Source organism: Garra rufa, chromosome 19 (assembly GCF_049309525.1).
Source record: "Garra rufa chromosome 19, GarRuf1.0, whole genome shotgun sequence".
In the NCBI taxonomy this organism is placed as follows: domain Eukaryota; kingdom Metazoa; phylum Chordata; class Actinopteri; order Cypriniformes; family Cyprinidae; genus Garra; species Garra rufa.
In genome coordinates this window covers 40,172,697-40,227,267 of record NC_133379.1, presented here as the reverse complement: position 1 = coordinate 40,227,267, position 54,571 = coordinate 40,172,697, and the positions used below count along the sequence as shown (strand labels likewise).

Below are 54,571 nucleotides of genomic sequence, written 5' to 3'. Positions count from 1 at the left end.
CAACATTTACCAAAGAGCTCCATGCGCAAAAGTCTGTCAGCGGACGTCTGAACGTCTCGTGCGGATCGTGATTTTGTGATGCAAGTTTTTCTTTTATTTGGTAAAATATTTTAGAAGTATGCAAAAAACATTTAAAACAGCGTTTTCCAGTTTTTCTTTTCTTTTTTTTTTACTGGGTCCAGGAGCATTTAAAAATATATAATATATAATAATTAATATTTATATTTAGGATGCATAAAATTGATCAAAAGTGACAGTAAAGACATATTGCTATGAAATAATAATGCAAAAGAGTATAAGATTATTGTTTTAAGTATGCAAAACACTAAAAAACTTAATTGTAATATTATTGCTCTAGATTTTAATGATCCAATGTTATGTTATGGGTTATATATATAAAGTTTGGGTTTTTACAGAAAGTGATTATTTTATTCATCAAGGATGCATTAAATGGATCAAAGGTGACTAAAGACATTTATAATGTTGCAAAAGATTATTATTTCAAATAAATGATGTTCTTTTGAACTTTATATTCATCTGTGAATCCTGAAAAATCAATTGCACCAAATATGAAGCAGCACAACTGTTTTCAATATTGATATCAGCGAATCAGCATATTAGAATGATTTCTGATGAATCATGTGACACTGACCACTGGAGTAAAGATGATAAAAATTCAGCTTTGATCACAGAAATAAATTATGTTTTAACATATATTCACTTAGAAAACAGCTCTTCTAAATTCTAATATTATTTCATAATTTTTACACTATTTCCAGTATTTTTTTATCAGATAGATGCAGCCCATGAGAAGTAAATATAGTAAAACAACCTGCTGTATGGACATTTTATTTGTTTATTTTTTCATTGGTGTTTTTATGTTGATGTATATTCCATTATAGTATTAGAAAGGCAGTTCTTGACAGACCGTACAGACATACAGATATCATCTGTATATCATTTCTCTATCTTCAGATTGAATCCAACACTCCCAGCGAATCATTCTGGGCTCTTCTTGAATGTTGAATGCGGTTATTTTGATAAAAACCGACTTCTTTTGATTGTATCTGTGTCTGTTTCCATGTTCTGAATGTGTTTTGATTGTAAGATGATGTGATGACTTTCAGAAATATAATTTAAGAGAATTATAAGCTAAACTAATTAGTGAACACTGAGTGAATGTTATTTTCTTATTCTTTAAATGTGTGATCTGTTCTATTATAAATGCAGAAGTTCCTGTTGATGTGTTCATGATGGCAGTGGTTTCAGAGCGGACAAACAAATAAACTTCCGTTTCAGACATCAAACGCATGTCACGTGTGCTAGTTATTATATTTTTACAAGTTCATAATTCGGAACATTGTGATTTATTTAGCCTTAAAACAGATTTATCGGCAGATGCTGCGACTGACAGTCTAATGGCAATCGGAAATGTTCCTTGAGCAGTCAGTTAAGCCATGTTTTGTTTACAGTTGTCATAAATCAGGGTTATATGGTGAAATCTGTGAGGATAGTTCAATACTTTACCATTAAAGACGGTCGCGGGATGATGTTTAAGGAGAAATGTCTTCCTGAACATCATTTAAAACACAAACGTCAATCATAAACAACAACACAAGCGATATGTTATTGATAATCCATGCGCGGAGGAAGAGAAAACATTGATCACCATTAGAGAAAAAACTCTTTTTTTTATATTCTGATGTCATAATGGCATATCCCATCATGCACTTCATGCTTGCATGAAATTGCTGTGCTGTTAAAATACATCAACACAAAGAACTAAAAACAAGCACTTTACACTACAATAAAAAAAAACATTCACCAGTTTTCTTAGTGCATATATACATATAGACATGTTTATGTTAAAGCTAGTTTGTTTTATGTGTTTAAACTGTTTCAGTGTCATGCTGTCAGAGCGTGCGCCTCTCGTGTCTTTTTTGACCTTTGACCTTTGTTCCTAAAAAGAGGGGTCAGAGTTTAAACAGAATGATGTAACAGCCCATCAGCTTTGTCTCTTTAGATCAGTGCTGTCTAAACTTTTTAGTACAAAGGGACAAAAATAAAACTTCACTGAGGGGGGTTGAGCCAAAATTGAATGTTGCATTATAGCCGACTATATTATATTAAAATGTAATAAATTATTTAAAAAAATAATTTAAAAAAAATGGTTTTTACTTTTCAAATATATTTTTTTACATTTTTGATATTTCAATGCAAAAATATATCACAACAGGCAGTGTTTTTAACAGACATGTTTAGTTTATTTACTGTTTCTGGTGTTTACAAGCAAACCCTTCAGTAAAAACCTTCAGAATATAGGGAGAAATACAACTGTAAGTTTTGGTGTTTGTAAGTGGTGTTGAAGTGGAGAAAAAACTCTTTAAAGAAATGCATTTCAATTGAAATCTACGAACGCAAATAGATAAAGTGCAATAAAATAAACATGTAAATGTGTATTCTTTGCACTACTTTGAACAAAACATGTTATGAAAAGTTAAACAGCCCAAAATTTCAATGATAAAAAATACAATTGTGCTTGTTATAAATAGCTTAAAATTTACTTTGTGGTCTTAAATTTTCAAATAAAAAAATGAATAAAAAGCTAAGAAGCCCCAAATCCAAAATTGGCATATAAATCAGTGTGAACGATATAAAAACAAACCCTTCAGTAAAAACCTTCAAAATATAGAGAGAAATAAAACACTAAGTTTTGGTGTTTGTAAGTCCTACTAAAGTAGAGAAAAAACTCTTTAAAGAAATGCATTAAAATTTAAATCTACAGGCACAAATTGATAAAGTGTAATAAAATAAACACCTAAATGTGTATTCTTTGCACTAGTCTGAACAAAACATGTTATGAAAAGCTAAACAGCCTAAAATCTCAGAAATGTTATTTGAAATGACTATATTTGGTTACTGATTATATTTGGTTGGTTTGAACAAGGTAAAAATCTTAACTAATAGAAATCGCCATACTTCACCATATGATTGATTGCATTAAGAATAAAGCATTGAATAAAGCCTGGTTCATTTAATTTTTTTTTTTTTTTTTTTTTTACATATTAGTGTTAAAGTTTTCTCTAGAGGGGATTTTGGATATCTCTTTTTATCACTCCACAAATCCAAAAATATTGTCTACAGGCAGAAAAAATACATTTTCGCCATGTTTTCAGGAATGAAATGTTATATAAATCAGCGTGAACAATATAAAAACAAACCCTTCAGTTAAAACCTTCAAAATATAGAGAGAAATAAAACTCTAAGTTTTGGTGTTTGTAAGTTCTGCCAAAGTGGAGAAAAAACAGTTTAAAGAAATGCATTGAAATTGAAATGTACAAACGCAAATGGATAAAGTGCAATAAAATAAACATGTAAATGTGTATTCTTTACACTAGTCTGAACAAAACATGTTATGAAAAGCTAAACAGCCCAAAATCTCAGAAATGTTATTTGAAATGACTATATTTGGTTACTGATTATATTTGGTTGGTTTGAACAAGGTAAAAATCTTAACTATAGAAATCGCCATACTTCACCATATGATTGATTGCATTAAGAATAAAGCATTGAATAAAGCCTGGTTCATTTAATTTTTTTTTTTTTTTTTTTTACATATTAGTGTTAAAGTTTTCTCTAGAGGGGATTTTGGATATCTTTTTTTATCACTCCACAAATCCAAAAATATTGTCTACAGGCAGAAAAAATAAATTTTCGCCATGTTTTCAGGAATGAAATGTTATATAAATCTGCGTGAACAATATAAAAACAAACCCTTCAGTTAAAACCTTCAAAATATAGAGAGAAATAAAACTTTAAGTTTTGGTGTTTGTAAGTTTTGCCAAAGTGGAGAAAAAACAGTTTAAAGAAATGCATTGAAATTGAAATGTACAAACGCAAATGGATAAAGTGCAATAAAATAAACATGTAAATGTGTATTCTTTACACTAGTCTGAACAAAACATGTTATGAAAAGCTAAACAGCCCAAAATCTCAAAAATGTTATTTGATATGACAATATTTGGTTACTGATTATATTTGGTTGGTTTGAACAGGGTATAAATCTTAATAGATATCGCCATACTTCCCCAGATGATTGATTGCATTAAGATTTTTTTTTTTTTCTGAACATTGAATAAAGCCAGGTTCATTTCATTTTATTAACATATTAGTGTTAAAGTTTTCACTAGAGGGGATTTTGGATATCTCTTTTTATCACTCCATAAATAAATAACAATGTCTACAGACAGAAAAAAGACATTTTCGCCATGTTTTTAGGAATGAAATGTTATATAAATCAGCGTGAACAATATAAAAACAAACCCTTCAGTTAAAACCTTCAAAATATAGAGAGAAATAAAACTCTAAGTTTTGGTGTTTGTAAGTTCTGCCAAAGTGGAGAAAAAACAATTTAAAGAAATGCATTGAAATTGAAATGTACAAACGCAAATGGATAAAGTGCAATAAAATAAACATGATAATGTGTATTCTTTACACTAGTCTGAACAAAACATGTTATGAAAAGCTAAACAGCCCAACATCTCAAAAATGTTATTTGATATGACAATATTTGGTTACTGATTATATTTGGTTGGTTTGAACAGGGTATAAATCTTAATAGATATCGCCATACTTCCCCAGATGATTGATTGCATTAAGATTTTTTTTTTTTCTGAACATTGAATAAAGCCAGGTTCATTTCATTTTATTAACATATTAGTGTTAAAGTTTTCACTAGAGGGGATTTTGGATATCTCTTTTTATCACTCCATAAATAAATAACAATGTCTACAGACAGAAAAAAGACATTTTCGCCATGTTTTTAGGAATGAAATGTTATATAAATCAGCGTGAACAATATAAAAACAAACCCTTCAGTTAAAACCTTCAAAATATAGAGAGAAATAAAACTCTAAGTTTTGGTGTTTGTAAGTTCTGCCAAAGTGGAGAAAAAACAGTTTAAAGAAATGCATTGAAATTGAAATGTACAAACGCAAATGGATAAAGTGCAATAAAATAAACATGATAATGTGTATTCTTTACACTAGTCTGAACAAAACATGTTATGAAAAGCTAAACAGCCCAAAATCTCAAAAATGTTTTTGTCTGTCTTAAACCTTAAGGTTTAGATCAGAAACGGTTCTTTTAGGTCAAAATGGAAATGTGATTTTTCCAAAGTGTTCAGTGTTGTCAGATGTTGTGTGGAAATCATTTTAAAGCCATTCATATCTATATTGAGCAGCACAGTCTTTTCTCTTCATTTCACCACAGCCCTGCAGACAGACAGACGAGCGTCATCCTCTTATACTTCAGTACAGGACAGTTTCTTTGTCTTGTGTTAAAGTGGAGGCTTTGTTTAGTATAATTTCATTTGTGTGCTGCACATTTCTGCCGTTTTGTGTTTCTTGTGTTGGTGATTCATAGAAAATCAATTTGGGGAGAAAAAAGCCAAAGCACCACAGTGAACAAACACCTTCCTTTCTGTGTTCCTGAAAATGTTGCACATTTTTTTCTGTTTTATGATTCATGATGTTTTGTTTTGTTTTTTTTTGTTTGTTTGAGATTTAAAGCCTGTAAATTAACAGTTTTGTAATAATATTTATTTTATGTCAAACTTAACTATATAGGCCTGTAGGCTTTTGCCATAAGATATGAGCAGTGTAAAGGATTTTGCATTTTATATAATACATCTATTATTATTCTAAGTTAACAAATCTAAATGAGAGTCGTCTGCTGGCTAAAATGAACAAAGACTTTTTTTTGTTTATTAGAAATGGCCTTCTTTAGTTTCTTGGATTGTTCAGTAAATTAATATATTTTGGTTTGTCATTTCAGACTATCCGATATTCATCAGCAGTGACATAAACATGACTGTACAGAACACTGTTTCTGTGGTTCTGAGCAAAAGATAGAAATGCAAACCAGCTTCAGATAATCAATACACACCCACTCACTCACACACACACAGTCACACAGGCCTGCTGAGAGACCAGGGAAAAGTGCTCATTTCTCCTGCAGAGTTTCAGAAAAGCACAAGAATAGGACAGACAGATGCGTGTGTGGTCATTACAATAGTAATTGTTTTATAATAGTGTTTATCCCAGAATGTTTTCATTTCAGTTTCAGTAAAACACAGCATGATTTATTCCAGATTTTTAAGCATTTAAATGATATAAAACTAAAAATTGTTTTCTTTGTCACACACACACCCATACACATACATATGGCAAAAATGCATACTAATTTAAGTTTAACTACAATTCATATTTGTGCATGTTTATCATATATATATATATATATATATATATATATATATATATATATATATATATATATATATATAAATAAATATAAAAAAAAATGATATACACACAAGCACACACACACACACACACACACACACACACACACACACACACACACACATTTTTTTCATTTTTCATTATTTTTCTTTAGTCCATCTTGGATTATTGGCTATATTTTAAATATTATATGCCTTATTAGTTAGTTTCATCATTATTTAAATCAGAAAATGTCAAAATAAATCAAATAGCTTTAAATGTAATTTTCAGATTTTTTTTATATGTGCATTGTTGTCATATATTTATTGAATTAAAAAAAAATATATATATATATATATATGTTTATTTAGTCCATTTTGGATTATTGGTTACATGTTTTATATGAGAGAGAGAGAGAGAGAGAGAGAGAGAGAGAGAGGGAGAGAGAGGGAGAGAGAGAGAAATTTAATTATGAAATCTAAAAGTATTTTTACAGAAATGCCTCAAATATTTTAAATCACTATATCATTTTTACATGCATTAGTTCAGTTAAACACATATTGCTATTAGATTACATTTATTATGTTTCATATGTGACTCTGGACCACAAAAACAGTCATAAGGGTGCATTTTTTGAAATTGAGAATTATCAATTATTGAGAACTATCATCTGAATCTGAATAAATAAGCTTTCCATTGATGTATGATTTGTTAGGATAGGACAATATTTGTCTGAGATACAACTATATACAATCTGAGATAATTGCCTTTAAAGTTGTCCAAATGACGTTCTAGCAATGCATTTAACCAATCAAAAATTTGATTTTGATATATTTACGGAAGAAAATTTACAAAATATCTTCATGAAACATGATCTTGATATCCTGATGCTTTTTGGCATAAAAGAAAGACTATAATTTTGACCCATAAAATGTATTTTATTGCTACAAAAATACCCGTGCTACTTAAGACTGGTTTTGTGCTCCATAATAAGAGGAGGATTTCAGCATGAGGTATCAGTGCCGTCGTCCACGCGTTTGCTCTTCTCTTTCGTGGACACAATGAGGTGAACGTGTCGAGGGTTAAAGGTCACGGTGCCTGAAACACAGCAAGCAAAATACAGCCTTTCAGCAACAGAGAACAAGACACGATGAAGATATCATGGAGGAATCTGCAACAGAGACCACACTGAAGCATTCTTCTGGAGAAAACACAATCGTTAAAGCACTTCCGTGTTAAACTGCTCACACATGCAAAGCAAGAGCAGTTATTAATTAACCCTGAACACTCAAAACAATCAATATGATCATCAGAGAGACTCTATGAACCCTCTCTGCACCATCAAACACACACACACTTTCACACAAACCTCAGTTTTACACTAGATTTTGTTTTGGGCACGGGTATATTTGTAGCACTAGCCAAACATTGCATTGGTCAAAGATTTTTACTTTATGCCAAAATCATTAGGATATTAAAATCATGTTCCATTCAGATCTTTTGTAATTAAATCTTTGTATTAAAACTTAATTTTTGATTAGTAATATGCGTTACTAAGAACATCATTTGGACAACTTTAAAGGTGATTTTCTCAATATTTAGATTTTTTGCACCCTCAGATTGCAGATTTTCAAAGTTGTATCTCTGACAAATATTGGCCAATCCTAACAAACCTTACATCAATGGAAATCTTATTTATTCAGCTTTTAGATTATATAAATCTCAATTTCCAAAAACTGACCCGTATGACTGGTTTGGTGGACCAGGGTCAAAATTATACTAGATTATATTATAACCAATCATTCAAATCGCTTTTTAATTGTAGGCCTATATAGTGAAATTGTCAGTTTTATATTTATTTCTTTTCTCTCGCAGTGTTTGTCCTCCATGTTTTAGTGATCAGGTTATTCTGAGAGGTCAAATGTCACGGGTCACCTGATCTCTTGTGACCTTTCACATCGGCGTCCTTAAAATCCGACAAATATCTAAAACGTAAAATGCGTTTAACAAAGTACTAAACCTGAAATATTCCTTCCTAAAGAATGAGCATAAATATTTGTTAATATGACTCGAACAACAAAATAAAGAACAACTTATTTAGCCACGTGACACAAACAAGCTATAGCCTACTCAAGTCGTGTGAACGTCAGGAAGGGAAAAAAAAAACACTGACAAAAGGTAATTTATGTCAGATATTAAAGTTTTCAAACCCTTTACAAGCTCAGAGTTAAGTCTTAACAATAATTTACAAAGTTTAAATGTAAGGTTTCACCATTTAAGCTTCGGTAAGCTTTCCATTGATGGGACAATATTTGTAAATCTATAATCAAAATATTAAGAAAATCGACGTTAAAGTTGTCCAAATGAAGTTCTTAGCAATGCAAACTAATCAAAAATTAAGTTTTCATATATTTACGGTAGGAAATTTACAAAACATCTTCATGGAACATGATCTAAATATCCTAATGATTTTTTGCATAAAAGAAAAATCGATAATGGCTCATTTTAACCCAATGTATATTATTGGCTATTGCTACAAATATACCCGTGCTACCTTTAGGTCCAGGGTCACATACAGAAATAAAATCAGGAATAAGTCATCATATGTGAGTTTTAAAACGATGCGTGGCTAATTTCAGTCTGATTCCTCACGTTAAAAACAAAAACACACAAAAGCAAAATTACATGAATTAGTGCCGTGTTCTAAAGTGAACACTAATCTCTCACTATACAATCTATTATTTAAAAACATTATTCTCTTGTGAGATATGAGTCGTACAGGCAGATTTACACGCCTGTGAAACTTCGCGACTTCAGTCGAACTTAATTAGAATTAAAAATAAATCTCTGTGCACCTGTTAAAACATTTCATGCACGAAAAGATCCGAACCACAGACTCAGCTCAACTGTTTTCAGTGTGTGCGTAAACATGTTTTCTAAAAGCCTTATGAGTTTTAAAGTCACCACAGGACTTTCAAATCTCGTTTTAAGCTTTAAAAAGTGATTTTGCTTAGTTTTGTGCTATACAGATTTCAAGGGCCCTTTAGATGCTGGACGTATGTTTCAAGCTCGTCGGATTAAAATCATATGCATTTCAAGTATAAATAATAATAATACGAAATAATAGCCTACTAATATACAATAAACAGCCTAAATCGTAAAACTATAATACACTCAATAATAGACCTGATAGATATTGTTAAGCTTGACATCAGAACTGTTAATGTGAATGACAGAAATGCAGAATGAGAGAAATAATATTTCCTTTAATGCCATAGTCTCTCTAAACCTTCAAAATGTATTTTTTAATATCGATAATGAATGTGCATGCTTTTTTAACGCTGTAAATTACAATTTAAATACGCACTTATATAAATATGCAAACCTCATCATTGTAAAGTTAAAAACAAATCCAACCAAATACCACTTACACCTGCGCTGCGATGAAAATATTAAAGGATTTTAATAGCAAAGACACTGGTTGAATTTTTAAGCTCGCCTCGACACTAATTCAAACGAATCTCGTGGACGTTTCTCTCTAATGTGATTTGTGACGCGCCCCTGCTGTAACGCGCAGGTTCGGGTAAAAGCGTCCATGCGCGCGTCCGACTAAAAGAACCGCATTTTAGTCGCGTCTTGTGACGCTTCGTGTGCGGGAAGAAAGTCAAGAGACTTACCGAGGGCTGCCGGATCTCTGTACCCGCCGGGTCACCCGGAACAGATGCAGCGCAGGGCGCGAACGGACGGGCACTAACGGCACATCAGCAGCATCATGGGGTCCGAGGCGCATTGATTCTGATCAATAGTGCTGCACTTACGCAGCAGATGGTCGGAGAGCGACAGAAATGAGGAAAGACAGGGCGAGAAAAAAAAAAAATCAGTGTCCCAATCGAAGAGTCACTCGGGCCTCTTCAGCTTTTAGCTTGAAAAGAAGAAATTATGCATCATGATAATAAACTCAAGTGTGGTTAATTTACACTCAATGCACTTGATGCATTCAGATGAAGTTAATCTCATCGCAACTGAACGTTTGTTCTGAAACTAACGCGTTTTGTTACATGCTTTATGGTCTAAATTAATGCTTTCTCTTTTTTTCAGCACAAAATCAGAGTATTTAATAGTTTGATGTTGTGATGCATCAGAAATATATTGTAAAAATCCTAAAGGATTTAGGAATAGCTGCAGATTATCTTTATTTTTGACATTTAACTTTTTGTGTAGTGTTTTAGTTGTATGTATATATATTTGATAAATTTGAGTTTATCTGCAAAGGCTAGTAAATATGCAAACTTGACTATTAAGAACAAAAACATGTCTGTTTCTAGCCATTTAATATTGGAAAATATTTTTCATAATTTATATTGTTTTATTTTCTTATTATTCTATTACTATTATCTATTAGTATTTAATTTTTAATTTCTCAAGTATCCTTTTATTTTAAACAATTTGGGCATTTTATTTCTTTCTTTGATTTTTTTTTTTTTTTTTTTTTTTTTTTTTTTTTTTTTACAATGTAGACGATTAGAAAACCATTTAGAAAGCATGCAACAGTTTTCATGTGTTTTGGTGATTTTTGTGGAAAGTTGTGAAAAGTGTTTTAGGTTTTATAAAAGCTTGATACAGTAAATAATAGGCTACCAAAATAACTGTTCTAAATGAGAATCGCTCTTTTTAAAGAGCGGACGTTTGTTAATGTGAGTTTGTTGAGTGTAAATCTAGTAAAGCGAGTTTAGATTTGAAACTTTTTTTATGCATTTACACAGAAAACAACGTCCACGTTGGGACTCTCTCCTTCCCTCTGTTTCTCTTTCTCTCTTTCAAATATCGATTTTCTTTGACATGAATAAGGGCCTTTTTCAGTCGGTGATTCTTCGCATTAGGTGGAGTGTGCCAAAGCAAAGCAGCACAAAAGCTCTCGCAGAACATCAGAGCAGGAATCAAACTCGTGTGTGTCCGTCACCGAGTCTCCTGCAGCAGGTACATAGACACAGTTTCCTCCAATTTGTGGCAGCTGAAAGGCCGGGAAGAGGCTTGTGGAGGACACTGGGCCCCCTGCTCCTCCTCTGACAGCCGATCAAAAGAAAAATAGGTCACGCTTTTCAGACTTCTGTCGCTCATCCTTAATTACAGTCGCTTTAAACAAAAGCAACATCTGCGCATCCTCCTAACAAAATAGCAACCGGCATTCGAGAAATCTGTTACTTCTGAATCACTTCAAGCCGGATCAGAGCATAATGCGCGTAAAAAGAAGTTACTGTGCTCAAGTGGACTGATCGATTTAGACTGAGGAACTCGAACGCGACAAGGATATGATTTTAATTTTAAAACAAGCATTAAATGTATAGACGTTTTGCAAAGCAAATTCTGACTCTTTTTAGACATTAGGATTTAACACGGTGTAAATATGTGTTTGGAAACTGAATAAAGCCTTAAAACAAAGCGCGCAAAATGTTACAGATACAAACGATAATATTCGAATTGTATTTACAGTGTGTGCATTTATATTTACAGGCCCCGAAATTAATATGCATAATTACATTTTGTAAATACTAATATAGGCGAACGCATTACAAATTACAAAACTTAACATTTGAGCATATGTGCAGTTGTTCAGTGTTTACATTCAATTAATGAAACCGGATTAGATAGATTTTATTGATCCATCGAAGTAAAAACATAGAAGAGACCAATATACAATAATTTGCTCGATATATGATGTTTGGGCAAAATGTAAATCAATATACAGGCTAGCATAAAAAGGTGCATTAGAAGTTCATATTTTGCATTCAAAAAGTACTAATGTATACAATTTAGGTACTAAAATGGATTTAAGGGTAAATAAGATACAAGGATGTGTTTTTCTAAAAGTGTGCAGTTAAACTGCAGGATTTTGAATGTTCATGTGATCATATTTTTGTGTTGTTTTGTAGAGGATGAGCCGGATAAACCATCCGTTTGCACTGACAGCGAAGCGACCGTCTGATGCGCGATTCCAGATGCAAAGGCAGCGGCTCTGAACGACCTCGCTTGAAGCGTCAGCGATTGGCCAGGCGCGCGCTGGCGAGGAATGCAATTGGACAGTTGGCGCGTCAATCAAGGCGAATTCTCCTCCCCTTTCAGCAGGGTCGGGTGCGCGCGGAGCAAGCCCACCCCGAACACCTACAGCTGCCCAAACAGAAGACGCAGGAGGAGTAGAGGGCTCGGACATGGGGAGAAATCAGCACTGGCCCGTCTGATAGAGATCGGTGTTTTTTATTTATTAAAAAAGGATTAAAAAAAAAACCGAGAGGCCTTAGGAGAGAGAGGTAAAAAAAAAAGTAAAAACAAATACGGAGAGAAACCCATCCCTGGCACAAAGCTGGACATAAATCAATGGACTGAATGAAGACTGCCTATAACGCCTATCGATGCCTGGCCAAGGATTTGGATGCGTACGCCATGAACCCAGAGATGACAATGGACATTGGCAGCCTACACGGTGGAATAAGCCATGAGCAGGACTTGATGAGCAGCCACAGCCCCCATCACAACCGCAACCCGGGGGCTTCGTTACGGATACACCAGGATCTGACCGTGGCGCCGTCGCGCTCCGCGATGGTCTCCAGCATGGCTTCGATTCTGGACGGCGGCGGCGGCGGGGTTGGCGTTGGCGGCGGAGGAGAGTACCGTCCCGAGCTGTCGCTACCGCTCCATCACGCCATGAGCATGCCGTGCGACACATCCCCGCCTGGGATGAGCGGCACCTACACCACGCTGACCCCTCTGCAACCGCTGCCGCCGATTTCCACCGTGTCCGACAAATTCCACCATCCACACCACCACCATCACCACCACCACCAGCGTCTCTCTGGGAACGTGAGCGGCAGCTTCACTCTCATGCGGGACGAGAGGACTCTACCAGCCATGAACAACCTCTACAGTCCCTACCACAAAGACATGAGCGGGATGGGGCAAAGCTTGTCCCCTCTGGGCAACGGCCTGGGCTCCATCCACAACGCGCAGCAGACGCTCCACAACTACGGCGCGCATAGCCACGACAAGATGCTCAGCTCCAACTTCGACGCGCACACTGCCATGCTGGCCAGAGGGGACCAGCACCTCTCCCGAGGCCTCGGTGGCCCCGCGGCGGGCATGATGCCGCACCTCAACGGGATGCACCACGGCGGGCACCCGGGCCACCCTCAATCCCACGGGCCCGTGTTGGCTTCCAACCGGGACAGACCGCTCTCCTCCTCCTCCTCCTCCGGAGCGCCGGGCTCCGGCTCGGGTCAGCTCGAAGAGATCAACACCAAGGAAGTGGCGCAGCGCATCACGGCCGAGCTCAAGCGCTACAGCATCCCGCAGGCCATCTTCGCGCAGCGGGTGCTGTGCCGCTCGCAGGGCACCCTTTCCGACTTGCTGCGGAACCCCAAACCCTGGAGTAAACTCAAGTCCGGCCGCGAGACGTTTCGCCGCATGTGGAAGTGGTTACAGGAGCCCGAGTTTCAGAGGATGTCGGCCCTTCGGCTTGCAGGTAAGACAAGGTATCTGCTTTTGAACATCTTCTGTTGTGTCCCTTTAGGCTTCAGAGTTCGTGCTTGCAACTGATGCGCAAACGCGCTTTTAAATTTAAACATCCAGAGTGAAACAATGTATCGCACCAAGATTGTTTATTTACATTTGAAATGTCAAAAGTGCATGCTCTGGAAGAGCTGCTTCTGTCGGTGAAAGAAAAGCTTTTCAGAGGGGTGCTGAATAGGGATGTGTTGGTAATTACTGGACTGTTATTCCCCTCCTGCCCCTCTACATCAGGCTTGTTGCCCCCTCTAGCGATGGGCGGTGCAGGACCCCCTTTTTCCTTTGTTCGGCTGAAGAAAAAGCAAGACTTGAATTTTCAGCTTGAGTGTAGTTTTTGGCGTTCGAGGTGTCAGAGACGGTGTCGTGTTGTTGAATAGCATCCTATCAGTGCATTAAAATAAAAGCTTTGTGCGTATTGATTTTTAATTTGTAGGGTGATGCACAATTATTCACTGAAATAATGGACAGCTCTGATGCCTCATGCATTGTGCAACACAGGCACAAGCCTGTGCATTAACTTCTGCTTTAGAAAAGCACACAAACTGTGTGTATTTTGCTTAAATTGCAATGCATCTGAGTGTCAACAAAAGAGCATGTGTTTGAGCGCATACCAAAACACCAGCATCTTTATCAAAACATACCATCATTGATTTTTTTTGAATATGATGCGTTCGGCTAATGCACTATATGAACAGTTGTGTCAAGCAAACAAATGCCTTTTCTTTCATCAAGAATGTGATTTTAAACAGAAGTGTGCTTTGAGATGTTGGCGTAGGCGCTTTAATGCTGTTTCCCTGCAGGGCTCTGGTCTCACAGATGGCTTTGGGTTGGGGGGAAGGTATTATGTGATCTGCAGGGGAATTGAAAAGAAGAACAGAGGCTGCAGCGGCTCGATGAATTATTGATAGAAATCTCTGCGTGACCCTCAGCTCAACGCACAAAACGTCACCTTGTCTTGGGTTAAACAGGCAGAGATGTGCAGCCCGGCACCTGCCTTTTGTTCAGCGTTTTGGAAAGGAGAAGAGACGCAAATAATAAAGCAAAAATAGGCTGCTAGAGGAGTTGCACGTCGTGGCATCAGAAATGTCTGATCTGGAGAGAATGGCTGGCTGTTTTGTTTTCATGCTTGCATTTCATGCATGTAAATGTTGACTCAGAGCTACACTCGTGGTTCCTCCAAGAACTGTTAGTTCTCTCAAAAGAACCATTTCAAGTAGTGTGAAAAATGTTTTAGAGGTATTTCATGGAACCATTAATAAAGCCAGGAAAGAATCTTTAGTTTTGAGGTAAATTTGTAAATTCTTGCATTTTAATCAGCATAATATAATGCTAAACACATGATAAACAAATCCATAAATCACCAAAGACAATTGATTTTTAAACAAAATATAAAATGTTCTATTTATGAAAATTTAAATCAAAAAGTAGTTATGCTAAGAAATATGTCTATTTTTAGGCAAGTAATCAAATGTAAGTTATTGAGTGTCGTTGAAAATGTGACTCTTTGTACAGATGAGATTTTCTCGCTTGTTCTAGTTAAATCCTGATCTTTTTGCACTTTTAAAAGTCTAAAATACTATTAAATGTTTCACGTAAATGTTGATAATGTCATTTACAATGATTGGTTTAATCTAAAATGTAATGTAAAAATTAGTTTTGAACCCCATACCTGAAGCCACATAGAGATTTAATGACTTATTCGTCTTCTTTAAGCATCGTAGTGCAGGTGCCTGATGTCACCGGAGAAAACGAGCCTGTCTTTGCACTATTAATTTAGTCAAATCAAACGTGACGTCTGACTGGACCTCATTCCAGTCACACGGCACAGGCAATCAGCCATCGAGACGAACCTCGGCCTGTGCTGTCCGCCGCCGACAAACAACTTTATTAAGTAAATGATCAAAGGGGACAAGCGCTGTTATACGAGTCAGGACAGAGGAGATTGAAAAAGAGCCGGTGCTGGAGAAACACAGGGGTCCCGGCCCGTAAATAAGAGCGCTGGAGATGGATAAATATACCTCCAACCCATGCCAGACTGCATTCGGAGAGACGTCTCTCCTGATTTGGGCTTCTGGAATGAGTGTTTCGCTTTCCAATTGAAGACGGACAGGGATGATATGAAATATCTTTAGATATACAATGGGGTCTGAAAGTATGAGAGCACTTGCATTTTTGTAATTTAATTTAAGTATATTAACAATCTGAGTAAAAAGTTAAAATGACAACAGAATGAGCAACAAAGCTTGATCATGAAAGAGCATCTTGAGCATCTTCAGGAAATCTGACCATCTGTACAAAGAGTCACGTGATCAATGACACTCATTTACTGACATTTGATCCTAGGAATATTGCAACAACAAATGAAATATTTCTTCATTTTCACATCATTTGCAGTTTTATTATCTAAAAACTCTTTACAAGTTTGCACGAAGAAAAACATATTTTCAGGAGGATGTCAAACATTTGGACACCATTGTAAAGCAATATTTATTTACTAGTTTGCATGTTTTTTTTTTAACAGTAGTTAATGATAGTTCACACTGTGAACTAACATAAACAAAAACTTATTTTTACTAACATTAAAAAAGAGTAATGTTTTAAAACATATACAGATTATGCTTTCTTTAACGTTCTAGACATTAAATTATATTAATTAAAATTAAATCATGTAAATGATCCTAGAAATGTTGCAATGATATGTTTTCATTATTTTAAGTCATTTGCATTATTTAATATCTAAAAACTATTTATTCACTGGTTTGTGTGAAAAACATCCCACATTTTCAGTATGGTCTCAGACGTTTGGACACCACTGTAAAAAAAAATATTTATTTACAGGTTTGCAAGGAAAGCTACATTTTTAATGTGGTCTAAGATATTTGAACACCATTGTAAAGTATTATTTAATTCAGGTTTGCATGAAAAAAAATCCATATTTTAATTCTTTTAGGGCATCTGAACACTGCTGAGTAATATTAATTTTTTTTTTTTGTATTTGCATGAGAAAAAATATATTTTCAATGTTGTCTCAGATGTTTGGTCACCACTGTATATTTTTATTTATTTTTAATTTTGCATGAAAAAATTCCAAATATTTAAGGTTGGTCATCAAATTTGGACATTTGGACACCACTGTAAATTATTGTCTTTTCCCAGCTTGTATTGAAAAATCACATATTTTAATGTGATCTTAAGCATTTGGAAACCACAGTAAATTATAATTTGCCAGACATTTGGTCACCACAGTATATTTTTATTTATTTAAATTTTGCATGAGAAATATATTTGATGTGGTCTGGGACATTCGGACACCATTGTAAATTATTGCCATGTTTGCATAAAAAAAAGTTGTTAATGTAGTCTTAGATATTGGACACAACTGTAAATTAGTATTTATATAATTTTGTATATAAAAAAAATCTTAAGTATTCAGAAAAAATTGTAAATTATCATTTATTTCCACATTTGCATTAAAAAATCCAGTTCTCAGATCTGTAAATGATCTATTTCCAGGTTTCAGACACCTGAACACTACTGTATGCTATTATTATTTCCGTATTTGCATGAAAAAAATTTACATTTTCAATGTGGTGTCAGACATTCGGTCACCACTGTATATTTTTATTTATTTTTAATTTTGCATAAAAACCCCCAAATAATTAATGTGGTCTCAGACAGTTGGACACCACTGTAAATTATTGTTTATTTGCATGTTTGCGTAAAGTCTGAATTTTAAATTTTTTCCAAAGACAAAAATCTCTGATAGTTGGACACAACTGTATAAGTATTTATATAATCTTGTATTTAAAAAAAATCTTAAGCATTCGGAAAACCACTGTAAATTATCATTTGTATCCACGTTTGTATGAAAAAATCCAAAATTTTCAATGTGGTCTATAAATTTAATTAAATAAATTTATTTAAATAAATTTTCCTTTATTTATTTCTAGGTTTCAGACAGCTAAACACTACCATATGTTTTTATTTATTTCCGTATTTAAATGAAAAAAAAAATAGTACATTTTCAATGGTGTCAGACATTTTGTCACCACTCTATATTTTTATTAATTTTTTAATTTTGCATTTAAAAAACACCAATAATTAATGTGGTCTCAGACATTTGTACACCACTGTAAATTATCGTTTATTTGCATGTTTGCAAAAAAAAGTCTTCATTTTCAATTTCAAAAATCTCTGATATTTGGACACAACTGTATTAGCATTTATATAATATTGTATTTCGGAAAACCACTGTAAAAAAAAATTTCTACATTTGCATTAAAAATCCAAAATTTTCAATGTGGTCTCAGATCTGTAAATTATTATTTATTTCCAGGTCTCAGACACCTGAACACTACTGTATATTATTATTTATTTCCATATTTGCATAAAATAATAGTAAATTTTCAATGTGTTTAATATTTTTGTTCATTTTTATTTTTTGCATGAAAAAATATTTAATGTGGTCTGAGACATTTGGACATGACTGTAAATTGTTTATTTTTATGTTTGCATAAAAAAATCTGAATTTTTCACTGTAAATTAGCATATATAATCTTGTATTCCAAAAAAAATCTTAAGATTTTGGAAACCACTGCAATTGATCATTTATTTCCATGTTTGCATGAAAAAATCCCAAATTTTCAATGTTGTCCGATACATTTTAACACCACTGCATATTATTTTGGTAGAATAAGTGGTCAACCAATATCGGTTTTCAATGGCCAATGCGATACAGATATCTGGAATAAGATGGCCGATAAACACAGATGTAAAAGATAAATGCTATAAGTGAATCATTATGAAATTCAGATTTTTTTATTGCATAATATGAACTTCTCTTAAAAATAGCAATTGCACATCATAATTTTGTAACGTCCAAATGATATATCGGCCAGTGACTAGTTAGAATATCTAGTTGAAGTCACAATGAGGTTGTGTACAGTAAAATGAATGAATGATGTAAGATTTGAATATAAAGTGATAGTAAAGATGCAAAACAAAGGCTATAATTAGCAAAAGTATCTTATTTCAAATTCCAGGCCAATCGTGCATCATATTGTCAGTGTGTTGTTTGGTGGACTTGTCAAAGGGCAGAACCAGGACAAAGAGATCAAAAACCCAGGTCATAGCTGCTGTTTATTTCCGTCCTGTCGTTCAGTAATGTGTGTTAGAGTTATGTCACTTTTTTAAAACAAATATGTGTTGCTGAACGACGGCGGATCGATGCGGGTAATCTCTTAAAGATTAAAAGGGCATTAATGCTGGCAACAATAACATAAACGTGTGCACCCAGTTCGCATTGATCTGGAACCCGATCCGGACTTGTTCCAGTAAAGCTGACGCTGGAGGAACGTTCCCAGAAAGCCGACTGACTCCGCGCTAAAAAGACTCCTGGCGGGCTATTCTGAGCCGCGCTCGCCGCGCTTGTTTAAAAGGATCATTAAAGCCGATGAGACGCGAACTCAACGCATAACCGAGCGTTGATGTTTTCCAGCGGATTTTAGCAGGATGTTTAATCATCCCGGCTCTGTGTGGACTGGAGGAGGCCGGCGTTAAAAGGATGCGCCCGGTGACCTTCACACGAAGTCCGCGCCTCTCGGCTCCAGAGAGGACGGCGTCTGATAATTATAATGGCTTTGCGGTGCTTTGAGGGACCTTTTAGTGATGAGATTCTCTTCTCAACCCAATAAGTGTGTAACACGGGCCAAGAGAGTGAAATAATCCCGGCAGAAATATGATTGGCCCGACTGCTTTATCAGATACTCTTGTTATTGTGGTCAAGCTGTTTTTGATACAGAAAACAGGCTAATCCAATCTCATGGAAGACGTCCTAGCATTATATTATGAAAAACCCAGCATCGCCTGTTATATTGTTAAGATCATGCAGTGACACTTTACAATAAGCTTTCATTAGTTAACTAATAGTGAACAGCACATCTGTAGCACTTCGTTTGAATTTACAAATACTTGCTTTTTTAGTTTAGTTTAGTGCACTGGAAACTAACATGCACAAGATGTGTTTTTATTAACTAACATTTAAAAAAGCTTAATACATGTTCAGAATTATTGTTTGTTAGTGCATTAACTAATGAGACCTTATTGCAAAGTGTTACCAGTGCTTTCTAGAATATTCTAGAATTAAATAAATTAATTCAAATGAAATCATCTAAATTAGGGACTGAAACTTCTGCCCTTGAATATGTTTAAATGTGGTTTACAAACTCACATGCATCCGTTTTTTTTTAACTTGCATGTTCCAGAGACAATAATAATCAATGGTTTTGTTTTGTATGTATATATTTTATGTACTTCACTCATCTATAGGCCTCTGAACAATTCAGAACATTTCAAATACACAAAAGAGTAACTTTGATTGTGTAAGTCTTTATTATTTCCACATACTTCATGTAGTCGTTGCAATCAGTCCAGGCAAATTCAGCTGATATTCTGTACAGTTAGGTCTAATAGTCTGAAAATGCTTCTAAATTCTAAAGTAATTCAAGATTTGTGACCCTGGGTCACAAAAACGGTTATAAGGGTCAATTTTTGGAAATTGAGATTCGTACATCATCTGAAATCTGAGTGAATAAGCTTTTCATTAATGTATGGCTTGTTAGGATTGGACAATATTTAGCTGAGATACAGCTATTTGAAAAACTGAAATCTGAGGGTGCAAATAAATCTAAATATTGAGAAAATCATCTTTTAAAGTTGTCCAAATCAAGTTCTTAGCAATGCATATTACACTGAAAAAAATGATTCATTGAATTACCTACATTTTTAAGGTAAGTTGTTGCAATCAATTTATTTTTGCGGCATTTAAATAAACAAAATTAGCTAACTAACTGTCAACAATTTTTCCTTAAATGCAGCTAAAATAAATTGATTGCAACCACTTACCTTTAAAAAAAATAGTAAATTCAATAAAAAAAAATTCCCAGTGTATTAATCAAAAATTAAGTTTTGATATATTTATGGTAGAAAATTTGCAAAATATCTTCAAGGAACATGATACTTAATATCCTGATTATTTTTGGCGTGACATCGATAATTTTTTTTTTTCTTTTTGGCTTTTGCTACAAATTATTACCATGCTACTTAAGACTGGTTTTGTGGTCCAGGGTCACATTTGTCATTGCAAATTATACCAGCATAGTAATTTTAATAAAAAGTTGTGATTAGTTGGAAAAATACTTCATTAATCATCAAATTGCATCTCACAGTATGTATGTTCCTCCTCGTATATATCTTCTAGCACAGATCACTGAAGCGTGCGTTCATGCAGTTGCAGGTTGTTTTTTTGTTTTGAGGTGAAGTTGATGTGATTATCTCTGTGTCAGGCTGAAATGTCTCGTGATTGGGGGATCGCCGTCAGCACCGGCCTGAGCAAAGGGCAAAGTTTTTGGTCTCTCAGCCCCACAAAACGGCCCGTGATGCTGCTGTCAGTAAACGAAAACAAGTTTTTATGGAGCGAGTCTATAGGGGAATCATTTGTCCGCCAGTTTTTCTTTTTATTTTGGTTTTATACGTGTGTTCCAGCAGTCTGGACTGTTTGGTTTCATGTTAGTGAACCACAGATGAATGATGTAGATTAACTTGTTTTTGCAGCATGATAAAGTTTATTTTATGTAAAACGTGTACAAAGTTTATTCTTTAGTTTACACACCATTATATCTCTTACTCTGCTGTGGCTTGCTAAAAGAATCACTTTTAACTTCAGCTATGAGGAAAGAGAGGTTCATGTTTGCTTTTCTAGAAGCTGATAAGAGCTTACGTAATAAAACACAGCCATTATTTACAGTTGGGTCTTATGTTCTTTTAAATTGAGCTTTTGTCAGTGGGACAGGTAACAAACTCTGCCATCATTTATTCACCTACATGTCTTTCCAAAACGGTCTGCTATTATTTTGTACATTTATGTTTATGCATTTGACAGATCGTTGCATTGCATTCCTTGGGAATCAAACCCATGACTTCAGCTTTGCAACTTAAGGAATATTTTTAATGCAAAATTATAAATCCTGAATCTTGATGCAACTCTTTTGCATACAGCAGTTCATAGCCATATCTATCAAGCTCCTGAAAGCCTTGAAACATGAAGTAATTGTATGATGTATGTTATTTAAATGTCTATTAGTATGGAAATTAGCTGCTTGAATATCTACTTTTAAGGTTAAAGCATCTTATGGGTTTGGACCTGCATGAAGGTTGTATAAAGGATGACAGAGTTTCCATTTTAGGATGTGATGCAATCAGGGTTTGTGTGCTTTTAGAACAGGTTGTTTCTTTCCAGACAAAGATACAGATAACAAAAATACCTATTTAAGTAATCACCGTTGCTTATTTATCTGTGGCACTTTTGTGCATTTGTAAGCATTTAGTGTTTTTGTGAAGCTGATTGGATTGTTGACTGATGTTTTTGACAAGTGTGCATTGTTTCAACACATTGTTTGTGAGTGTTCTGATTGGCTCTATCAGTGTGCTGATGTTTCTGTCTGGCAACAAACCTTTGAACCACTGATGTCATCATTTCAGACCCAGATGAACTCTGACCTCTTATTCACTTGATCAGGGAACATTTGTTTTGTTCCTCATGGAGATCAAGAGATACAGTGAACCTGAAAGTGGCTGGAGACTAAAAAGAAGTTGAGTCTGGAGTCTCACTTAAGGACACTACAGACAAAACAATTGTTTTTTCATGCATTGGTCATTTTTGAGACTTTGGATGGTTTTTCTTTCAGACTATTGGAAAAAAACATCTAAAATATACATTTCAAAAATAAATTGTATTACATGTTACCAATTTGCATTTGTAGATTTCAATTTTAGTACATATCTTAAAAGTTTTTTTCTCAACTTTAACAGAACTTACATACACTAAAACTTAGGGTTTTATTCCTCTCTATATTCTGAAGATTTTTTACTGAGTGTTTTGTTTATATATCAATTACACTGGTTTATATAACATTCCATTCTTAAAAGCATGTTAAAATATGTATCTTTAAAGACTGTGAGAGTTTTTTTTTTTCCACTTCAGCAAAAACTAACATACACCAAACTTAGCAATTTTATTCCTCTCTATATTCTTAAGATTTTTACTCTGGGGTTTATTTATATATTAATTGTACTGGCTTCTCTGTATTCTGAAGATTTTTACTGAAGGATTTTTTTTTATATATCAGTTGCACTGATTTATACAACATTTTATTCCTAAACATGGTAAAATGCATATCTTTAAAGACTGTGTGAGTTTTTTCTCTACTTCAGCAATACTTACATACGCCAAACTTAGCAGTTTTATTCTTCTCTATATTCTGAAGATTTTTACTGAGGGGTTTGTTTATATATCAATTGCACTGGTTTATATAACATTTCATTCTTAAAAACATGGTAAAATGCGTATCTTTAAAGACCGTGCGAGTTTTTTCTCTACTTCAGCAATACTTACATACACCAAACTTAGCAGTTTTATTCTTCTCTGTATTCTGAAGATTTTTACTGAGGGGTTTGTTTATATATCAATTGCACTGGTTTATATAACATTTTATTCTTAAAAACATGGTAAAATGCCTATCTTTAAAGACCGTGTGAGTTTTTTCTCTACTTCAGCAATACTTACATACACCAAACTTAGCAGTTTTATTCTTCTCTGTATTCTGAAGATTTTTACTGAGGGGTTTGTTTATATATCAATTGCACTGGTTTATATAACATTGTATTCTTAAAAACATGGTAAAATGCGTATCTTTAAAGACCGTGTGAGTTTTTTCTCTACTTCAGCAATACTTACATACACCAAACTTAGCAGTTTTATTCTTCTCTGTATTCTGAAGATTTTTACTGAGGGGTTTGTTTATATATCAATTGCACTGGTTTATATAACAGTTTATTCTTAAAAACATGGTAAAATGCGTATCTTTAAAGACCGTGTGAGTTTTTTCTCTACTTCAGCAATACTTACATACACCAAACTTAGCAGTTTTATTCTTCTCTGTATTCTGAAGATTTTTACTGAGGGGTTTGTTTATATATCAATTGCACTGGTTTATATAACATTTTATTCTTAAAAACATGGTAAAATGCGTATCTTTAAAGACCGTGTGAGTTTTTTCTCTACTTCAGCAATACTTACATACGCCAAACTTAGCAGTTTTATTCCTTCTCTATATTCTGAAGATTTTTACTGAGGGGTTTGTTTATATATCAATTGCACTGGTTTATATAACATTTCATTCTTAAAAACATGGTAAAATGCGTATCTTTAAAGACCGTGCGAGTTTTTTCTCTACTTCAGCAATACTTACATACACCAAACTTAGCAGTTTTATTCTTCTCTGTATTCTGAAGATTTTTACTGAGGGGTTTGTTTATATATCAATTGCACTGGTTTATATAACATTTTATTCTTAAAAACATGGTAAAATGCGTATCTTTAAAGACCGTGTGAGTTTTTTCTCTACTTCAGCAATACTTACATACACCAAACTTAGCAGTTTTATTCTTCTCTGTATTCTGAAGATTTTTACTGAGGGGTTTGTTTATATATCAATTGCACTGGTTTATATAACATTGTATTCTTAAAAACATGGTAAAATGCGTATCTTTAAAGACCGTGTGAGTTTTTTCTCTACTTCAGCAATACTTACATACACCAAACTTAGCAGTTTTATTCTTCTCTGTATTCTGAAGATTTTTACTGAGGGGTTTGTTTATATATCAATTGCACTGGTTTATATAACAGTTTATTCTTAAAAACATGGTAAAATGCGTATCTTTAAAGACCGTGTGAGTTTTTTCTCTACTTCAGCAATACTTACATACACCAAACTTAGCAGTTTTATTCTTCTCTGTATTCTGAAGATTTTTACTGAGGGGTTTGTTTATATATCAATTGCACTGGTTTATATAACATTTTATTCTTAAAAACATGGTAAAATGCGTATCTTTAAAGACCGTGTGAGTTTTTTCTCTACTTCAGCAATACTTACATACACCAAACTTAGCAGTTTTATTCTTCTCTGTATTCTGAAGATTTTTACTGAGGGGTTTGTTTATATATCAATTGCACTGGTTTATATAACATTTTATTCTTAAAAACATGGTAAAATGCGTATCTTTAAAGACCGTGTGAGTTTTTTCTCTACTTCAGCAATACTTACATACACCAAACTTAGCAGTTTTATTCTTCTCTGTATTCTGAAGGTTTTTACCTAGGGGTTTGTTTTTATATCATTCATACTGCTTTAAATAACATTTTATACCTAAAAACATGGTGAAAATGCATATTTTTCAAAACCGTGAGTTTCTTTCTCCACTTCAGTAGCACTTACATACACAAAACTTAGCAGTTTTATTTCTCTCTATATTCTGAATGTTTTTACTGAGGGGTTTGCTCATATATTATTTGCTTTGATTTCTATAACATTTTACTCCTAAACACATGACAAAAATGTGTTTTCCTGGTTTATTGAGTGATGAAAAGAGATATCCAAAATCCTCTCTATAAAAACCTTCACGTCTAATATGTTAACAAAATGAAAGAATTTTGAACCTGGCTTTACCCACTGTTTTATTAAATTTTCTGTTATTCAATACAAATCAATGCAATTTTAATTACATAATGCCTTGCTTGCTTATTTAAACATAACATATCAGAAACTTGTAATACAAAACAGTTGTCTTAATGTACTGTGATTAATCAACTGGTCTTAAAGTCTTTATGATCTGCCTGGTAGAATTTTTACCCTATTGCCTTAAAATTGTCCAAATGTCACAGCAAGCGTTGTTTATTTGTTAAGAATGATGCACAAACACACTTTGCAAGCAAAATACTTAACAGTATGGTTTGAAATAATGAAACAATAGTTCTAAATTTACCAAAACACAAGTTAATAAAGACATTTACTTTAGAAAAGATCCTACAGTATTTCGGACATGCACATGCTTGATATATTTATAAGCATTATGCATGTGAACAAATGATTTTGGGGTTACTGTATTTAGTTCTGGCCAAAGCAAGATGATCCACTGCAGAGAACACATGACTATGTTCTCTCTTAGTTTCTCTTCCCTTCCCCTCCTCCATCTCTCGGCGAGGTGTCCGGCCTCCACATTAAGGATATCCGCACATGCACAGAATGACACAGCTAAGTGCAAGACTACAGCATAATGCATTTAGCAAGTCCTCTCGCTCTAACACACACTCACACACACACACAGGCCACTTCCAGAAGAGCGTATGCTTAGAAAATGGTTGATACTGAGATCGGAAGCATTTGAGCGGCCCGGTCTAGTGTTTCATACTCACACGACTGTGAGAGTATGAAACACTAGACGAATTAAAAAAAGAGTGATTTTCTCTCATCTGTTATGGGGAGGTTTCAGCGAACAAGTGAAAACATCATTAATGATCGTGTTTTGTGGCGAAATATTGATCTGATGTCACCCACCGCCCCCCCCCTCGCTCTCGTCTCCCTCTCTTTCTTTGTACTGTATCTCTCGCTTTTTCCCTCTCATGTAAATCTGATGACTGTAAGCATGTGACTGGAAATTTAACGATTTTGTAAATGGCATTACAAGTGCCTTCGCTTTTAACAAAGAGTAGGGATTTGCAATTTTTATTTAAAGTAGTTTCAGACATTTACTAGTTTTTAGAGCAAACGTTGATAGAGCAATATTAACCAGGCTGATTAATTGGCATGTATTTTTTAGGTTATTAGTAGTTATTTTAGTTTTTAATTTTATATTTACTTAAAATTTTTGTTATTTAGCTTTTTTTATTTGGCAACCTGCTGAAATAAAATTGCATCAAGTTTTAAGTTTTTAAACAAATTTAATTGAATACACTTTTATTTCATTGAATCTCAGAGTGTTTTAAGTAACTAACAGAACGTTTTAATGGTTTTAGATTTATAAAATCTGCCGACTGCCTAGTCAATACATTTTGTGCAAATATGGTAAAATAAGTGTTCAAATTCATAAATTTTGTGTAAATCTCTTTAGATAGCTACACTCAACCTGTTTTGGTCAATCACTAATTCTCAGTATGGATTTTTCTTGCATTTTCAAGATCACGCAAACCATCTTATCTCAAGGTTTTTTGCTTTTGTCTTCAGAAACGAGCTTCAGCAGCATCCGCATGTATAATTCAGTGGTGATCAGACAGCGGTTTGTTTTTTGTGAAGTCATGGCACATAATGTACCGAGAGAACCAGCAGAGTAAAACTACTGAATGTGATGTGAAATTTACTATCTTAATGCATGACTATAAGGTTTTATAGTCAATCATTCATCAGTGCATGTTATTGCAGTAAAATATAATGGTTTGCTCTAACTTTAAAAAGATTTTCTTTATTTGCTGATGTCATGTGGGCCGTATGGGCTGTTGGTCATGTTAATATGTTTTAACGTGTGTGTTTCTGCTGCTCAGAAGGGTTTTTCTTTGTTTTTTATGTTATATCAGTGATTCTAAATACATTTAAAGGTCAAAAAATCTTTTAGGAATTCTAATGGAATTTGGATTTTTTGGGTTTATCAGTAGCCAAAACATTGATATATGTGAGCCTGGACCACAAAACCAGTCTTAAGTAGCACAGGTATGTTTGTAGCAGTAGCCAACAATACATTGTACTGTATGGGTAAAAGTTATTGATTTTTCTTTTATGCCAAAAATCATTAGGATATTAAGTAAAGATCATGTTCCATGAAAATATTTTGTAAGTTTCCTAGTGTAAATATATCAAAACTTAATTTTTGATTAGTAATATGCATTGCTAGGAACTTCATTTTGACAACTTTAAAGAAGATTTTCTCAATATTTAGATTTTTTGCACCCTCAGATTCCAGATTTTCAAATAGTATCTCAGCCAAATATTGTCCTATCTTACCAAACTATACATAAATAAAATGCTATTTTTATTCTAATTCATCTAGATGATCTTAGTATATTTTTATTTATTTTTTTATATATATATTGTTTCCAAATTATGATACATATTCTATGAGCAATTCTTATCTATTCAGATTTCAGACGATGTAAAAATCTCAATTTCATAAAATTGACCCTTTTGGCTGGTTTTGTGATCCGGAGTCACATATATAATAATAATATTATTATAATTGCTCAAAATTTGCACAAAAAAAGTTTTTTTGGCTTATGCCAATAGCCTCAATATGGCCAAATACCAGCTAATATATGTTCTTACCCAATTTCTATTTATTACACACAAAATCCATAAAGAATCCAAAAAGAATCCAGTATTTATTCTAATTCATTTATTCTCTAAATTTCGGAAAATCTAGATAATCTTACTATATTTTTATTTCATTTTCTTCAATATTGTTTCCAAATTTTGATGCATATTCTATTATACATTTGAGTTTATTTACTATTGTTTTTGTTTTGTAACCTTCTCAATGCATTTGCATGAAACGGATTTTTTTTTTTTTAGTTTTTCCGTAAATTCAATCCATCCAGTGGAATTGAAAAGAATTTAGATTTTTGATTTTTATGTTGCATTTCCAATTTTTTTCATTAACCATCATCAGCATTTCTTTAGATAATTTTATACTTCAAATAAAATTCCACTGCATCCAGATTTAATATATATAGGTCAGATGGTCTTTGGGTTCCTCATTAATTACTGAAGGTGTAAGCTGATACTCAATCCAGGCAAGAACTGATCGATTTCATATGGCCGGGCCTTTCAGGGCAAGGTGGAAAGCGTTCAGATATGAGCGAACGATGGCGGTGTGGATAGGACCGTTCCACTGGACGTTTCCTCTCACACACATTGATTTACATTTGCCAGCAAGGAAAGATAAACCAGCGGTGTGAGAGCTGCTCTTACCCGTTTGATGAAAGGCCAGGGAAACCTGAGGTATTGATCAGATTGATTGAACTCTACCCCTTTTAGAAAAGCCCAAAGTTGACACCCCTCTCCCACCACGGAAATGGTAAATCCCTTTGAATAATATAATTGCTTTTTTGATCGCACTGTAAAGCGCCATGAGAACCCGTCTTGATGGAGTCAGTGTTGCGTGGACGCCCATTGACGGCTGAGATTGCGTCTTCGTGTGTGTGTGTGTGTGTGTGTGTGTCTGTGTGTGTGTGTGTGATTCTTTCGGCCGCAGTAAGCAGAATACCAAATGATGACGGGGAAATTCACTGCTCCACAAAAGCAGCAGTCTGGAGCTTTTATCCAGAGCAGCACTGAACAGAAAGCCATCAGGGCCTCGTAAAGAGATCTTGGTTTAGGAAGTAAACATTGATCCTTTATTTTACTAGAGAGAACAAAAGGAGAAAGTACAGCTGCCTCGTGCACTACAAAGACAACTGACCCAGCTAACAAAAAAGAAGAATGCTATGCTAACGTTCCTTTTCAGTTGTGAAAACATTACCTCTGAATGTTCAAAATGTTTAGTTTTTAAACATTATTCCTTGGTTATGCGAATGTTCCATTTTCTAGTTCATTATTTTAAAACCTTATGGAAATGCTACTTTTGAATGTTCTCTAAACAGAAACAAGTTACATTAAAAAAAATGTTAGTTGAACATCCAACAAAAATGTTTAAAAAACATTCTTGAGTTCTAAAATATTTTCATAGCTCAAAAAAGACGATGTTTTTGCATTCTATGAATATTTTGTGCTGACATTTTTCTTAAAATTATTCTCTGAAGACTCAAAACGTCTATTTATTTTATTTTTTTTGTAAATGTTAGTTACATTTAAAATGTAACTAGCTAAAATGCTTTAGAAAAAGAAATATAAATGTTTTTGTGCTGACAGTCAGAAAAAAATATTAAATATGTTCTAATTATGTTTTGCTAATGTTTGCATTAAGTTATGAATAATTTCTGAGTGTTCGAAATGTCCAGTTTTTTAAATGTTGGTTATGTGAATGTTAAGGAAACATTCCATTTTGTCATTTTGGAAATGTTACTTTTGAATGTTTTCTGAACATCCTGAAACAATTAGTTACATTTAGAAAATGTTAGTCGAACGTCCAACTAACATGTAAAAAAAAAATAAAAATAATAAATCCATGTATAATGTTTTTGTGCAGACATTCTCATTAAGCTATGGAAATGGTTATTTATTTATATATATATATATATATATATTTTTTAAATGTTTAAAAAAAGTTTTTCTTGGTTAAGCGAACATTGAGGGAACATTTAATTTTATTATTTTGCAAACACTATTGGAACATTAATTTTGAATGTTCTCTAAACATTAAATTTAAGAATGTTAGCTAAAATATTTCAGGAAAAAATGTCCCATGAATGATGTATACATTTTTTTGTGCTTGCATTCGCATTAAGTTATGAAAACTGCGTTTCTGAATTTTCAAAATGTCCAGTTATTTGAATGTTTGAAAACGTTTTTTCTTGGTTATGCATATGTTGAAGGAACATTCTGTTTTATCACTTTGTAACATTATGGAAGTGTTACATTTAAATGTTCTCTGAACATCCTCAAGCGAATAGATACATTTAAAACACGTTATAATAAACATGCAAATAAATACTAATATAATGTATAATGTTTTTGTGCTAACATATGTTCTAAGAATGTTTTGCTATCATTCTCATTTAGTTATAGAATTTTTTCCCCCCCTAAATGTTCTCTGAACAACATGTTTTAAAAACGTTTTTTCTTGGTTAAGCAAACAATGACAGAACATTCCATTTTATCATTATGGGAACATTAGTTTTGACTGTTCTGTTACATTTTAAAAAATCTAGTTGAACATTTAATAAAACATTTCAGAAAAAAAAAAAACATTCCATGACTTAAGTATAAAAAATGTTTTGTGCTAATGTTTGGGAACAATATTCTATTAATGTTACTGGAAGAAGGTTTGTTTGTTCCAAAACGTTCTGAGAAGATTCCCTGTCAGCTGAGGAAAATATTCCCCAATTTAAGATGAATTAATTTCTAAAAATGAAAATAGCGCGGCATTGGAATGCTTATGGATTTTTTCTTTCCATCATAATTTGAATCCAGTCCTTAAGGATAGAAATCCTATATTAATGAGTAAGAATCATTTGACTGCTAATATAACCTTGTATCATTATCCTAAAGGATCCTAATCCTAAATAGGATTTTACTGAAGCAAAAGTGTTGGGTTTATCCAGCAGGATCTTATTTGCTTCTTATAGGATTCTTATTGATCCTATTAGGATCCTTGAGGATTTATTTCAAATTATGTATTCCAATTCCTCGAATCCTGTATGTATTCCTTCAGGATTTGTTCTGACTAAATTCCAATGTTCCAATACAAAATTGCTTTCTAGATATGAGAGAAAAAAACACGTATTCTGTTAACCCTGCACTTATTATGTGATGTCTAACCTGCAGAAATTATGGAAACTGCTAAAGATTAAGACCGGTAGCTAAATGGGGTACTTTTAGCAAAACCACAGAGCTTAAAATAAGCAGACAGACTGTAGTTTGTAGGTTTTGCACATTAAACGGCTGATGTTTTGCTAGAGGAGCATCAGTAATGGAGGCTTTGGGTGGAATGGCGCACGCTGCTCGTGTTACTGTGGGGCTGATGGGGGAACAGCGCCATCTACTGCTGATCAAACACTCTGTGTGTGTCTGTGCTGGACTGAAATCATTTCAACACAACACTGAAGGAAACCTGATATCTTACACATCAGAATGATATGCAACTGTGATTGTTTACATGATGACGACAACAGATGATTCTTACAAGAATTCATTCTTACATTTGCCTGCATAACTAATTAAATGGTCAGAATTGTGAGAATAGTGCATCTAGTCTGTGCATTAGCACAAGTAGACAGCCGTAAGACAAAAGGTCTTTCAAACTAGCTGGCATTTCTGTTATAGCTTATTTAGAAATGTAAATGGTCAGTTCTCACTTTCTGGCAAGGTTCCTCCTGTAACATTAATAGATTGTTTGTTTAAAGTTGTCTGGTCTTTAATAACATTATTTATGCTTTCAGAACATCCACAAAACAAAAGTAACGTTCCCATAATGTTTACAAAATTATAAGATGTAACGATCACATGTTTACAAAATAATAAAAATGTATGATTCCTGTATGTTTACAAAATGATGAACCGTAAAATTACCATAATGTTTGCAAAATGATAAAATGTAATGTTCCCTTAATGTATGCAAAAGTTAAAATGTAACATTCCCATGTTTACAAAATGTTAATGATAAAAATTGCAAAATTTAAAAGGTAGCGTTTCAAAAAAGTTTAAAGAATAATCAAATGTAACATTCCCTTAATGTTTGCAACATGTAAAATGTAACTTTCCCATAAGTTTGACGCAACGTTCCCACAATACTTACAAAATGATCAAATGTAACGTTCCCATAATGTTTACACAATGATCAAATGTAACATTCCTAAAATGTTTACTAAATGAGAAAACGTAAAGTTTCCAACAATGATAAAATGTAACGTTCACTTAATGTTTATAAATTATAAAATGTAACATTTCCCTAATGTTAGAAAAATGACAAAACATAACTTTCCCTTAATGTTTGCAAGATTTAAAATGTAATGTTCCCTTAAGTTTGCAAAATTATCAAATGTAAAGTTCCCTTAATGTTTGCAACATTTAAAATATAACGTTCCCTTAATGTATACAAAATGACAAAATGTAATGTTGCCTTAATGTTTGCAAAATGATCAAATGTAACTTTCCCTTAATGTTTGCAAAATGACAAAACATAACATTCCCATAATGTTCGCAACATTTAAAATATAACGTTCCCTTAATGTATACAAAATGACAAAATGTAACGTTTCCTTAATTTTTGCAACATTTAAAATGTAACGTTCCCTTAATGTTTGCAAAATTACAAAATGTAACGTTCCCTTAATTTTTGCAAAATTACAAAATGTAACGTTCCCTTAATTTTTGCAACATTTAAAATGTAACGTTCCCTTAATGTTTGCAAAAAGATAAAAGATAACATTCTCATAATGTTTACAAAATTGAAAATGTAACGTTCCCTTAATGTTTGCAAAATGATCAGATGTAACTTTTCCTTAATGTTCGCAACATTTAAAATATAACGTTCCCTTAATGTATACAAAATGACAAAATGTAACGTTCCCTTAATTTTTGCAACATTTAAAATGTAACGTTCCCTTAATGTTTGCAAAAAGATAAAAGATAACATTCTCATAATGTTTACAAAATTATCAAATGAACCATTCCCATGTTTGCAAAATAGGATGAACAAAATGTAATCTGAGCTTGAATGGGTTAACGGTAGTTGAGGATAAAGCGCTGAAGTCTGTCTGAGTTTGAGATCCCTAAACACTCAGTCCTGCATTTCTGCTGCCATTGTTTCTGCATCAATTATACATGCAAAGTGTGGAAATATTGCTGTGCATTTGTCTTTATCAAATATTTAGTTTAAGCGCGCTGTGATAGGGGGCCGACGAGGGCTTTGTCGTTTTTACACACGCAAGTCTCTTGGACGTCTGTCTGCAGCGCTCAGCAACTTCTTCTGCCTGAGTGCAAGACCTGCGTTTTTTCGCACTCTTTACACTTGGCATGCTGCCGCCTTAATTTTATGACAAATGGGTCTGAGCTCTGTGTGTGTGTGTGTGTGTGTGTGTGTGTGTGTGTGTGTGTGTGTGTGTGTGTGTGAAGCAAGTCTGGTAATGAGGGTGTGAATGCAGCAGAAGTGAAAACTCACACACACTGTGTAAAACCACACTGGCGTGTGTGTGTCCGCCTTTATTTACACCGTAGTTTCCTCTTACATAATAGTTTTGTACTCAATTGAGCTCTTAACCTGATTTCTATTGATCTGGCCCAGGCTCAGTTGTGCATACTTAATTCGGAGAAGTAATCAAATCAAATCTTGACACACACACACACACACACACACACACACACACACACACACACACACACACACACACACACACACACACACACACACACATATATGTAGTGCTGGTACAAATGGTGTTCATTTTATGCTCTTTGCAGATACAAAATATGTTTTAGTTCATAATTAGTGTTGTTGAGTTGTTGCATGTGATTTTTCAAGTGCAGATTTGTGGCAGAAGCAGTATGATCTTTCATGATTTTCATTCACCTTTGGACAAAATGCACAATTTAATGCATACTTTTTCATGCATTTTAATTCAGAAGCTTTTGTGTCACAAAAAATACCTGAATTAATCATTTTAATGCATTTTTATTTTATTGCATTACATTTTTTATTTAATTTTGTTTAACAAAAAACTAATTAAATTAATTAAATAATATGTCAAAATAGAGATATTTTAAAAGTAATATATGGTATATTTATAAAAAAAACAGTTTGAATATATTTTTAGAAATTAAATATTTAAAAAATGTAAATTCTAAATAAAAAAAAAGCATTTTAAAATAATTTTAGATTTTATGGGTTTGAACTTTAATTAAACAAAAATAATTAAAAATAAAAATGATAAAAAACTAAAATCTGTTTAGTACCTTTTATAATATATTATCAAGATAATTTATTTTGCATTTTAATTCAGTTTTGTGTTAAATATCAGAAGCTTTCGTAATTGAATTGTGTCAAGGAAAAGATTTTAATTCTTAAATCTTAATTGTTTGAAAAAAACAACAACAACAAATTAAATAATATATATATAAATATATAAATTATATATTAAAATGTAACAGATGCTATATTTATAAAAAACAGTTTGAATATATTTTTAAAAATTAAATATTAACAAAATATCAAATTTAAATTATATATTTAAATAAAAAAATGCATTTTTAAATGATTTTAGATTTTATGGATCAAACGTCAATTAAACAAAAATAATAAAAAATAAAAAACAAATTCTAAAATTAATTACTAAAGTACCTTTGGTACATTTTATAATATACTGACTACCACAATAAAATAAAATAATAAAATAAAATAAATTTTACTTACTTTTGGTTAACTTACTGTTAACCTATTTTCTCATATTTAAACCATTTCCTTTTTTAGCCTTTTACTATTAAAATGTAGATTTTTTTTAAGATTAATTTCCACATCGTCTACAATTTTAAAACGTCATTTTAAGATGAAAACTTTTGTTGGGCTGTAAGATAAAAAATATTTGTCCTTTAAAAGGTGAAAGATTTGTAGACACACCTGGGTTAAAATATATTGTAAGACAGTCAGCTGTTATATTTCTAGTTTTTCATCATAGTTTTCAATGTGTTTTGCATTACATCTGTGTGATGTCTTCAGCTTTAGCAGCGTTTACTGAGATCAGCACAACAGACTCACACACAGCTCAGCAAAATCCACAATCATTAAAACTGTAGAAACACTTTCATACACATTAATAAGAAATTCAGCCCGAGGCTGTGATAAACTGTATCATACAGATATACTGTAAGCAAAGCTGTTTTAAATTGATTGACTTCTTTAGTAATATATAAAGTGCTTTATTATAGACCAACACAAATTATAGCGTTGCATTATAGAGTATGATGCTACACATAAGTCATGTTTTAATTGCTGTATTTACCACTGAGTCTGTGTCTACAATGAAATACTAGCTTAGTGCTTACTCTACAATTATTGTGCACTATTTACTGCCTATTATTTTTAGAAATACAATGTGAAACAGTAGGCAATAAGAAATGATACATTATTCAAACAGTAATATGCCAGTTGTTGTTACATGCATCTCATTGCATATTTAATTATACGTGGCTTGCATTTATTATCTCAGAATTCGGGTATATTTATTTTGCATTTTAATTCAGGTTTGTGTTACAAAAATCAACTTTAGTAATTAAATTGTGCCAAGAAAAAGATCTTTGTTCATCATTTTAATGCATAGTTTTTAATGCACAATTTTTATTTTGTTGCGCAGCCTTTTATTTTTATTCAGTTTTGTGCATAAACAACCCTTATCTGACTATTTAAATGTGTCAAAAAAAAAAGATCTGGTTAATGCATCATTTTTAATGCATCAGTTTTATTTTATTGTTTTGCATTTTAATTCAGATTTGTGTCAAGAAGGGGATCTGGTTAATTTGTCACTTTTAATGCATTAAGCAATTATTTTTATTTGATTGCATTGCATTGCATTGCTTTTCTTTTAATTGCATTTTAATTCAGTTTTTTTGCAAAAAGAAAAAGAACATTTAGCTGTCTAATTAAATATGTGTCAAGGTAGAGATCTCTGGTTAATTTGTCATTTTAATGCATAATTTTATTTTATTTCATTGCATTGCATTACATTGAATTACATTGAGATATCTGGTTAATTTGTCGTTTTTAATGCATTATTTTATTGCATTGCATTGCATGGCATTGCATTACATAACATTGTATAATACATTGTTATTATTGCATTGTCTTTTTATTGCATTTTAATTCAGTTTTGTGTGAAAAGAAAAAGAAAATTTAGCTGTCTAATTATGTGTCAAGATAGAGATCTGGTTAATTTGTAATTTTTTTAATGGATAATTTGGTCACACTTTATATGAGGTGGCCTTAACTATTATGTACTTGCATCAAAAAATAAATACAATGTACTTAATGTGGTCATTTTGCATTGCAAAACACTTTTGCTTCTATTAAGGTGGGATATGGGTAAGGTTGGGGACAGGTTTGGTGGTTTGGGTAGGTGTAAAGGTGGGTTAGGTTGTAAGGGATGAGTCAACAGTAGTAATTACATAAATTAAATACAAATGTAATTACATGTAGGTTTTTGAAAAAGATAAGTACAATGTAAAACATGTATGTACACATTGTAACAAATTATTAATTTAAATGTAAGTACATAGTAGTTAAGGCCACCTAATGTAATGTGAGACTGATCATTTGAATGCATTTTATTTTATTTTATTATTTTATATTTGATTTTATTTGATTGCATTGCTTTTTTGGCATTTTAATTTTAATTCAGTTTTGTGTTAAAAAATCAGAAGCTTTAGTAATTAAAAATTGTGCCAAGAAAAATATGTTTTTTTTATTGCACATCTATGCATTTTTATTCATTTTTGTGTATGAAAAAACAACCTTTATCTGACTATTTAAATAATGTGTCAATAATGGATCTGGTTAATGTCTTTTTTTTAATGCATCATTGTTTTTTGTTTTGTTTTGTTTTGTTGCATTGAATTTTATTGCATTTTAATTCAGTTTTGTGTAAAAAGAAAAAGAAAATTTAGCTGTCTAATTAAATATGTGTCAAGATAGAGATCTGGTTAATTTGTAATTTCTTTAATGGATAATTTTAATGCTTTATTTTATTCTATTGCATTGCATTTTGTACAGTATGTGCTTATGTGCTTTTGCATACTGAACATTTTGACAAATGTTGTTGATCCGGATCTATCAAGCACACTGTATACAGTATACATGCTGCAAAAAGAGTGTAATCCCTAGCCTTTCTCTATATATTTCTGTGGTGTTTGTTGTTGATTTGTTGATGCTGTCAGTGTAGATCAGTCTGGTTCTTGCTCTGGTTTATCTGGTAATTATCAGGGATCATGTGTTTTTGGTCTCTTGTGATAAAAGACCCTAAATATAAAGCAAGCAGCTCCAAGTGAACAGGAGTGAATTACTCTGGGAATCTTAGTGGTCGCAGAAGCAATTACCTGGAGAGGATCTTTAGCTTCCTCAAATCATTTACAGCTTTCCTGTCAGACACGCTGATCTCAGTTCAGATGTTACACAGTTTGAGTCCCGATTCCTGAATAATAATCTGTTAAAACACAGTTGAAGAGGTTTGCTCCAATGCCAGTGTGTTTATTCTATGTTATTTTATATTAGCTCATTAATTAAAACAAAACGTAAATGAACAAATATGAATTTTAGATTAAAAAAAACTTCAACTTTAAGTACTAACATTACTAAAACAAAAACGAGTAAATTAAAGTAAATTAGACATAAAAAACCTAAATTAAAAACATCAAATACTCATAATAATACTAACACTGAAATAAAAAATAAACTAAAGCTAAATATATAAAGAGATTACAATAAAAAATTTACAAAAGCAACACAATGACTAAAAAATAAACCAATAAATGGAATTATTAAAAAATATATACTATATATTATTAAAAAATATATTATTTTACTACATTATTATATTACTAAAACTGAAACTGTTATAAAATTTAATTTAAGGTAAATGTATTTTAAAAATCATTTTAAAAATAAAAGTGACAAAACACAATTAATAAACCTAAAATTGAAATAAAATACAATAAAATAAAATTACTAAAAAACAAAAAATGACAAAAGCAAATAACAAAATTACTAAAACAATTATAATAAAAAATTGTATACTACTATAAAATGTGTGTGTGTGTGTGTGTGTGTGTGTGTGTGTGTGTGTATATATATATTTTATTATTATATTACTAAAACTAAAACTGATGTAAAATTTAATTGAAGCTAAATTTAATTAAAATTAACTAAAGTACAAAACACAATTACTAAACCTAAAATTTAAATAAAATAAAATAAAATAAGTAAAAAACAAAAACTAATAAAAATGACAAAAGCATGTTTATTAGTTTTTTTTCTTGTTTTTTTTTTATGTGCACATAACAAAATTACTAAAACTAAAACTTAAATACAAGTAAATTAATGCTAAATAGAAAAAAAAAACAAAAGCACAAAAAACCACTAAAACTTGAAAATGAAAACTGAAAATGTAAAAATTAATTATTTTACAAAATGTTAATAAATACTATGATAACACTGAAAGTGTTAAATGTAAATAACACTCTCTAACTGTTCTTTCTGTCACTTGATTATTTTTCTTTTTTGTAATTGTCAGGCTGTAGGTTCAAACCCTGCATTAAATGTTTTAGTATTTGTTAAATGCATGAATCTACGTGTGATTGATTCTAACGTGTTTCTTCTCTTTCTCTTGTGTCTCCTTTCCAACAAACGAAACCCCCGAAGCGTGCAAAAGAAAAGAGCAGGACCCGAGCAAAGACAGGAGCAATACACCAAAGAAATCACGGCTGGTTTTCACAGACCTGCAGCGGCGAACGCTTCTGGCCATCTTTAAGGAGAACAAGCGTCCGTCCAAAGAGATGCAGCTGACCATCTCGCAGCAGCTGGGTCTGGAACTGAACACTGTCAGCAATTTCTTCATGAACGCCCGCAGACGAAGCCTGGACAAATGGCTGGACGAGGGCAGTCCGGGCAACACGTCGTCCACCTCCAGCACTTGTACCAAAGCGTGATCCCGGACGGAGAGGGAGGGAACGGGGTGGGAACGCGGGGCGACGGTCGGGACGCGCCACGGGCCAACTTTTTAAGAGGAGAAAATCATTCCGAAGGGCAACGGGAGGAGAGACACGCTGCTTACCGGCTCCAGACCGAGTCAAAAACGCAACCATCTGTTCATCCAAAGAGCCAAACGTCAGGAAAAAAGGCTTTCTGTGCTCCAGTCCAACCTTACATTTGATTGTCGACTAAAGAGAAAACCAAAGGGTTTGCATTTCACATCTACATTCACTCAAAATTAGCTTTGATTTTCATTTTCTCAACTCGTGTGTGTGTGTTTGTTTGTGGAGAGACTTTAAGCTATAAGGATGAATCTCACAAAAACACGTGATATTTTACACTGATAATATACTATTTGTTACCCTGGACCACAAAACCAGTAAGAAATACAAAATCTGGGGGTGCAAAAAAATCTAAATACTGAGAAAATCACCTTTAAAGATCTTAGCAATGCATATTACTAATCAAAAATTAATTTTTGATAAATGGTAGGAAATTCACAAAATATCTTCATGGAACATGATCTTTACTTAATATCCTAATGATTTTTGGCATAAAAGAAAAATCGATCATTTTGACCCATGCAATGTATTGCTTTGTATTGGTTTTGTCATCCAGGGTCACATTTATGTCTTGTTTTCGAGTTCAAATAGTATGCATTTATTTGAGCAAAAAATATTAAGATGTTTCCTGCAAAATCTATCAAAATTAAGCAAGTTTTGTTTTAAAAAATTGGTAAAATTGGCAACGGCTTTAGAAAAAAAAAAAAACAGATTTCAAAGAAAAAACTATTATTTCAAACATAATTATAAAATATCCAAATATATTAAAATAATATATAATATTATTTATAGTTTTATGCACTTTCGTAATATCTTATGTCATTTTGCTTCTCAAATAAATGTATCTTGACTTCATTTTTAGATATTTTTATTGGAAAACAGAAAAGTACTGAGGGAAAAAAAAATGTTTACAGTGTAATTGGCATAAAGGCTTTTATAGTAGTAGTAGTAGTAATAATAATAATAATAATAATAATAATAATTGTTATTATTATTATTATTATTATTATTGATTTAAAAAATAATAATTCCCTAAAATTCCCATTTTCCATATTATAAATATATATATTTTGCATAATGGTAATGCATTTTTTACAACTAAATCTTAATGCATTTTGCAGTGAAATATAGCTAGCACATTTTTTGTGAGATTCAGCCATCACAGACAAACACCAACATAAATAACCACACATTGGCTCGCAGGTTTTTCCACCACGTCGATGTGCGACCGAACCTGGTCTCACCTCCGTACGGTAGAAAAACCTCCGTCAGAAGCACAAAGCACAACAAACGTGAAGGACGTGCCGACCGCAGATCTCTCACACCGTTATTGGCCGGCCGGGTTTGTGAGCACAATCCTGAAGCACATTAAATTTGCAATAGAACAGGGGCTGAACCACACCGATTGTTCTTCTACGGTTAAAAAACAACTCAGGATGATACGACCGAAGAACAAGCAGCTCAACACATGAATTGCATCGCAAACCAGTGCAAAACAAACACACACACATCGCTCACTTATGTCGACTGTACTTATGCTAAGAAACCAAACACAAGAGAACAGGCATTGGTGATCAGGGCCTTCACAAGAGTTATAAGAGGACAATCTCCACACTAATGCCTAGCAGTTTAGCTTTCCCTTCCTAAAGAACTTTCATACACTCATCTCAAATTCATCAGTCGTCCTCATTTATTATTGAACCGACGGACCGAGCCGGTAAGCAGTTCTTCTCTCCTGGGTTACGCTTGGATCACTCAAAACGGACACTAAAGACCTTTTCTATTTATTGACAAATCGACACCAAAGAAACTTTTTCTGCACCTAACTGTTCTGCAAACAAAAACTGTTCAAAAAAAAAAAACCCAACCAAAAAAAAGTCGACAAAACAGGAACGCCGAGCCGAATCGGTGGAGACATTGGAAGCAGAATGGGATCGAAGGGTTTTCAAAAATGCGACGGAGCTGTTCCCACAGCATCGGAGAATGATGCGTCTCTCAAAAATAACCAAAAACAAAAGTTGAAGATTGTCTTTAATGTGTGCCTATGCAGTTTTTTCAACCAAAATGGAAAGAACAACAAAAACCTCATCAGCTACAATACCAAAGATTCAGAGTTACTCCCGCCGCAATTCCCTTCAGTTTCCCCGTCCCGCCTGTTCAGGCGCACCGGCGCGGCGAGGAGAGGCTGGCGGCGGTGCTTCTCTCCAAACGTGGGACGTCTAGGGTTTAGCGTTTGGTTTATTTCCATCCGTTTTGCAGCTAAAACTAAAGGTGTAACTCAGCCTGATGGGCATACCAAAGATAAACACCTTTAAGCACATGCAACCTCACTCTTTCCCATTTTCCCAAGCCAAACAACTCATTATCTTGTAGTTTTGTGTTTGCATTTCATCGTAGGCCATTGAGAGATCAATTCCACCAATGTAGACTTCATCCGTCCATTATTTCCCGACATATGCACGTTCGTTCCCGAGCGCTGAAACCAGAGTCCCGTGTTTGAGAGAGGCGTACTTGTGAAGCACCGCCGCAGCCGGTTCCATCATTTACTACTATATTCCAACTTAAAAAGCCAATAATCTGCCAAAAAAACGCTCACTTAATCTGTAGAGAGGAAACTGCAGACTGTAGGTCGAATAGCTTTATCCTTTAGGTTTCTCTCTTTAAAAGCTTCTAGTCCAAAGATTCTCCAACGCCACTTGGTTGGAGCTTCATCCGCTCTTCACGACAGTCAGGTCTTTAGGAACACAGGCCAAAGAGCTTTCCTTTGCTTGTCTTAGTACTTATATTTTGCCAATGCCTCTGTACAATGTCTTACCCAGGTTTTTGCAATATGTGATTTATTTATGTAATTTATATTTGTTATGATTGAACTTGATTTAAATTGCCAAAAACCCTCCCCCTTTATCCTGATTAGCTTGCCAAAGTTTACATTTACTTCTTTTGCATGTTGGACACCATCAGACGTATTTATTTATGACTAGTCTTTTTTTGTTTCCTAATTATTTAATGTTATTTAATTAGATGTAATTGACTATTTAAGACTACTAGTGCATCAAAGATGCAGTGCTTCTCTTAATTTATTAGTTAGCTTTACTTTAAAAAGCAACGCAAAGGGTGTATTTAATTTTTCTTAGAAAGATGATTCTGGAAATGTGTTAGCGATCAGGTTTTAGTTGTAATTTATGTGTATGTATTATTAGCTTTTGTTTGTCCTTTTTCTTTCGAATGAAAACAATCTGTCTGAAGGGGCATTTGCGATCGATTACAGCGTTCTGTCGAAGGACGAGCAGCGAATTTCAGCCAGGTCGTATACGGGGCCGCACGTTAATGGAGATCAACGCAGGACTCACCAAAGATAAAACCCACGGATGCTGAGAGGCCGTTTGTTCATTGCTTCACTCGTAGAAGGACATAGAGGAATCCCTTAAAAACTAGAAAAAGCTGCTTCCAAGACTGACTTGTGTGTGTGTATAAAAGTCTTTCTATCTCTATAGTGAGAACCACAGAGGCTACCTCACTGAATTTTCCATTTGTAATTTTAATCGTGTTGATGAAACCAAAGATACCAAAGATTTCTTTTTCTCGAGTACGGTCTGCGCTTGACGCCATGCTTTGGATATTTTGATAGCGCCACTCTCTCTCTCTCTTCTTCTTCCTCTTTCAGACACGAGTTCCTCCTCTCCTCGGAAAAATAAGTGCAATGGAGCGGATGGGACTCGCGTCGAGCTGTAGATTTTAGTGCTGTGCGCTTCTGATCGCCTCTGACCGCTCACAGTGTAAAAGACCTTGATGCAAAGACCAACTCAATAGCAAAGACTTATCCTGCACAGAAACATTAACATCAAAACAAAATTTTGACAGTTTGTTCAGGTCAAGTAACTCTAATGACAAATTTAGACTGCAACAGTGGTATTTAGGCATCTTCACACAAACAGTTTAATGCTGCTCAGAGGTGGCATGAATGTATTTACATCTGTGTACAGGCATAATTTAGTCTGGCTTAATTCAGTTGTGTAAAATCAGGACATTAACACGCCTCTGAAGTGGCATTTAGGTGTTTTTTTAATGCTGCTTAAAGGTGGCATGAATTTGGATCTGTATATTGTCTACTGTGATACTCGGGTCAGAACAGGTATAATTTGGCAGCATTGTGTTTTCACACTAAATTTTAAGCAGGCTTAGAGCAGTGCTAACTTTAAAAGCTGCAGGACAATGCATGCACTAGACTTTAATACAGATGCCAAATTTTTACAACAAATGTGGCACAGTTTAATGCTGCTCAGAGGTGGCATGAATGCATTTACACAGAAATTGTAACTCTATACAGGCATAATTCGGTCTGGCTTTTATGCAACATTGTGTCTTTAAATTTTAAGCAGGCTTAGAGCAGTCTTAACTTAGCTGTGTAATGACAGCACACCAAACACTGCAGAACGATGTATGCGCTGAACTCTAATACTTCTGCCAAATTTACACCACAAAAGTGGCATTTAGGTGTCTACACAGACAGTTTAATGCTGTTCAGAGGTGGCATGAATGCATTTACACAGCAATTGCAACTGTATACAGGCATAATTTAGTTAGGCTTTTATGCAAATTTTCGTCTTTACACTAAATTTTAACCAGGCTTAGAGCAGCATTAACTCGCCTGTAGACAGCACATCAAACGCTGCAGAATGATGCATGCCTTGGACATTAGTACGTATGCCAAATTTACACTGCAGTGATGGCACAGAAGCGCCTCTGAAGTGACGTTTATGTATCTTTACACAGTTTATTGCTGCTCAGAGGTGGCATGAATGCATTTACGCAGCAATCGCAACTGTATACAGGCATAATTTAGTCTGGCTTTTATGCAGCATTGGGTCTTTACAGTAAATTTTAAGCAGGCTTAGAGCAGCCTTAACAGGGTTGTCTTCACACGGACTGTTTAATGCTGCTTAGAAGTGGCATAAATGCATTTTTCTAACAATTGCAACTGTATACTGTATGCAGGCAATTAAGTCTTTTAGGCTTTTATGCAGCATTGCATCTTTAAATTTGAGCAGCAGAATGATGCATGCCCTAGACTTTATTACTTATGCCAAATTTACATTGCAAAAGTGGCAAGAAGCGGCTCTTAAGTGGGTTGTTTAATGCTGCTCAGAGATGGCATAAATGCATTTACACAGTATATTGTGATATTAGGGGCTAAGGTGGGTCAGAATTTAGTCTGGCTTTTATGTAGCATTGAATCTAAATTTTAAGTAGGCTGTGAGTAGACTTAACTCAAATGTCTTTACACAGACTAATACTGCTTAGAGGTGGCATGAATGCATTTACAAAGCAACTGCAACTGTATACAGGCATGATTTAGTCTTTTTGGCTATTATCCAGCATTTCTGTTATATGATGTGCTACAATTAGTGGACATTTCTTGCTACAATTATGCCATCTTTACACATCTTCAATGCTGCATTAAAGCCAGACTAACTTATGCCTGTTCTGAGCCACCTCAAAACCTAGTGTGAAAGTATACAGTTGCAGTTCACTGTATAAATGCATTTATGCCACTTCTAACAGTATTAAACAGTCTGTGTAAAGACAACTGAGCTAAGCCTGTTTAAAATTTAGTGTAAAGACCCAATGTTGCATAAAAGCCAGCGTAAATTATGCCTGCATACAGTTTCAATTTCTGCGTAAATGCATTCATGCCACCTTTGAGCAGCATTAAACTGTGAAAAAACACCTAAATGCCACTTCAGAAGTGGTTTTGTGCCTCCTTTACATTGTAAATTTTGCAATCAAAAATATGGTGTAGAAACAATTTTCATTTCTCAGATAATTACAAAAAACTAAGTATAAAGATTAAAATCGAAATACTTGCATAATCAGTTTTTAAAGCATTTTTAAGTGCAATAAAATGCCAGTTTGGACTTGATTTTGAATAAGAAACATTTACTTTTAGGCAAATGAAATGGTAAAATATGTTTAGCAAACCAAGTTGAGTAAAAAATATCCCACAACTTCCAACGGAATGCAGCTTTTAGTTTTTAGCTTTGGCTTTAATCCAAAAAATCCATTCTGTCAAAAACAATGTTGGTGTTTCTGTGCAGGGCAAACTCTAAAACCAAAGACCAAATCGAATCATCTCATTCTAGACCGAAGGGACTCGGTATAGGGACGACTTTCAGGAAAACACGGCTGTCTACGGCAGCTAAAGACGGCAGATGGGATCGTATTGATCCGTTCTGCTGCAGGTCGTACATCATTCCGTCCCGTTGGAAAAGTAACACATTTACTTGTGGAAAAAACAGCATCTGTTAACAGGGACGCGAGCGTGTCACGTATCGACCGGACGGTCATTAGGTCAATATTCTTAGCGGCGATTCCGTATTTATGACACGGGAGAAATCCGATCCTCACCCGCCATTCATTGCATCGATTAAACCGATTCTCTTCGGTTTCAGTCCCAAGTAATATTATTTCAACCCCGACAAAGACGTAGAGAGCGCTTTTGTTGCAAAGTATGAGATATTGTTGGATGAGTGCCTTGCTTGAACCAAAGCGAAGTTTCGACCTCTCTGTTTCTTCTTCTGTTTAGTACCTCAGCGACAGGAAAAACCTGTTTTTATGGTGCTTTGCAATGCAATCCTGCAAAGAACAAAGACTTAACTATACCAAAGGCTTTCTAGACTTTAATTTTCTTTCTTTTGAATGGTTGCAAAGCTTTAAATAAGAAAAAAAAAAAAAAAACTGAGGCATGTCGAGGGCGCAGACCGTGCTTTTCTTACCAAATTTTTCTCAGATATACCTCATAGAAGATAGTGTTAGGGTATTGTTATTATAGCGTATGTATTAAATTATTCACTTACTCTTATTTTTTAGTAACTGTGACTTAAGACAAACCAAGAAAAAAAGCTTTATACATCTTAAGTTGTGATTTTTTTGTAATAGCTGAGGTTCGCTTACCAAAAAACACAATGCTTGTCTTTTCTCTCTTGTTAATGTGACTTTCACAAATGTTTTGTGGTGCAAGATGTTTTTTTTTCCCATTATATTTTTGTGAAGGGTGGCTCATATTCTCAACACGGATATTATTTTTGGATGGGGAATGGTTGGTTGCTAGAATGAGCCTCGAGTTTACAGTTTTCAAGCTTCGATTTTGTTTTACAACATCCATTTTCGTTGCATAGCCTTGATTATGCATGAGTATCTTTGCGGTTCTAGCTAGCGTGTAATGCATTGTCGTTCAATAGCTTTTGAGTTTGGATCCGTCTCGTTTGGTTTGAACTGAGCCTCATTTTTTTTTTTTTTTTTGCATGTCGGCCTGATTGAATTCTTGAAGAGTTCAACTCAGATGTGTATAGAAACATCGTGCGCTTGATCAGAACGATTCATTCGGTCGGTTTGATCAAGTTCACCTTGACTGTTAATCTACCATTCTCACAGACAGAAAGCCATCATGTGTGTTTGTTCGTACACCAAATTGGACTTCCAAATGCGTCGACACCACCAATCCTGTCCAAAAATACAACTAGTAAACATGGAAAGTCGTCCAATACAGCTGAAATGTACCAGACAATCTACTGCTAATGTAAAAACACTTTGAGAAGCGAGTCACAGACGTTTGAGGAGTTGTGTAAGTGAGTGTTGACGTCTTGTGTTTTCATGTGAAGGAAATCCCAAAGATCGCGTACGTAACTGGATGTAAAAGCGCTCGTCACACACGAGCGCCGATATTACGGACTGTATTCCAAAGATCTGCTTTTTTATTCAAATCGAAATGAATTGGAAACGGATTCTTTTGTTTTTCAGTTTCATGGTTTTTGCTCATTTGTTGGTTTGTTGAATCATGTTCATGTACAAATGGATTTTTGTTGTTGGAAATCACCAGAGGAAATTGATCAAATTTTAGTTTTGCATTCATGATCAACGTCTTTGAAAACTTTCAAAGTTCATGTTCTTCCACAAAATGTTTGAGCATAAATAAAGAGAACAAGTGATTTTATTTCCGAAACCATTTGTTTCATCAATCACAACAATAAAAACTTGTCTTATGATGTAAATGTACATTTTGCATTGTCTCAGATTTCACAACTTTGGTCTTGTTCAAAACATTGATATGTCCACTATTTTTTATTCACTATGATGAACGTTAAAGAATCAAACGTTTATTTTGGTTTTGGTTTAGATTTTCATTTAAAAAGTAATGGAATCATCTTTTTAAACTCCACAATGGTAAGTTATTAAAAAAATAGATTTTTTTTTTGTTTGGTTTTTAATGTTTTCATTTGGCAAATAAAAAAAACTTCTTCAAGATCAAAGTTCAAGAAGAAAAGTTACTTTCTTTGTTGAATGAAAATCTTTAAGTTTACATTTTTAACAATCATTTTTGAAACAAAGTTGTTCAAAATTTGTTAGTGCACGTTGTAATTTTTTACATTTTTAGTTTTCAAACTTCAAAAAAAAAGTTGATACAAAATTTGAAATCATGAATATGTGCAAAATTTTACTTAATTTGTTTTAACGTTTAGTCATTCAACCACCAAAATTGTTTTTTTAAACTTTAAGAAGTCAGTAAATTTTTTTAAATCTTTCCACAGTTTCCAAACTTCAAGAAAAGGTGTTAAAACATGTAAATCATATACAATTTTTAACTTAATTTGTTTTAACAAATAAAAGAATCCAAGAAGTTGGTAAAAAATGTAAAATTTTGAATGTGTGATAATGAAAATTTGGAATCATTATGTTCATTCTCTTTCTTTTTACAGTTTTCAAACTTCAAGAAAAGTTGTTCATTTTAAATGATTAATATGTGCAAATTTTAACTTAATTTGTTTTATCATTTTTGTTCAACAAATAATAGAATCATTTTTCAAACTTCAAGAAGTTGGTAAAACAACTTAAACCTTCAATGTGTGCAAATTAGATTTAATTTTATTTTTTTTACAGTTACCGTTTTAACATTTTCATAAAACCACCAAAATAAAAAAACTTTTCACAACTTTCAAACTTCAAGAAAAGTTGATAAAAAAAATTTAAATCATTAATATGTGCACATTTTAACTTAATTTGTTTTAAAAAAAATAATAGAATTGTTTTTTTTTTTAAAGTCCAACTTGGTAAAAAATGTAAATGTAATGTTTTTTTTTTTTTCAAAATCTTTTTTTTTTTTTTACAGTTTTCAAACTTCAAGAAGAAAAGTTTATACAAAATTTGAAATCATTAATATGTGCAAATATTATTTAATTTTCCTTTTTTTTACATTTTCATTTTTTTCTTCACAGTTTTCAAACTTCAAGCAAAGTTGGTAAAATTTTTTTAACCAATAATGTGGACAAATTTTAACTTCATTTGTTTTATCATTTTTGTTCAACAAATAATAGAATCATTTTTCAAACTTCAAGAAGTTGGTAAAACAACTTAAACCTTCAATGTGTGCAAATTAGATTTAATTTTATTTTTTTTACAGTTACAGTTTTAACATTTTCATAAAACCACCAAAAGTTGATAAAAATTTTTAAATCATTAATATGTGCACATTTTAACTTAATTTGTTTTAACAAATAATAGAATTGTTTTTTTTAAGTCCAACTTGGTAAAAAATGTAAATGTAATGTTTTTTTTTCAAAATCTTTTTTTTTTTACAGTTTTCAAACTTCAAGAAGAAAAGTTTATACAAAATTTGAAATCATTAATATGTGCAAATATTATTTAATTTTCCTTTTTTTTACATTTTCATTTTTTTCTTCACAGTTTTCAAACTTCACGAAAAGTTGGTAAAAATTTTTAACCAATAATATGGACAAATTTTTACTTCATTTGTTTTAACAAATACTAAATCCATTAAATCATTTTTGAAACTTCAAGAAGTTGGAAAAAAATGTGAAACCTTTAATGTGGGCAAATTGTAATTTTTTTTTCCAGTTTTTTTTATTCAAAAAATGTAAAAAAAAAAATAAAACTATTAAAGTGTACAAATTTTAACTTAAGCTTACCATCGAAATGCAAACGTAACAATTTCACATTTCAAACACCAATTTTTTATTTGTTTATTTGTTTTACATTTTCAGTTTTCAAACTTTAAGAAAAGTTGATTTTACAGTTTCAAACTTAAAGTTTGAAAGAAAAGTTATAAAAGGATTCAAACCATTGTGTGCACTTTTTTTGACATTTGTAAAAAAAGAAAAATTCAAACGTCAAAAAGCATTGATGTGCAAAATTTTTAAAACTTTCGATCTGTTATGGTGTGCAAATTTTACCTTAAATTTTGTTAGCATTTTCATTTAACAAATAAAAGACTTTTTCCAAACATCAAGTTTTAAAGTTTTAAAATTTAAACCAAATTTGATTTTTCAACCTTCAAGAAAAGTTGATTAAAAAATGAAAACCATCCTGTGCAAATATTTTTTTTACATTTTTAAACTTCAAAAGGAATTGATAAAAAATGTGAAACCAAAATTTTTCAAAATTTACATTTTCTGACTAAGTTAATGTGTGCAAATTTTACTTTAAATTTTCTTTGCATTTTCATTCAACAAATAAAAACAGTTCATGTGCAATTATTTAGTTCAACAAAAAAATGAAAAAAAAAAAAAAAACTTCAAAAACAAATTTAAACTATGACTGCAAATTTAAACATGCTCATTCAACAAAAAAGTCAGTTTTCAAAGTTCAAGAAATGTTTTTGTTAAAAAAAATGGGCATTAATCAATATTAATGTGTGCAAATTTGAACTTTTAAATGAAAAACAAAAACATTTTTGTAAACTTTAAGAAAAGTTATAGTTAAAAATGTGAAAGTGTTAATGTGCAAATTTGAACTTCTTTAGGAAATGAATATTCATCAAGGACACATTAAATTGATAAAACTTCTAACTGTGAATCCTAAAAAATAAAATGCATCACAGTTTCCAGAAAAATATTGGGCAGCACAACTGTTTTCAGCATTAATAATAATCTGAAATGTTTCTTGAGCAGTAGATCAGGATGTTAGAATGATTTCTGAAGGATCGTGTGACACTGATGCTGAAAATTCAACTTTGATCACAGAAATAAATTACATTTTAACAGATATTCACACAGAAAACAGCTATTTTGAATTGTAAAAATATATTTCACAATTTGTACATAAACATTTGAATGCACACTGAGAGAATGGTTTGCATTTAAACCTAAACTCACCTAAAACTTTCATTGTTTTTATTTAATACTTAAACACTAGTTGTAATGTTGTATAGTCCTCTGGTCAGTGGCTTATATTGGTGTGATTTGTGTCTCTGGATTTCTGCTGGCTAACAGGCGTCTTATCGGCTGACATTTGGCGTTTGATTACTTGTGAGGAGGATCAGGACGCTCAGATAAGGAGTGACATTCAGAGACGTTGGTCGTTGGTCGTCAATGTTGACAGCTGCCATTGAAGAGCCTAATGTTAAAACAGCTGCAAAAGGGCACATAAATCCATCCAAACACCATTTCACAAGATTCACGCTCAAATCCAAACTCGAACTCAACTTCATGCCATCAATGAGTTTCATTTAAAGCACCAAGAAACTAAGTTTTGTTGAGAAATCAGTTTGAAAGTCACAAACTAGGTTTACTTGATGGAAAAACTCAAGCTGCTTCTCTAATATTCTTTAATTATAAAAAATGTGTTTTTTCTAAATGCCCCAATTGTTGTTATTTTATTTTTTATGGTTTTATTTTAAAGTTTTAGTAATTTTGTTGTATGTTTATGTCGTTTTTATTTTTTTTTCTAAAAATGCCTCAAAATTTTATTGTTGCAAATATCACATGATGCACTTTCCTATTTTATTTTTGTATTTTATGGTTTCATTTTAATTTTAATTGAAGTTTTAATAATTATATGTTGCATGTTTTTTATCATTTTTATTAGGTTTCTTATATATCTACATGTATTAATTAAAAAAACTATTATTTTTCTAAAAATGCTTCAATATTTTATTGTTGCAAATATTACATGATGCACTTTCCTATTTTATTTTTGTATTTTATGGTTTCATTTTAATTTTAATTGAAGTTTTAATAATTATATGTTGCATGTTTTTTATCATTTTTATTAGGTTTCTTATATATCTACATGTATTAATTAAAAAACTATTATTTTTCTAAAAATGCTTCAATATTTTATTGTTGCAAATATTACATGATGCACTTTCCTATTTTATTTTTGTATTTTATGGTTTCATTTTAATTTTAATTTATTTGTATTTTTTTGTATTAGTTTTTTTTAATGATATCTATATTTATTCAATTTTTATAATTATTACTGTTTTATTTTCCATTTATTTCTTTCCTTTTAAAATTTTAATTTAAGTTTTAGTAATGTTGTTGTTTGCTTTTGTAATTTCTTTCTTTTGTATTTTTTTTTATATATCTACATTTAATTTTCTTTTTCAGATTTAGTTTATTTTAGTGCATCAAGTGAAAACTAAAATGTAAAATAATAAAAAAAAAAAAAAAAATTAATAAAAACATTTTATTTAATTTCAGCTTTATTTTTTATTTATATATTTTATTATTATTAACATAATGATTTTAGTTTTTGGTGGTTCCAAGAAAAAAAAGACACTTTTAAACTGATGAATTTGCAACAATTAAATTTATTTCCCGTAATCACAGATCTCTGATCATCATAGATATGTACAGGATTCATTCATCTCTGCCTTCAGTGTTTAATACTACATCTTGAATAAATTCAGACAGCTGCACAATTACATAATCACATCAATCCAAATGCATTTCCAGCCCAAACTCTCAAATATGAAGATTACAATCAAACACAAGAACTACATGACGATTTGTGCAGGTATGCATCAGTTCAAACCTGTTAAAGACGACACTAGATGTTGGAAGCATTGAAGTGGTTTTCTGATTTCACGCTGCTATTCAATAATTAAGAGTCTGTGCTTTCAGTGCGAAACATGAAGAGAATGATTCATAAGGCAGATGAGCATCAAAACAAGCAGAAAAAATACTTTTATCAGTCAGATTCATACAGGTGAGTTTCACAAAGAACACGTCTGCGTTTCATTTGACCCCAAAATCCAAAGTAAATATAAAAAACAGGACATTTTGCATGAAAAAATGAAGCCTGTTTTGATTGCAACATGACTTTCATGACAATCAAACACATTTATAGTAAAACAAACACTAATAAATTGAGCGCTTACAATTTTACAGCATCACATATAAGAATCTTTTTTGTTTGCATAACAGTAATGAAATTTTGGAGGAAAATAAAAAAAATACCAACTTATTCGTTTTTATATATATATATATATATATATATATATATATATATATATATATATATATATATATATATATCTACGTGTATTTTTTTTTCTTCTAAAAATGCCTCAATATTTTATTGTTGCAAATATTACACAAAGCACTTCCTTTTTATTTTTGTATTTTACGGTTTCATTTTAATTTTAATTAAGGTTTTAGTAATTTTGTTGCATGATTTTGTGATTTTTATTAGGTTGTATTTAATATATATATATATATATATATATATATATATATATATCTAAAATGCCTTAATATTTTATTGTTGCAAATATTACGATGCATTTTCCTTTTTTGTTTGTATTTTACGGTTTCATTTTCGTTTTAGTAATTTTGTTGTCATTTTTTTATATACATCTACATGTATTTATTTTTTGTTTCTAAAAATTCCTCAATATTTTATTGTTTCAAATATTACATGAAGCACTTCCTTTTTTTATTTTTGTATTTCATGGTTTCATTTTAATTTTAATTAAAGTTTTAGTCATTTTGTTGCATGTTTTTGTCTTTAGTTTTTTTTATATATCTACATGTATTAATTTCTTTAAATATTTTTTTTTCTAAAAATGCCATAATATTTTATTGTTGCAAATATTGCACAAAGTATACTTCCTTTTTTATTTTTGTATTTTACGGTTTCATTTTAATTTTAATTAAAGTTGCAGTAATTTTGTTGTATGTTTTGGTCATTTTTATTATTTTTCTTTAGACTCATGAAAAGAAATTGTGCTTTACTGTCATGACAGTAAGGTCACAAACGTATAAAGAAAACCTAATGAAGCTCATTTTATTTCTGCAAAATGTTGTCCTATTTTATTCAAATTTAGGGCTGAAATGAAGCGATCAGACGACAAACAGCAGTGAGACAGATTTTGTGCGTTTCTGCAGCTCAATCCAGAATCAAATCTGGTGGAAGTCACATGACTCAAATCAAATCAAATCATACATTTATTACAAATAAAGGGTCATTCTAGGAAACGGGTGTGAAAGACAGATTCAAACTTTCTGTCAGATGTTTCTAAGTGTTCATAAAATGTATTCACATCTAAATCTAAATGAATAAACAAATATATAGAATTATGTGTTCAGAAAGTCAGCTAAAAATGCTTTTCAGAAAGATTTTTCTACAAATCTTTATGGTAGTTTTTTTTTTTTTATGGAATAATTGGCTAATAATCTTAAATATGAAGGTACAATAAGGTTGTCACACAACTTTAATAGATTACTGACTAAAATCTAAAGATCTGACGTACAGAGAGAAAACAGAGACAAAGTGCTGCTTCATCCATAGATTTAGTTTTCATTAAAATATGCATAATTGCTAAAGTAATAAGGCAAAGTTTGTGGGACGGACCACGAAGTGCAGAAAGAAAAGAACTGAAACACAGTAAAGACAAGAAATGCTGTATACAGAGCGGTCCAAAGGTTTGAGAAAAAAACTGAAAAAAATCACTCATTCACTAAATCACTAATTTACACTAACTTTACATTAACTTTTGACACATCATGATATATATATATATATATATATATATATATATATATATATATATATATATATATATATATATATATATTTTTTTTTTTTTTTCATCTCCTAAATGTTATTTGATCAAAAATTCTGAAAAAAAAAAACTGAAATATTGTTACAATTTAACACAGCAGTGTTCTATTTTAATATACTTTAAAATATAATTTATTCCTGTGATCAAAGCTGAATTTTCAGCATCATTATTCAGTGTCACATGATTTTTCAGAAATCATTCTAATATGATTTATTATGAGTGTTGAAAACTGTTTTTGCCACTTAATTTTTTTTTTTTGGAACCTGTGATACTTTTTCAGGATACTTTGATTTAAAAAAAAAAAGTAAAAAAAAGAACAGCATTTATTCATAAAAATCCTTTGTAAGAATAAAGAACAAAAAAAACTTTAATCTTGGAATACTTTGACTTTTTTCTAGAAACATTTTGACTTTATTCTGGTCATTTCAACCTTTTTTCTATATATTTTTACTTTGTTATGAGAAAAAAAGTCTAAACATCAAGAATAAAGATGAAATTACGAAAATAAAGCAGAAATTATGAGAATAAAGTCAAAATAT

General features: G+C 32.4%; 1 protein-coding gene across 1 annotated transcript; it reads left to right on the top strand.

Annotated features, from left to right (window-relative positions):
- Window positions 1-12,662: 12,662 nt before the first annotated feature.
- LOC141292974 (one cut domain family member 2-like) lies at window positions 12,663-39,067 on the top strand. Its single transcript, XM_073825022.1, has 2 exons — window positions 12,663-13,794; window positions 38,781-39,067. The coding sequence occupies exons 1-2, from the start codon at window positions 12,663-12,665 to the stop codon at window positions 39,065-39,067; spliced, it is 1,419 nt and encodes a 472-aa protein (XP_073681123.1).
- Window positions 39,068-54,571: the final 15,504 nt, after the last annotated feature.

Coding starts and splice junctions, on each gene's coding strand:
- LOC141292974 (XM_073825022.1), top strand. CDS start 12,663: ATGAAGACTGCCTATAACGCCTATCGATGCCTGGCCAAGGATTTGGAT. Junction 13,795..38,780: donor GTCGGCCCTTCGGCTTGCAG/GTAAGACAAGGT, acceptor AAACCCCCGAAG/CGTGCAAAAGAAAAGAGCAG.